This window comes from Mustela putorius, unplaced genomic scaffold (assembly GCF_011764305.1).
Source record: "Mustela putorius furo isolate JIRA1106 unplaced genomic scaffold, ASM1176430v1.1 tig00000743_pilon_pilon_pilon, whole genome shotgun sequence".
Lineage (NCBI taxonomy): Eukaryota > Metazoa > Chordata > Mammalia > Carnivora > Mustelidae > Mustela > Mustela putorius.
Window position 1 is genome coordinate 2061324 of NW_025421464.1, and position 70321 is coordinate 2131644.

The 70321-nt window shown below is 47.9% G+C and overlaps 2 protein-coding genes and 1 pseudogene across 6 annotated transcripts; 1 reads left to right on the forward strand and 2 right to left on the reverse strand.

The window, feature by feature from the left end:
* Nucleotides 1-4986: 4986 nt before the first annotated feature.
* Nucleotides 4987-9713, reverse strand: LOC101684001 (annotated as a pseudogene).
* A 2373-nt stretch (nucleotides 9714-12086) lies between these two features.
* On the reverse strand, nucleotides 12087-26005 carry PLAGL2 (PLAG1 like zinc finger 2). 5 transcript variants are annotated; one of them, XM_045084053.1, is made up of 4 exons: nucleotides 25858-25958; nucleotides 25333-25387; nucleotides 20089-20462; nucleotides 12087-17227 (listed from the first exon to the last, which is right to left on the reverse strand). In XM_045084053.1, exons 3-4 carry the CDS (start codon nucleotides 20346-20348, stop codon nucleotides 15994-15996), a joined length of 1494 nt encoding a protein of 497 aa, XP_044939988.1. In that variant the 5' UTR covers nucleotides 20349-20462; nucleotides 25333-25387; nucleotides 25858-25958; the 3' UTR covers nucleotides 12087-15993. The 5 variants fall into 5 exon arrangements, with proteins under 5 accessions (XP_044939988.1, XP_004746714.1, XP_012908870.1 ...); XM_004746657.3 differs by lacking the exon at nucleotides 25333-25387 and having other exon boundaries at nucleotides 25858-26005; XM_013053416.2 differs by lacking the exons at nucleotides 25333-25387; nucleotides 25858-25958 and adding an exon at nucleotides 22791-25306.
* Nucleotides 26006-26051: 46 nt separating this feature from the next.
* Nucleotides 26052-52918, forward strand: POFUT1 (protein O-fucosyltransferase 1). Its single transcript, XM_004746655.3, has 7 exons — nucleotides 26052-26291; nucleotides 27932-28053; nucleotides 33204-33386; nucleotides 34945-35057; nucleotides 44707-44899; nucleotides 46678-46920; nucleotides 49357-52918. Exons 1-7 carry the CDS (start codon nucleotides 26159-26161, stop codon nucleotides 49543-49545), a joined length of 1176 nt encoding a protein of 391 aa, XP_004746712.1. The 5' UTR covers nucleotides 26052-26158; the 3' UTR covers nucleotides 49546-52918.
* The last annotated feature ends 17403 nt before the right edge of the window (nucleotides 52919-70321 follow it).

A 70321-nucleotide genomic window follows, 5' to 3' on the forward strand; every position in this document is an offset into this window, starting at 1 on the left:
GCTTTCATATGTCTAAAACATCTCAATTTGACCTTTGTTATTGAAAGGTATTTTTGCGGGGCATAGAATTCTAGGTTGACAAGTCTTCCCCACCCTTCCCTAGTACTTTACAGATGCTACTTCAATATCCTTTATTGCTCACATTGCTTCCGACAACAGATCTGATGTCCTTACCTTTGTCCCCTTTGTATGCAACAAGTCTCTCTTCTCTGACAGCTTTTTCGATGTCAGTGATTTTGAGCTGTTCAATTGCCTTAGTCTAGTCTTAATATTTCTTTTTTTTTTTAATTTTTATTTATTTATTTGACAGAGAGAGAGATCACAAGCAGGCAGAGAGTCAGGCAGAGAGAGAGGGGGATGCAGGCTCCCCACTGAGCAGAGAGCCTGATGCGGGGCTCGATCCCAGGACCCTGAGATCATGACCTGAGCCCGAGGCAGCAGCTTAATGCACTGAGCCACCCAGGCGCCCCTAGTCCTCATATTTCTTATGCTTACAGGTACATTGAGCTTCTCATAATTGTATGTTTATTTTCAGTAAGTTCAGAAACTTTTAGGCTTTTTGTATCTTTGAATATTTTTTTCTGTCCCCCATCTCTCTCCTTTCCTTCAGCAATTTTAATTGCCCATTTGTTAGGCTGCTTGAAGTTGTCTCACCACTGATGCCCACCCATTAAGCCTCTTTTCTTTTCTTTTTTTTCATTCTTTTTTCTGTTTCATTTTAGATAATTTCTTTTGCTTTGTCTTTAAATTCACTAATCTGTCATGTCTGCTCTGTTATTACTCCCATCCAGTATGATCTTCATCTCATACATTGCCTTTTTAATCTCAGAAACTTGATTTAAGTGTTTTTTTCATATCTATTTAACTTTTTGTGTAAAATATGTATAACATACAATTTACCATTTTAACCTTTTTAAAATGTACAGTTCAATGGCATTAAGTACATTCATAATGTTGTGCAACCATCACCAGTAGCCATCTCCAGAACTTTCTTATCTCCCCAAACTGAAACTGTACTCATTAAACACTGACTCTTCATTCTCTTCCCACGGTAGCCCCTGGTAACCACTGTTCTACTTTCTGTCTCTGAATTTGACTACTTCAGTGGAATCATACAATATCTCTCCCTTTGTGTCAGGCTTATTTCTTTTCAGGGTTCATCTACATTGTAGCACGTATCAGAATTTCACTCCATTTTAAGGCTTAGTAATAATCCGTTTTATGTACATACCACACTTAATCAATTTATCCACCAGTGGACACTTGGGTTGCTTCTTTGGCTCTTGTGGATAATGGTGCTATGAACACTGGTATATAAGTATCTGCAAGTCCCTGCTTTCCAGATCTTTGGGGGTAGATAACTTGGAGCAGAATTGCTGGGTCATGCAGTAATTCTATGTTAAATTTTTTTTTTTTTTAAGATTTTATTTATTTATTTGACACAGAGAGATCACAAGTAGGCAGAGAGGCAGGCAGAGAGAGAGAGGAGGAAGCAGGCTCCCTGCTGAGCAGAGAGCCCGATGTGGGACTCGATCCAATGACCCTGAGATCATGACCTGAGCCGAAGGCAGAGGCTTAACCCACTGAGCCACCCAGGTGCCCTATGTTAAATTTTTTTTGAGGAAGCACCATACTGTTTTCCAAGCAGTCACACCATTTTACATTCTCTTTTTAGAATGGAGAAATTATAATTTCTCCACATAACCACCAACACTTACTTTTCTGGTTTTTTTAATAATACCCACCCTTGTGGTTGTGAAGTGATATCTCGTGTTTTTTATTTCTATTTATCTAATATAAGTGATATTGCACACCTTTTCATGTGCTTATTGGCATTTGTATGTCTTCTTTGAAGAAATGTCTATTCATGTCCTTTGCCCATTCTTTTAGTTTAGTTTTAAAAGTCCTTTATATATTCTGGATATTAATCCCTTATCAAATACATGATTTTCAAAATATTTTCTCCCACATACTGTGAGTTCTCTGTCCCTACTGTTGATAATGTTCTTTGATGCACAAAAGTCAATTTTAATTAAGTCCATTTTATCTATTTGTTTTGTCACCTCTGCTTTTGGTGTGACATCTGAGCAATTATTTCCAAATCCAGTATCATGAAGCTTTTCCGCTATGTTTCCTTCTAAGAGCTCCATAGTTTCAGGTCTCACAGTTGAGTTTGTGATCTATTTTGATCATTATTGACATTGGAATATCAGTTGAGGCTGAAGAACCTCCATACTGTCTTCCACATACAAACTTGGCCCCATACAACCTTCTGTATATGGTATAAGATAAGGGTCCAACTTTATTCTTTTGTGTGTAGATACCCAGTTTCCTCAACACCATCTGTTGAAGAGATTGTCCCTTCCCAGCTGCATGGTTGGCAGCTCTATAAAAATCATTTAACCCTTGGGGCACCTGGATGGCTCAATGGGTTAAAGCCTCTGCCTTCGGCTCAGGTCATGATCCTAGGGTCCTGGGATTGAGCCCCGCATCAGGCTCTCTGCTCAGCAGGTTACCTGCTTCCCCCTCTCTCTGCCTGCATCTCTGCCTGCTTGTGATCTGTCAAATAAATAAATAAAATCTTTAAAAAAAAAAAAATTTAACCCTAGGAGCCCTTGGGCAGCTCTTAAGTGTCCCAACTCTTGATCTGAGCTCAGTTCCTGATCTTAGGGTCATTTGACTGTGTGTGTGAGAGTATATTTAACTTTTTTAAGGTATGAAATATAGCTATAACTTTTAATGTCCTTAATCTGTTCATTTTGACATCTGTTTCTGTTGTGAGTTGGTTTTGATGGCTTGTTTTCCTCAATTTGGATCATGTTGCCTGCCACTTCATAGGTCTGCCAATCTTTGACCGGATGCCGGGCATTGTGATTTTTACCTTGATAGGTACTGGATATTTTTGTAATCCTGCAAATACTCTTGAACTTTGTTCTGTGGCAGTTACATTACTGGACATTGTGGGCAGATATCCATTTCAACCCTGATGCTTGTTCCAAGCAAGTCATGGCTTTGTGCTCCACCCCTGCCTACAACTCATTCAAGAGTGGACATGTTACCTAGTTCTGGCCAACAAGATACACATTCTGGAAAGTCTAGTTTCTGTGCAAGGTTTCCTCCATTTTAAGGGAGCCATGGGAAGTCACAATCAGCCTTCTCTGGAGTTGCCACTTCCTAAACTGACTCTTGGGGCTAGTGCCACCATCTTGGCACCAAGCTGAGGATGGAACCAACAGGAAGGATGGCAGATCAGAGAAGAAGGTCTAAGTCCTGGAAGACATCATTGAGCTGCTGAATCAAACCACCCCCAACCCCCTCTCACCTGTGGATGTTCACGCAAGGAAAAAACGAGCGTTTAAGTCAATTAAAGTTAGAATTTCTCTTAGATGCAACGGGAAGCATTGTTGCTGAGCCAGCCACCTGGTGGGCTAGAGGTGTAAATGCAGGAAGGGCACCTTGCAGGGACATTGGCCCCCTGCTAAGGAATTCTAAGTACTCCTTTAGATGAGAACCAGGCTGAGAAATGCAGGAAGCCGTGCCCAAGGCCACGAAGTGGGGAATCAAGAGCACACAGGCCTACCAGCCCTCCAGAGGGTGCCTGCTCCACCACAGCCCCATGCCCTTGAGATCCTGAGTCAGCAGTGATGGGGGGGACCAGGGGGACGGGGGCCTCAGAATTCACCCGCCCAAGTCAATGTTCAGTTCTGCTGAGCAAGGGCAAGCAGATACCAAAGACTTCCTTGAATTTCTGTGCTGAAATCATGTCCTTGGAGGAAAAAATCAAAGTCCCCCAAACTCTAATCAGGGTGGTTACAGGTAACAGCTAATTGCTCTAGTTTCGGGACAGATTTTTCTGATTGTAAAAACTTGTCCAAAGTTCCTCCCCTGGCTAACAGAACAGGGCAGAGTCCTGAGAGCAGAGGCGAGCAGCACCCTGGGGTCAGAGGCTCCTGTTGCTCTCCACCCCGGAGCAGGAAGCCCCTCCTCGCTCTGACCTCCTTCCTCCACCCTCGCGCAGGTGTAAGCCAAGCAGCCATCTCTCTGGAGGAGGGACCAGAAATGGGCACAGACACTGCCTGGAGAAGGGCTACGCTGGCCACACAGGGTTCCTATTCCCAGAGATAATCTTACACTGGCCCACCTGGAAGAGTGTCCTAAACCAGGAGCATGTAAAGTACTCACTGATTCCACAATGAGTTTCGGAAGCCCCAGGCATGCCCGGTGTTAGCTAGGTGAGGGATACTCAGCGGTGATTAGAACGAAGTCCCCACAAGGGGAGGGGAAAAGGCAGGTATGTAAGAATGTAATGTCAGATGGTTGTAAGTGCTCTTACAAAATTCAAACCACAGAAAGGGAGGGAGAGCTACAGGGCAATTTATTTATTTTAGAGAGAGAGAGAGAGAGAAAAAGAGCGAATGTGAGGGGAGGGGCAGAGGGAACAGGAGAGAAAGAATGTCCCGCAGACTGCTGGCTGTGAGCAAGGAGCCTGACGTGGGGCTGGAGCTCATGATCCTGAGATCACAAACCTGAGCCGAAATCACGAGTCAGACACTTAGCCGACTGAGTGACCCTAGCGCCACAGCAGGGTAGTTTTAAGAAGGGGTAATCAGGGAAGGCTTCCTGAAGAGGTGAAATAGTAACAGATGAGCTGAGAAACCGTAAGGAATGCATACTTGTATCTGAAGAAGAAGGTTCCAGGCAGAGGGCAGAGCAAGCAAGGTTCTGAGCCAGTTTTGAAGACCAGCAGGAGGCGGTGTCGCTGAAAAGTGACCTGGAGAAGGGGAGCCAGAGAAGGTGAAGTTAGAGACATTACAAGAGGCCAGATCATGAGGCTTTTTTTTTTTTTTAAAGATTTTATTTATTTATTTGACAGAGAGAGATCACAGTAGGAGAGAGGAAGGGAAGAGATCACAGAGAGAGGAAGGGAAGCAGGCCCCCTGCTGAGCAGAGAGCCCGATGTGGGACTCGATCCCAGGACCCTGAGATCATGACCTGAGCTGAAGGCAGCGGCTTAACCCACTGAGCCACCCAGGCGCCCCCATGAGGCTTTTTTAGGTTGTGAGGAGTGGGTTAGTTTTTCCTCTTCCATGTGATTGGAGTCTTTGGAGGGTTTAGAACTAAGGACATGACCTGACTCAGGTCTAGAGAGCCACTCTGGCTGCTGTGTCCATGTAAGCCCCTGGCACATAGTAGGTGCTCACTAAACGTCAGTGGTTAGTATCACTGCTTTCCGCCTCGTCATTGGGCTCTTGAGGTTACTGAGGGCAGAGATCAAAACAGTCATCTTGTATTCCTGGTTCCCATTCTGGAGTGGTTGCTAAAATATGTGGGTAAACAAATGAGTGACTCAGGACATGAAAGAGTGAGCAAGCAGGAGTGAGCTCTGAGGATGAGACTCCTGCCCCAGATGGGTGGCTGGGATCCATGGCTGCCACGGCCCCTTGCTGAGATAAGTCACAGAGTGAAAGAAGCATGGCGCTGGCCAGGCAGCAGAAAGATCCAGTCAGTACCCATTTTGGTAAGCGCCATCGTCCAGGGCCCAAGAACTTGCAGGCTGTGACAGGGCCCAAATGTGGCCTGCAGGAGTCTAAACGCACCTGCCAACCACCAGGTAGGTGCAGGGCAGGCAAATGACTTGGGGCACCAGTTTCTAGGGTCCCCAGGATATTTAGAGGCTCACTCTGATTCCTTTGGGAGCATCACAAACAGGTGTTTAACACAAAAGAGAAACCCAGAGGAGGTAGCCCGGCCAGGCAGAAGTATTAAAAATTTGGGTTCTAGGCTGTACTTCGGAGGTGGCAGAAATTGTTGCAAGGAAGAGCAATCATGAAGGGCTTCCTGGAAGAGCTGCAGCCTGGGGTCAAACTGTCAACTAGAGAGCTGGAGTTGCAGACACTCCCCTCCCCTTGCCGCCAGCTACCCTGTGAGCTCTCTCCTACCCTGGAACCACATCTGATATCCCTCCCCACTATCCATGGGCTAATGCCTTGGCTTGAATATCCAGAAAATGGCCTACCCATCCAGCGTCGCCTCTTCCAAGTAGCCTATATCCAGGGTCCATGCTGTGCCCTGAACACATCAGGCATCTTTTATCCCAGTGCCTTTGGTCCTGCCATTTGCTCCCTCAGGAATTCCCTAGGGGCATTTTACCTAAATGGCTGCCTTTTCCTCAAGGCCCAGCTCCCTTGTCCCAACATCAGGGGAGTCTCCACCCTCCGATCCCCCATCACACATATTTGGGGTGAACTGTATGTCAAACTGGACTTAGTTGGGTCCCATCTCTTTGGGGTCATGGTTCTGTACCAGTTAGGCTTCTTGTCCTGGCGTCATTGTTAGCAGTGCCCCTTTCATTCCCAGATGTGCTCCAGCTGTGCAACAAATCACACAGAGACCCGTCACTGCCCAGCTGAAGGTCTCCAGTGGGAACTATGCCTTGTTCTTTGTTCTGTTGGGGCCTGGGATAATGCTGTGGGTATTATGGACACATCTGGAGAGTCATTCACTTGCACAAGTAATTTCTGAGGCATAACACGGCTAAGTAGCCAACGGATAGGTCACTGTTCTCCTGACTTGTCAGAGGAGGAAGGAGAAGAGAGGAAAACAAGACCATTTCAGAGAGTTACAGTGATATGGAGAAAATCTTGAAGGGGCGGGGAGAAGAGACAGAACGGGGTAAAGAAAGACTTTAGATAGGCAAGGTTGGGATGGCCTCTGGAGAAGTGGCATTTGACTAAAGCCTGAAAGAGGGGAGGGGGCCAGAGAGGAGAGTATCTGTAGGAAGAAAATTCTAGAAAGTGCAAAACCCCTGAGGCCAAAATGTGCTGCATTTGGAGGAGAGAGGTTACTGGGGGTGAGTGAGTAAGGACATCAGTGGGCGGGGTCAGCAGGAGCCAGACAGGGGGCAAAGCCCAGGGCTGGGCTTTGTCAGCCATGTTAAAGAATAAGGACTTTTTTTTTTTTTCCTGCCAATGGAGAGTTCTGGATGGAGGAATAATATCATCCAACTTCTTTTTTCCCCAGACTGAAAGGTTTTTATTTTTTTAACCATGCAGATAGGAGACAGTAGTGCCATGAATCTTCTTCTGATTGGACAAAACCATCCCATGGATATTTCTCTGTTTAGAAGCAGAGATCCAGCAATGCCCGCTACATCGTGGCGGCCAGGGCACAGAGTCATCAGGACCTTAGCAGATTTCTTTCTGGAGGCTATCCTCACAGAACATGCTAACAGCTCCCAGTTTTAAGTCCTACAGAACCACACAGGGCTGTATTAACAGGCCACAACAACCTGATCGCCACCACAAATGACCACTGAAGTCCCCTAATGGCACGGCAGGGAGAAATTACATGGATGTTCTTGTAAATGTTCTCAACTAAAAGCAATAAGCAGGCCTGGACAGCTCAATGTTTCCACCGGGCAGAAACAGGGGAGGAAATGCATAGGATCTTACTTAAAAGCCGTGAAACGAAAAACAGCGTTCACTTTCCACTTTCACACCTGGACCAAGAGAACCTCTCAAGTTTCAGTGGTTGGTTAGTAATTCTTCTCATTTAAAAAACATTTTGATGAATCAAGAAAGTTCAGAAGAACCAGGGGACTCTGCTCCCTACATGCCATGGTCTCTCAGCCACTGGAAACTTCCCAGCTGCCTCTGCTTCCATTGCATTCCCCTGCAGAGAGCACCGGCCACCATGTTTCGTGTCAAGGCCTCCCCAGGTCCTGGGAAGCAAAAGACAAGGCCTTCCTCCCGAAGGAGGATCGGGGGAGGCAACTGAACTCCTCCACCTACACAGTCCCACAGTGGGGGCTGGACCTGGTAGAAGGAGAAGAAAGGAGTTGGTCTAAAAGAATACAGCACAGAACAAAGAACTAGCCCCGCCCCTGGGGGAGTGCCCTTGCTAAAGGGGGCGGAGCATGTGAAAGAGGTGGCAAAGAAGGGGGAGGCCCTCCCACGGTGTGCAGAGCAACCCTCCTTCTCTAGCGCCAAAAGGGGAAGATTCAATTAAAAAGACAGCCTGCTTAGCTGTTTTTAAGAACTTTGCTTCTTCAGTTGTTTGTTCTGAGCTGTCATTTTAAAGAAAACGAAAAAAATGTTAGGTCTGGGCAGGTGTAGACAGGTCCCACAACTGGAAACTCCCCTCCTGTACCTGCAGCCCGGCAGCCTAAAAACAGAGACTGAGGGTGCCGGTTGGGGGCCTGGATTCTGTGTGATCCCCATGACCTGGCTCAGGAAAATAGGCTTCTGGAAGGGACCCCCATCATGGCCCCTGGCTGGAGCACATGCCCAGAAATGCCAGCATGCCAGAGCTCCTAGGGAGCTGGGGGCTTTCTTGTGCCTTGCCAGGTGGTGGTTGGGGCCCTTACAGACCTGGAAGCAGGCAACAATGTTGGTGGCAGCCCTGGCAGAACTCAGGAAGGAAGGAAAATGGGTGGGTCCAGAGGTAGACGTGGACCACGAAGATGATGGTAGTGCCCATCTTTAGCACCTGCAGGTCCTTGGTAGACACCATGGCATGTAACAGATATATGATGCATGAAACCACTTGGAAACAGAAGAGCTTGGGCATGGAGGCCACAGCCTTGGAGCAGAGTCCACTGAACGTTCAGAGGGGCCAGGGAGCCTGAAAGCTCAAGCAGATAGCAGGGTTATGTCATTGGCCTAAACACAGGTAGAAGGGAGTCTTAGGTAGGGGCCAGGTCCCAGCAAGGGGCTTAGCCAGACCGGAACCTGTGGAGCCTAGGAGGGGCCTCTGTGGGCCACCTTGCCAGGCTTCTCCTGGCTATGGGCGGCCTATCACCCAGCAGGTGGTACTGCAGGGGCTGGGGCCACAGGTCCCCTTTAATAATCTGGGCAACCTTGTCAGCGCCTGGGAGGCTGTGCTGCCAGAACCAGGTGAAGACGCTGCGGACCTGGCAAACCAGAACTGATACCACAGTCCTGAGGATCTGCGCTCATACTCTATGAGCACCTTGTTCCAGAAGTAGGGGTTGTTCCAAAAGCGAAACTTGAACTTGCATTGGGTCCTGGCGTGCCTGAGCTCCCTCAGCTCCAAATGCATCAGGTAGCAGAGCACGTCTTCATCACCACTCATGATCATGGCTGTCAACTGCAAGTGGTTCAGAAGGGCGGTGACCCAGGAGCCAGGAATATTCTGGATGACGAAACTCCTCGGGCCAGGTGCAGACGGTGGATGCGCCCAGACCTGCGCTGCAGCCACAGGTAGGCCCTGTCCGCCTGGGCACCTCTCAGCTCCCACTCGATGGCCTCCGGTGGGTGCACGGCTTGGCCTTCCAGGTTTAGGGGCCCCGGGCCCTGCTGCGCCGCGGCTCCCACCTCTGGCTCTTCCTCCCCCGCCCTCACACCCCCAGGTCCCCCAGTACTCCCCCTCCTCCGCGAGCTTCAGCTTCTCCACCCCTCCGCCTCTTCCATGAAGATGGCGCCTTGCCCCGTCGTCACTTCCTCGGCCTTCCCGCCGCCTCCCTCCCGCGAACCCCGCCCCTGGGCTCCTCAGGTCTCTGCAGCCCTGGCCCGGGGCCAGGCGGTTGCCCCGCGCCCTGGAGCAGACGGGGCAGTCCCGGGGTGGGAGGGGGGCGCCCGGGTGCCGCGGCTTTGCGGGCCCCACCGGTGAGGTCGGGCGACTGGCGCGTGGCGGCTCCAGGGCCACGGTACCCTCGCTGTGATCTCTTGCCGGAGCCTCTGGCCTGGCGGGGGTCAGGGGGCATGGGTGACACTGTGGGTCCCGCCAGAGGGGCAGCGGGGCGCGAAGTGGAGAGGCACGGTCTCCCCCCTCCTGGCCCGCTCCGTCCCTCGCGCCCCACTTCGGGGTGTGATTCGCAGGGGTGCCCCAGCCTGGCGGAGTGGCAGGGGGCTGCCCGGTGGGGATGCAACCGGGAGCGCCAGATGGAACTGGCCCGAGATTAGGAGGGCGCTGGAGGTGCCAGTGGGGTGAAATGCAGGGGTGTTACCAAGCCTGGAGCAGCTCAGAGTGAGTGCTGAGAATCAGGCACAACTCTGGTCTCGGACAGATAGAACTTTCCATCACAACCACCACACCAAGTGATTACTCTCCCGCCAAACCGCCCCCCCCTTCCCACCCCGCCTGCGGTGGGCAGTGGGCACCTGGCGGAGCCCACATTTAACTGCGGTTTGGGGGCAGCTGTAGGAAACTAGCAGCTTTGCACAGGACAAACTACTCAAACATATGCAGAAGAGGCGAACCAGCCTCAAACAAGGAGCTGCAAGTGATGGTAACTGATTGGCACATGGAGATACTGGAAATATTTATACGGAGAGAAACTTAGAGTACAAGGATCTTGGGCAAGGGAATGTCTCAAGCGCTGTGAACCTGGAGTAAACTGACACCTGTTTGTAGGAACTGTAGCCTCCTGGGCTTGCAGACCGCAAGGTGGATGTTTCTACTTGTCCTAGGCCCAGGCTTCTTTTTTCTAAGATTTTGTTTATATTTGACAGAGAGAGATCACAAGTAGGCAGAGAGGCAGATGGGCGGGGGGGGGGGGGAGAGCAGACTCCCTGCTGAGTAGAGACCACCCCCCCACACCCAGTGCAGGGCTCCATCCCAGGACCCTGAGTTCATAACCTGAGCTGAAGGCAGAGGCTTAACCCACTGAGCCACCCAGGCGCCCCAACCCTGGCTGCTGCTTGCTCTATACCAGACATTTCATCTATGTGAACTCCAATCTAAATTGCAGGGAATGTGCTTGGATGGGATGAGCCGGGATGAGCCTGGATGAACCAGCCATGCAGCCCTGAGCCTGCAAACACATCTGCACTCCCATGGTCGTGCCTCCCAAACTCAGGATCTACGCAGGTCAGTACATCTAATGGCCCCTCTTCCTAGAAGTCACTGCCACCTCCTCCAGAGAGCCTTCAGCCTCTTCCTGCCCAATGAATAAGATAGCTCTGAGCCCCTGGGCCCACCATGGGGTGTACACTCCCAAGAAGCAAGAGAGCAAGGTGCGTTCCCTTGGGGCCCTGCTAGGGATCTGAAGGCATTGTGGTTGACACTGAATGTTTATGAAGTAAATTCAAGGCCAAAGAGATGAAGGGCCAGCCCAGTGCCTTTGTACACAAAATGCCTGTTACAGACGTTAACACTTATTGTCCCATGGACTCTTGGGCTGGATTCAGAGGTGGCTTACACTTTGTGGCTCTGGACACTGGCCCCAGACCACGGAAAAGTAAGCTCAATTTTAGCCCTGGATAGGAGGATCGCAGTACGAGTTACAGGGCCCGGGGTGGTGAGGACTACCTTTGTTAAGAGATTGGCCAAGAAGCAAAGTCAGAAGCCACGTCACTGTCTCAAGTTTGTCTACACCCAATGGGCATGCCCAGGTGTGAGCAAGGTCAGGTCCTAGCTCTGCCACTTGCCAGCTGTGCACTTTGGGCAGTGGATGGCATGTCTTTTCTTGGACAACCAGCACTCATTCCCCATCCTAACTGTAACCCCAATTTCCTTTGAGAAACGGTTCACTCCTCCTGTCTCATTCAGCCTTGTTGTCGCCGGCTGGTTTTGGGGAGAGCACAGAGCCCTATCAAAGCCAGTGAACAGGAGATGCCTAGTGGTGCTTTTGTGAATATAAGAAAGAAATAGAATTTCTTGCTCTTCCTGGTCAGCACTGTGACTGACAGGGATGGAATCATGGCAGCATTCTACTCCTACACAAAGGGAGCCACTTTGTAGAGCCTGAGGACAAAGTCATTTCTACAAAAGATAGGGTCGAGAGAGACAGGAATGCTAAAGCCAGCCATGTTTGAGTGGCTGAACCAATTCTAAAAACTGTGCTACTGTGCTACATCTGGCATTTTTCGTTATATGAAATTTCATTAAGCCACTCTGATTTTTCTGACCCTTGCGTCCAAGTTTAAGTGATAATGTGATGCCACTTACCTCAAAGACATCTCATTACGATCTTTCATTTCAAAGTCTATAGGTGCTAACGTGAAGGCCTGTTTCATCTGCCCTACACTCACCATTCCCTTGGGGGCTAGAGATGTTTGGAGTTTCTAGTTCCCCAGGCTCTCTCCAGCCCTTTCCCAATCAGACAGGTTCACAACTTCCAAACACATCATTCAGAAGTTTTTAATAAACAACTTCATTATAAAAACTTTTTTTTTGAAAATGTAATTCTGTAAAACATTGAAAAATCTACTTTAACAAAGATACGCCCTGTGCATTTTCTAATGGCACTTATATTTTACAATTAAAAACCTTGTTTTATATAAAGCCAAAAATACTCCAAGAGGTTATTCACTGTGTTTACAAAGTGCTAGAAGGTTTTTGTCTTGTATTTTTCTCTCTTTAAATAATCTGGCGTTACGAAAGAGTGGCCCCAAAGCCTTGATCACTGGGGGGGGAGGGAGGCGAATGGGAAGTGTGTTTCAAGAGTTCTAGTGCCAAGCAGGCAGAGGTGGAGGGGGCAGCTACAGAAGTGAGCTTGCATCTGAAGAAACTGAGCTGGAATACTTCTTCCAAACCCCTCCACAGAGGCACTAGATTATCACGGTGAATCTCTCTTCTGTTAGAACCAGAACACCCCTTCCCTTGCCGCAGACCCTTCTCTCCAGTGGTGAAGGTCATAGCCAATTCCTTCCACAGCAGGTTAGAGCTCCAGGAGAGGCCAGGGTGGGGTCCCAGAGGAATCTGGACTTTTCTGGCCAACACCTGCCTAAGGCAAAGTTTCTTATTACATAAATATCCTTGTTAAAAAGCAAAATATTGATCCTGTACAATATAAACTGTTAAAAAAAATCGTGCTTAAAAACAGCTCCTAGATAAGAGGGGAGGTAGAGGGAATGGGTAAAACAGCTACCAAAAAAAAGGGGGGGAACGGGCAGGGATTCAGACTACTAGGGGAAGTTTAGGGCAGTGGAAGAATTTCAACTTAGGACAATATCTACCAGCAAAAAAGTAATCACACCTGCTTCCCGGATTTCCATTAAATGCCATTTGTAAAAGGTGGGGTGGTTGGGGGGGGAACTCATTGGTGCTCCTTTTCCCACCTCTCCCCTTTTAAGATGTGCACAGAACCTTTGAGCTGACACAGCTGGGCAGGTCATCCCTGGCCCCCAGAAATGTACTCAGCCTGGACCAGCTATGTACAGGCTGGGAGGTGCCTGCCCCATTCAGGGCAACTCATCGCTGACAGAAGTTGGAGGAGGTGGTAGGGAAAGGGGACATCACCCCTTTTACCTGGTCCCTGTTTGGTCTCTGCCACATGCCATGGCTCCTGTCCTGGGCAGACACCCCTTGGGCTCTCGTGGCCTCAGTAAAGGTACTGAAGTGGGTTTGGTACTGAGTGCAGGATAAGGCTATTCTTATCCTTCGAACAACCAGGCCAATAAGGCTTTTTTTTTTTTTCCTCCTTAAATTTTGGGGAAGGGAAGTTTAAGAAACGGCTGGGTGACTATGGTCCAAAAAAAGGTGAAGGCAGATGTTCCTCTGTACCAGCAAAGTTCACAGTGATAGAGAAATTCCTTGTGTGTGGTGAGGGCACTGAAGGAAAAGAGGGGCAGGATGGAAAGGGGGGACGGGGCAAGGCCCTGGTTACAAGGCTTTAAATAGTCGCTCTGCCTGTTCTAGGAGTTTCCCAGCATCACTACTGGGGCAGAGAATTCAAGGAAGGGACAGGAAAGGACAGGCAAGAAGAGTGGACTCCTCTAAGCCTGAGACTGTCTATTCTGTGGCCGGAGGCCCACCTGCCTCTATGAACGAGGGGGGCAGAGAAGGTGGCCGGGAGCAGGTAAAGGGCTGCTGGGTCTAGTGATGAGGACCAGCGACAATAAGAAGAATGGCAGCACCGAGTCCTGCTGGGACCCTCACGTGCCATTTCCTGTAATACGAGTCCCAGTAACATGCACAGCATGTAGGAGGTGGCTGCGTACCACGGGGGACGCTTTTAAAAATAAACCTTAATTAGTCCCTGGGACTCACTGAAACTAATTTTTAGAAGCAAATCATCTAGTCTGATTCTAACCTTGCCAGACATTTTTATATCTGGTTTGTTTTGTTTTGTTTTGTTTTAAAGGTATCCCAAGCTACCCTGCCTAAATCAAAATGTGCTTATTCACGCCACATTGCTTCCAATTAAGGACCAGGGAGCTACATTTTAAGGTTTTCACCTCAAAGAGTACTGGCCTGGGCTGAAGCAGAAGCCTGGGTCTTGGACCTGCTCAGTTCCTGATGAAAAAGCAAAGTGATTTCTAGAAGGGAGAGTAGGAGGACTGGGAGGAGGCTGAGGCAGTTCCTTGGTAGTTCGTCCTGAAACCCTCGTGGAGAAGCCAGCATGAGGCACGGCTGAGAGAGGTGCCCAGAAACTACTGGCTGCACTTGTAGGAGTTAACAGTAAAGAGGTAGAAGTGTGTTTCTGAATCAGAGTGGAGGTGTCTCATGAGGGTCCCACATCAGTGGTCCCCGAGCTGCCTCCCTCCCGTGAGTGGGAAGAGCGAAGCCCATCCAGAACTGAGAAATGAAGCAGGGATGGGGTTCGGCTGGGCAAGGGCTGCACTGTCTGGGGCAGGGAGCCCCACAAGCCAGATCACCTGTTGCAAGAAACCCTGCTAAGTATCGGGGCTAGGTGGGGGGGGGCGTAAGCAGAAGGTGGAATTTCTTTGATGGAGAGCGGAGAAGCCTATGCACAGTGACCCCGAGTCCACGGTAACTGCAAAGGAGTGGAGATAGAGGGGGCACTGTGGAGAAAAGGTTAGTATGGGAGCCAATGACATACCCACAGGTTAGGACTCAACTATCTGCCCAGCCCTAACTTCCTGAAAACTCTTCTTCCAACAATTCCACAACTTCCTGGAAAAGGGATAAATAGGAGACAAAATCAGGGCTTCACACCCTCTCCTTTGCTATCCACACCAGCTTAGAACCTGAGTCCCTCCTTCCGAGACTAATGATAACAGTTCATGATGTCTGGGGCAGGGGTCGGGGAGAGGGGGCAATGGGAGTGGGCAAAAGCAGCGGCCATGCCTTTCAGGCCTCCCCTCTCCAGTTCAAGGGGAGGGGGTGGGGTCATGATGTACTTGGAGAAAAACAGAACTGCAGACCTGTGAGAAAACGGCTCCAGTCTTCTTGCCTGTCTCGCGGACACTGCCGAGGAAGGCAGGAACAGACACAGTCATGGAAGATGGCAGAGACTGAAGCAGTCCAAAGTCAGTTTATTTCCCCACAGGGGAAAAACGTGACCTCAAGTGAAGAGAAGTCAGCGAGACCCGACTCCGCCTTGTAAACAGGGCTCCAGTTAACACCAGGTACCAAATGGTTCCGGCTGGTGCCAACTGGAATGGACTGGTGGGAATGGACTCACGGCGTGTAAACAATGTTCACTGCAATCACTCTAAGGCTAACAGCTTGGCAAGGGAGGTGAATGGTGTGTCTGAGACGACTGTGTAAACGGTGCCGTTGCTGGACAACACTGACTGGAAGTGGAGGTGTCGGTACAGGAGGGACGGGGGCGGTGGGAGGAAGAGGCCCTCTCTCCTGCCCACTGGCTGGAAGCAGGTGATGGAGCCAAGTGACCCTTTCTCTGCAGCAGGGCCCGACCAACTGCTGTGGGGTCTGCAGGTTGGGACCAGGAGACGGGCTTCTTGGGCTATTTCTCTCGAGGTCATCCAAAGTGAAACCCTCTGTCTCCAAGAGACTGCCTCCTTCTCCGAAGAGAAAGCGCTTCTGACGTTTTGGCGGGGGAGAGGGCTGAGTGTGGCTCCCGATTCAGATCAAAAAAGTAAAAGTAAAAATACCTGAAGTTCTATGGTATGAGATCTTTTCATGGGGCTGGGGCTCAGGGCTCCTCCTGGAACTGATCCTGGAGCCTTGAACCCCCAAACCAAGTGCTCCATATAGATACTGGAATTTTTTCTTTTTGAACCCAGCTCTGAAAGCTCAGCTGCCTTCGTGGGGGAGGCAGACAAAGTGGGCACAGAGGCTCCCTGACGGAGCCCAAGCCTGGACCGAGGGCCTCCCTGGGGGCTACTGGAACGCCTGGTGGAAACGAGGCAGGGTGGTGGTGCTCAGGCCAGATGTGAAGACCGGAGGCAAGGAGTGCAGAGGTCCAAAGTTCAGCGGCCCCCCAGCTCCGGGGGAGTCTTGAGGCTGTGCTTGCAAACTGGTGAGCAAGGGCTGTGCCTCAGCCTGGGAGTAGCCCATGACCAGGCCTCCCGCGGGCCCCGGCGGGTTGCACGGGGGGAGGTTGAGGGGGAGAAAGCCCAGCAGGTGGGAGAAGTCCACGTTGGCGGCGCAGAGGGCCTCAGAGAGGCTGGCGGGGCTCCTGGCGAGCAGTGCCTCATCTAGGAGGGCCGCCGCCGCCGCCGCCGGCTGAGGTGAGGCGGGCTGGGGCTCAGCGGACGGGAGAGAGAGGCTTCCGGGAAGCTCTGCCAGAAAACTATCCACCTCCACTTTGGGCAATTTGTCAGGCAAGTATGAGGTAGATCCAAGCTGGTATTTTGGAGGAAGCTGAGCTGGGGAAGAGATGGGCGAGGATTCCAGTGGGTAGCTCATACCCACGGGCAGCGTGCCGTGCACCAGGGAGTGGGGCACGCCCGGGCTGGGCATGGTGGGGATGTGGGCGCCATACATGCCCACGGGCAACACGCCAGGGAAGGCCTTGGCCCCCATCACGTCCCGAGAGGCCATGCACAGCACGGGGCTCAGCTCCTCCTTCACACTGACCGTGGAGCTGCAGCTGAGTAGGCCTAACATGTCCACTGGCTCTGTCTTGATTTTGAGCAGCTCCTGTGAGTGGCTCTTCTTGACATGACGCGTCAGGTGGTCCTTGCGGCCGAACCGCTGGGCACAGTACTGGCACAGGAAGTCCTTCCGGCCCGTGTGCACCACCAAGTGCCGCCGCACATCCTTGCGAGTGTAGAACCGCCGGTCACAGTGGTCGCAGGGGTGCTTCTTCTCCTTGGCACCACCAGCTACGCGGCGTGAGTGGGCCTTCAGGTGCTCCAGCAGGGCCTGGGTACTCTCAAAGGTCTGCAGGCACACCTTACAGCTGAGGTCACCGCTGCTGGCGGCATGCATAGCCAGGTGGCGCCGGTAGCCTAGCTTTGTATTGTAATTCTTACCGCACTCAGAACAGTGAAGGGCCTCTTTGTTGGGGTCATGGGTCTGCAGGTGGTTCCGCAGATGGTCCTTGCGGTGAAACATCTTATCACAGTACATGCACTGGTGGGGTTTCTGGGCTGAGTGGGTGGCCATGTGCCTGGGGGTAGGGATGGAGGATAGAGGAGAAAAAGAAGGGAGATCACAAGGGCTGGCCACAACCGAGACATCCACTGGCAGAACTAGATACTAAAATTATGGTCGAACCATGTGATGGAATGCAATGGGGTCCCGTGCCAGTCAGTACCTAAATTCTATAGCTGTCCTCGCCCACCTGCAAAATCTCCTATGTACTGCTAGTCTTTGCAGCACTGTTAGTAGCAGTTAAGTCAGGAACGATCTAAATGTCCATCAATAGGGAACTGGCAAATAAATTATGGTAAGTTCATAAAATGACGCAACTTTAAAAAAAAAAAAAAAAAAACAAGGTCACTTTATATGCCCTCAGGGAACAAGCTCTTAGGATATACGAAGTGGTAAAAAGCAATGGGACAGGGGCGCCTGGGTGGCTCAGTGGGTTGAGCCACTGCCTTTGGCTCAGGTCATGATCTCAGGGTTCTGGGATCGAGTCCCGCATCGGGCTCTCTGCTCAGCGGGGAGCCTGCTTCCTCCTCTCTCTCTCTGCCTGCCTCTCGGCCTACTTGTGATCTCTGTAATAAATAAATAAATAAAATCTAAAAAAAAAAAGAAAAAAAAGGCAATGGGACAGAACAGTACATGCAGAATGGTACTATACATAGGATAAAAACGGAAAATAGACAAATGTTTGTTTATATGCACTCAAAAATATTTCTGGATATACAAGAAAAAACGGAAAATAGACAAATGTTTGTTTATACGTACTCAAAAATATTTCTGGAAGGATATACAAGAAATTAACAACACTGGCTGCCTTTGCAGAGATGAGATAAGAAGCTGATGCGTATGATGGAGAATTTCCATTGTATGCCTTTTGGTATCTTGTGAATTTGTTTTGTGTGAATGTATGTTCTTTTCAAAAAATTTAAAATGGTACGATAAAAAAAAAAAAGAAATCTATCTAAACTTCCTGATCTAGAACAATCCCAAAATATAAGGGGCTGAGTCAAAAAAGGAAGTTTGGTAGTGTGTGTGTAATACAATCCCTTGTGAAAATAAAAAGGGAAGGAGTACATGTTTCAATGTCTCAGCAAGGATACACAAGAAAATAACCCCAGTGGACACCTCTGGGGAGGAAAATGGTTGCTTCCAGCATGAGGACAATTCATTTTTCACTGAATGCCCATCTGTACCATTTAAAGTGTTTGCCACATAAACCAGCAACACTTAAAAAACTGTTCCAATGGTATAGCACCTCAGTGCCCACCTTGGTTTACCTGCTCCCATCTGGAGGGACAGCAGCTCAGAGTGCAGGAGTTACAATCCAGAGCTCCACAGGACATTCAGAATCAACTCACCAAGACTTCAAGGGCCCACATTTACCAGGCCCTGTGTGAACTGTCATTTACCTTGTTCTCCACAAGAGGCCAAAGCATAGGACAGCCCTACCCACCAGTCAGTAAGCAGCAGAGGCTAAATCTGAACACGGTCCTTCTTGCAACCTGAGTTCACTTAGGTACGCCACCGCTGCCTCCGCTATAGCACCCAGTGATCCTTCCTACCTGTAAGGTAGCAAACAGCCATTACACTCATGCTATGTGTGAGTGCCCTGCCTGAGAGTTACTGTGAACCTCCTGGGACATAACTGACATGTAATGTATGAGAGGGAGGTGATAGGTGATCCACAGTCCATTTCCTTCATTTTACAAGTGAGGAAACTGAAGCCCTAAGTTTAGTAACTCACCTAAGCTCACACAGTGACTACAGTTGGAGTCCTGGCTCCTGCCCCCAGACCAGGACCTTTCCTGCAGCCTCCCATGGACACCCAGATGGTACCAAGAGGACAACCCAACTGGAGTCCACCTAAGACACAGGAACACCCAGAATCAAAGCATGATTCTTTCCTGAGGACCAGAGAACTGTCCTGAGGACAATCCTGGTCACCTACTACCCCATTACTTGTTTTAGTTCCTATCAACTGTTTTCCAGACAAAGAACTAAGGCTTTCTGTGGTCATCTTGTTCATGAATTTACTTGTTTGCTGTCTGTCCCCACTATTAAGATAGTGAACTCGAGGGCCAGCACCCTCATCTGTCTGGCTCACTGCTCGGTCCCCGGCACTGAATGCTGTGGCTGGCATATAGCAGGAGCTCAATAAATCATAGCCAGCTAGATGAACGGACGAAGGGGTGTGCATCAGGTAATCTGCCTCATTTGTAAAGGGGGCATCTTCCTGTTCTTCTGATGGAAAGGCAAGGATAAAATCTGAGCAGCTCCCCCACCCCCGCCAGGCTGCTCTGCTGTATCTGCTTTATACCAGCACTGTCACATTCCATGTCACTTTATATAGGGCTCTTGGGCTTACAAGTTTCAGATCAGCTGCTGACCCAGAGGGAAACCATGGAGTCTACAGAAACAGAAGGAATCATGTGAACAGCGGACTGGCTCAGAAGAGGCACTGCAGGACCAAAGAAGCTATGTGACCCTAGGTAAATTACTTCCCCACTCTGAGCCTCCACTTTAAAATTTACAGATTGGACCAGAGGGTCTCCTTTTCCTTCTAAAGTTCTAAGACTGAGTTATAATTTCTGGCTAAGAATCTCACCGCTAATTGACAAAGGTGGGGAAAGTAGTATTGCCAAACTGTTCAATCTGGTTTGTTCATGACTGGCTGGTATTTCCCCATCAGAGTCTAATGTCTGCCTACAAATATCAGTATTAGCTTTTAGTGAGTGACTTCAAGTGGTTGGCATTCAGGGTACACTTGTGGGTCAATTAACCTCTACTCTTCTGTCACAGATAAAGCCTCATATTCAGTGGAGTCTTTCTGGCTTTGTCCTCTGGAAACCCCACAGAAGGAATAGGTACGGGAGTGTCACCTACCTATATAGCTTGTACTTGGAGGCAAAAGCCTTGCCACAGTGCAGCTGAGGGCAGCTATACGGTCTCTGCTCTGGATGGGGGAGGCTGTGAGGCCTCAGCTTCTCCCCATTCGTGAAGGGCGTCCCCGAGATTTCACATTGGCACTTCACTTGACTCTCCGCCTCCCGGCCCCGAGGCCTGGGAACTAGTTTCCAGCCCACTTCCTCCTCCTGCTTTGCATCTTGAATCCAGGGGGGGACGCTGGTGAAAAATGTGGTCATGGCAAGACTAATGGCGAAGGGCCATGTTATTCAGAAAGCCTCCCCATCAGCTCCACACAGGCTCTCTGCTCTGTCACAGCCTCCAACGCAGCCTTCAGAAAACAATCTCTTCACCTGAAACATCAGAACACCTGGTGTTAGGGAGCCCAATACCATGAAAACATGGGCTCTGGGAGACAGATCCTGTTCTAATCCCAGCCCCTCCACCTCAGAGCCATGTGAATTTCAGCCACCTACTTACTTCCCTGAGCTATCTCCTCATTTACAAAATGGGCTTAATGATCTCCTAAATCATAAGAATGGCCTGAGGACTAAATGAAATAATGAAGAGAGAGCATTGAGCAGAAGTCTGGGCACCCAGTAAGTGCTTAATGGTAACTATTATTAGTAGTACTAACTAGGTGAATAGTAAGCAAGATAATCTGAGGAAGGAAAAGCCCTAACCTCCAACTATTCTCTTTCAACTTCACTTTTATATCCTTTCCACTAAATTTAGAGATAAGTAGCTCCTCTTCCTCTTTACCCTACCTCCCCCTCACCCACTACTTTCCACAATTCTCCTCCTCATGGAGGTGCTAAAGAGCAATAAAATGCCCAAAAGGCAACATGGAAGGAAGAAGGCTTTGCGAAGGAAGAAGGCTTTGCTTAGGAATTTTACACCCTGGAAAGTCAGCTCCAGAGCCAGATGTGTTTCTCAGTGGAGCATCAATGAGAGGTTCTGGCGGAGGAGGGAACAGAAGACTCCACATTTTCCCCTAAACCAGTACTGGTCTCATCCTACCCACCACCACCTCTCTGGGTGTCCCAAGCCAAGCTTCTTTAGCAAAGCCTGTCCAAGACCCCAGGTGCTGAGTGCCACCCCAACCCGTGCTGGCAGACCTCCATAGCACACATGCATTTCTCCATTATGAGCAGGTAGCATGCTTGCATTACAACTTCTCACCAAACTGATTCTTTGAAGGGTCAGATCACAGTTCTTTCATTTCCACACACTTACCATCTAGAAAAGGACTCTCAACTTTTAGGTGGGTGAATGAGTCACTGAATGCAAGTTGATGCAAGGTTAACTTATGCTCAGAAAGTTCGGGTTTAAATTGGGGTCGCAGCCCTTCCAAAGTGGGGAGCCAATATCTTGAAGTCTGATCCTTTCTCTTGCTGAGGCAGGGGGAGGGGAAGCGTGTGGGAAGGGGGAAAACTGGAGCAAAGATGACATAGCTTTTTTCCTGACATGAACTCAAAGGAAGAGAGGATGGGAGTTACTGTACGGACTGTCAAAAGGGGGACAACAGACCCATATTCACTCACAAACTCATCACAGATTACCAACTGCAAAGCAACTTGCTACAACAGGGGGATTCCTTTTGAAGAGGTCATGCCAAAAATCTGGTCATGAGGCTTTTCCATGTAAAGGGAGCAAAGAGGGTATCTGGGGATTGTCCATGAGAATCTGGGGAAGGCTCCAACCACACAAACAGCTGTGGGTCACAGAATGCTTGCTCAGCTCATTAGCACCTGCTGCTCACAGTGACCATTCATCCAACAGACTGGCCCTGAACGAGATGATGGGATCAGCGGGTTCATGCCCCAGAGAGCTTTGCTCATCATTAACATGAGCTACGTCCTGTTCAGGAACCATTCCTCTTGTTGAAGAAACACTGCAATATAATATGATAAACACTTCCCCATCACGAGTGGAGATTTGCCTAGAAAGATCGGCACAAAGGTGGCTGCACTATGCATGAGTCATGCGCTGGGGAGGGGTAAGCAGTACTAAAAACTAGTCCCACTTGAGCCTTCAAGTCATTGTGGTGTTATGTGCCTGCTTCACTATAAATCTCAAAGGCCTCTGACGTCTGCCTTTCATGGTTTAAGTTCTTCCTCCTTCTCAAGGGTGGAATTACCTGTTTATAATACCAGTGATTATTACGCACCTTGGAAGTGGGTAGAAAACAAGCACAAGTTTAAACATCTAGTTTGGAGGGGAATTTCCCCTACCCTCAAAGTCAAATTCTGCTTCTTACCCAAAATCATGCACCTCAGCCCCTGGAAAGTTGGGAATGGCAGCCAGAGGGAAGCAAGTCGCATCACTTTGGCCAGTGTGAGAGGGGAGCCTAGCCCTGGAAATTCCACACAACCTCAGAAAGAGAACAGGACGTCCCCCACCTCCCACACGTCCACCTCTTCTGTTCTCCTGAACAAGCACAAACAAGACACAGCAGTTTAGTACCCTGCTTCTGAAAGCGTGAGTAATGGGCTTCTAGGAAAGAGGCCAGTGGTGGCTAAGGAAAGCTCACGAGGTTGTACTGACAGAACCAAAGGAGGGAAGCAGCCATGTGCTTGCCTTGATCTGGGTTTAATGGGGCTATGACTCTAAAAGGAAACAGCCAACACCCTGATCCTATTCCCCCCACCCTTTTAAAAAGGCACAGTGGAAGTCCTTACCTATAGTCACCAACAGCCTACTGGATAACCAAAGCTGCCGCTGTTACCTTAGGAACCCTTTTGGGAACCTAGTCTCTCTCCCTCTGTCCTTTGTCTGCAAACTTCTCTCCTCCAGGAAAGTTCCTGGGCCCCTCTCCTTCAGACTTCTTCCTTGGCAAAACTGAAAGAATTCTGCTTCTTTCAAAGCTGCTCTTCTGGTCTCACACTCTAACCTTAACAACTGTAGAGAAGCTGACGGAACCTGTTCCCATAAAACAAACACAATCAATCCCTCCCAGTTACTGGTATAACTCAGTATATTTTCATCCAAAGATTCCTCCTGGCGCCTGATCTGAAGAGGGAGGCAGCATGGAAAGAACCTTGGACTTGCTATCAGGAGAGCTGCCACTCACTGGCCGTGAAACCATGGGCAGGTTACTTTGTTTCTCTGAATCTCTGTTTCCTCAGTTTCTAACCTGAAGATTTATTCTCCTTACCTACAGTAGTCTCAAGGAGGATGAAGTGTCTGATCTAAAGTATGTGAGTACATGCAGTGCTGTCTCTGAGGTCTACACTGTGTCTGCCACTTTTCCGCACAGGGCCCGAGTAGTACTTCTTTTTTTCCCCTTTTAATGTTACTTCTCAGGCCTCTGAGTGCGTTTCCTTCCCTTCACAACATCTCCACAGAACGCAGCCTTCCCCTTTTCCCTCACAGTCAACCCGCAGCACATCCCCTCTAACCAGCCCCCGCTGCGCTCCCCTCCTCCACCACCACATCCTGGGCCACAGTTCTCTCACCTCAGGAATCTCTTCTATTACTAAGGCTCGGTACCCCAAACACAAATGCTTTCCGAAAACTCGAAGGCCTTCTCTGGAAGCTGAAAGGAGACAAACTGCTCCCTAGTCTATCTGTCCTGCTGTGTGCCATGATGCCTGCTGCCCTCTGACGAAACGATAGTTTTTTATGGTGTTACATCATCTCTATAGAAACTGCGTTCTTTCTCCATTATTAGCCTGTTTCCTCATCTGTAAAGCTAAAAATACTTACCTCACAGGCTTGTTGTGAGGATTATTTTAGTCAGGTATGCAAAGGGCACGGCGTAGTGCTTGGCGTGCTGTAAGTCCCCAACAAAAGGCAGCTATTATCTTTGCCTTTGTATTGAGTTGCACGTTCTTATCCCACCTTCTGCTGCGGCAGGAAATTCTCACAACCTTCCCAAAACTGTGGAGAAGCCTCCCCCACCTCCGCAGCAAGAGAAGGGTTAACCTCTAAGTGTTCTTAACTAGAGAGACCCATAGAGGATTAACAGCTCCACTTCAGTGACTACCCTAAAATAGCTTTTATCCCTCCAGCCCAAGAGCTACTTGGGGATCTGAAAAACTCAATTCAACACCTGCCGAGGAGGAAACACACCCGGGAACACACCCTGGAACGTTCCTTAGGGTGGACAGAATCTTCCCTTAAGCAGAACCCAAAATAGCAACTGGGAAATTATAAATAGACTGAGAGAAAAAAAAAAAAAAAACCACACACACAAAAAAACCAGGTCTTGACCTGAGCACCAGAAACAAATCCAAATGACACACTGACTGGCTGGAAAACAGTGAGAAGGAAAGGGAGGAATGGGAAGAGCCGCCCCTCTCACTCCCTCCCTCACACACACTCCAAAGTGGTGGGAGAATTAAATTACAGGGAGGCCGGAGAGTCTCAATGACTTGCATCATTCCAAGAGACATCAAACAGGATTAACAGGGGTTGGATTTACTCTCGGGCTGCTAGTTCTTCTGTCACTATAGATGGGCCCTCTTTGCAGTCCCTTTGATTCACTCTTTCCTCCCTTCCTGCTGCCTCTCACTCCTGAGGAGGCCATGAGCAAATGGCTGCAACTCACTATAGCCCCATTTTCATTACCAGGAAACCTGGCTGGACCCCCCCCCCCCAACAAAGGACTCCCCCAACAATGGAGTGGCCTCACCATGAGGGGGAGGGTTAGAAATCCAAGGCCAGTCTCTATCACAGTCCCAAACTAACAGGTGGAAAAACACACAAGCCAGAAGACAGGCTACTCTTGGAGGTGAAAGCACCAACAACTCCCCTACACCAGTTGTCCCCTTATCTTTCACGTTACAGGTGCCTTTACCCCACCAGCTGGGGCCAGAGCCTGGGACTGGATTTATAGGGAATAACCAGGTTCCTTGGGCAGCTTCTTAGACCACTCCACTGTGTGGAGGGAGAGGTTCAACTCCCCTGGAGCTGGGAGAGACAGGAGTAGATGCCTGCCAGAGAAGGGACAGAAATTCAGGGAGAAGTCTGGAGGAGGTCTCAGGGATGGGAAGGAAGGAAAAGTATGATAAAGAATTATTAGCAAGTGAACTTAGTCTCTAAGGGACCACCTCCCCCCACCCCCAAAAGAGATGGGGGACTACAAGGGCTGGAGGATTCCAGGAGTTGAAAACAGAAGTGAATTCTCTGAACTTTCAAAGTCTCAAAAAAGGGTAACCAGATAGATATCTAAGGTTTGGGAGTATGGTCACTGAGGAGGGAATTATAGATGGAGCTTACTGGGGTTCTCCAGAACCGGGTATTTGACGGAAGCCTCAAAATGGGTTGTGTGGTTCTGGAAAACGAAACAGAGAGTAAAAAGCGGAGTATTTGGAGCAGGAAAGGGGGTTATGTGGGTCCCGGTAGGCGTGTCCGAGGGGAGGGAGCAGGTGCAGCTTATCTGCGTCCCCCAGACCCGGGTCCCTCGTAAGGTCAGCAGCGCGTTATCTGGGTCTCCAGGGAACCTGGGGGTCAAGAGTAGGGGACCCTCAGGGCTGAGTCTCCAGGTCTCGGTAGGAAAGGGACCAGTGGGGTTTCTTCCGGTCCCCCGACCCAGGTATCGGATCCGCGGAGAGATTTCGTCACCATGGGGCCTATCGGGGCCCGAACTGGCGTGAAGGGGGCCCCCGGTCGGGGGTGTGGGCGACCGCGCCGCGGGGCCCGAGATGAGAGGCGCCGCCGCTCCGGGTGCCGGGTGCGCGGGCACAGCGAGACGGCCTCCCGCCCCGCTCCCCGCCGTCCCCCGGGGTCCTCGCCGGCACTCACCGCGCTCGGGGCCCCGCGCTGCGGGCCGGGCCGCGCTCGGGCTCCGCCAGGCCCGTTCAGGCCCCGGTAGTGGCGGCGGTCGGGCCATTGTGCGGTGCATTGTGGGAGCCGCGCGAGCGGGCGCTCGGGCCGTGGAGGGGGCGGTGCCGCGGGCTCTCTATGATCCCGCCCGCCTGCAGGCTAGAGCGGCCGGGGCGGCGCGCGGGCGGCGCGTGGGGACCGCCGGGAGCGGGGCGGACGCTCGCGCTCCTCCTTCTCTCCCCGCCTCCGCATCGCGGCGCGCTCGGGCTCCGGAGCCGTCATGGGCGCCGCCGCGTGGGCATCGTCGCCCCTGCTGGTGCGCGTGTCTCTCCTGCTGCTGATTCTGCCGCTCCCGGGGCTGCCTGCAGGCTCCTGGGACCCGGCCGGTTACCTGCTCTACTGCCCATGCATGGGTAAGGCCTCCCGAGCCCTCTTCTCAAATGGGGAAACTGAGGCCCAGAGAGGAGAACGCCCTCTTCTGAGGCACCCACAGATATCTTGACGTATCCTGGAGAGAACCGCAGCGCGGGGCATGGCCTGCTCCTTGCCTCTCTGCCTCAGTTGCAACGGCCGTGAAGGGCCTCTGTGTCCAACCTTCCATTGGCAGATGAGGAAACCGAGGCCAGGAGAGGTTAGGTGTCTTGTGCAAGGTCTAAGCCAGCCCAGAGTTCAGTAAACGGAGTTCGTGGGACAGGACTTAATGTCACTGACTCAGCCTTGGCTCTGGACGATTCTTTCATCCTTCAACAAATAGTTATAGGACCCCTGCTCTGTGCGCAGCCCTGTTTTCTTTTCTGGGGATACGGCAGTGGTAAGACAGAAAATACCATGCCCTTGTAGAACCTTCATTTTAGCTGGGAAAGACAGACAGTGGAAGATACAATGGGCAGAAGATACAGACAATAAAAGATAAAACATAAGTAAGTATACATAATGTCTTAGAAGAGGATGAACACTATGGGAAAATAAAATAGGAAAGAGTAAGGGAGGATCTAAAAGCTGCCATTCCAGATGGGATGGTGGATCGTCATTGTAAAAGTCATTCCTTAAAACCCTCCAGACTCCAGACCCTGCTGATTTGGCCCTCTGCCGGTGGTTACCACCACTCCCTCCTCCCCAGATCCCCCAGCAGCAGCCACTCTCATTCCCTCTTTATTCCTCAAACATTCTCAGGCTATTATTCCCTCTGACTGAAACACTTTCTTCCTCTTCACTCCTGCCAGGTCAACTCCTTTGCATTCTCATGTCTCAGCTTAAATGTCACCAGAAAGGGCTTTGCTGACCTCAACCCCAATCTCCACCTTACCGTTCTCTATCACCGACCTTTTTCCATTTCTTCCTTGAATTATCAGAATTTACCATTATATACTTGTTTACCACTACATACTTGTCCCTCTAGCTGGACTGTGAGTGCCTCTAAGGGAGAGACCTTATCCTTCTTGCTGAATCCTATATTCCAGCATCAAGCAGAGACCCTGGCACATTGTGGCTGCTCAGTATTTGTGGAATGAATGAATGGATGTCATGCTGGGGATAACAAAAATAATCAGACAGGGTTCTTGCTCCTGAGGTATTCACAGGCTGAAGTAAGAGCCAGTACAAAGACCAGGAAGTGGGAAAGGACATTTGAGAAAAAGTGAACTATAAATAGCTCCAATCCAAGGTGGGAGGCAGAGAAGGGGATTGAGTATAGCAGGCGGTTGGCGAAGTGATTCTGGTGAATGAGGCATTGGAGTTGCCCCTTCATGCGCAGATGAGTGGAGATAGAGGTGGAAGGGCACCCCTGGTTGAGAGAACAACAGGAGCAAAGGCACAGGGTCAGGATGGAAGGTGGGAAATGGCAAGGAACCTGGAGCGGCTGAGGCAGAAGGGTAGGGGCCTTGAGTGTCCGCCGCAGTAGGATCAGTCCAGACTTGATCCTATCTTCCCCCCAATCCTGGTTCTCCTTGGTGTCCTGGCCCTCCCCACCCCTGGCCCTGCAACCTTTCCAAATACTGCCTGCCCCATGCCCTCGATGCCCTAGGCCTCACCTCAACCACCGTATACCATCCAGGGCGCTTCGGGAACCAGGCTGATCACTTCTTGGGCTCCCTGGCTTTTGCAAAGCTGTTGAACCGCACCTTGGCTGTACCCCCTTGGATTGAGTACCAGCATCACAGGCCTCCCTTCACCAATGTGAGTACCTCCCACTGGCCTTATCCATCCTACTCCAATCCTGCTTCCTGTGGACCCCAAGGCCTTCTCTGGCCTTTACCTCCTGCTCCTCTGAACCTTCCCCAGTCACCCCGAACTCTCTGCCCTGGCTAACTGGCTAATTTATCCAGTGTCTTCTGTGTGCCAGGCATTGTTATGAGCACCGACGGAGAACTAGCTCTTTTCTCCATCATTACATTCCTATGAGGAAATGGGTTTCAAGAGGTTAGGTAACCTGCTCAAGGTCACACAGCTTGTGAATAGTAGAGCTGGAACTCAAGCCCATGTCTGTCTGACTCCAGAACCCGTGATCTAAACCTAAAGCTCTATTTCCACCCCTGGCTGGGCCCACCCTGCTCATCAGTTTGAAGGAGAAACTGAGGCATAGGTTAGTTAATACTGTGTTCAAGGCCACAAACCCAGGCAGTCTGGCTCCAGAGCTATTTCGCTCTGGAGTATCCACCATCATGGTGATACTCAACATTCTCTAATTTTTTGCTTTTTCTTTGTATCTTCCACTGACCCTCTGTGATCCCATGTCTGTCTTTGTTCACACTATATCCCCAGGGGCCTGGCAGTAGGAACTAAACTAATCTAATGCGCTGACTTTAAAATTTTTAATAAACTTGAAAAAACTACATTTTTATGTACAAAACTGTATTTCATTCTTACAGCCTTTTCTCTGGGTAGGTATTATTATTATTATTATTATTATTATGCATGCCTATATTTAGAGAGGTTTTTATCAGTTAGAGGTGAAAAGTCAGAGAACCTGAGATTGTAGTTTATCTTTGCCACTTAACTAGCCATGTAGCCTGGACAGAGTACTTGATCTCTTTGTGCCTCAGTTTTCTCATCTGTAGAAAAGGCTTCTAGTAATGGTGGCTACCTCCCATAATAAGTTAGCGATTGTAGCATGCCTTGAACTTTGTATGCCTGTTTCTTAGAACCAGTAGTTAATCAATGCAGAGTGCTTAGGCTATAGGATGTCCTCTGTAACTGGGAGCCATTGATATGCTGATTTTTTTTTTTTTTTTTTTTTTAAGATTTTGGGCGCCTGGGTGGCTCAGTGGGTTAAGCCACTGCCTTCGGCTCAGGTCATGATCTCAGCGTCCTGGGATCGAGTCCCACATCGGGCTCTCTGCTCAGCAGGGAGCCTGCTTCCTTCTCTCTCTCTCTCTGCCTGCCTCTCAGTGTACTTGTAATTTCTCTCTGTCAAATAAATAAATAAAATCTTTAAAAAAAAAAAAAAAAGATTTTATTTAGGGGTGCCTGGCTCAGTGGGTTAAAGCCTCTGCCTTTGGCTCAGGTCATGAACCCAGGGTCCTGGGATCCAGCCCCACATCAGGCTCTCTGCTCGGCAAGGAGCCTGCCCCCCCCGCCCCTCTCCGCCTGCCTCTCTGCCTACTTGTGATCTCTGTCTGTGAAATAAATAAAATCTTTAAAAATTTTATTTATTTATTTATTTGACAGAGATTACAAGTAGGTAGAGAGGCGGGCAGAGAGAAGGAGAAAGCAGGCTCCCTGCTGAGCAGAGAGCCCGATGCATGGCTCAATCCCAGAACCCTGAGATCATGACCTGAGCCGAAGGCAGACGCTTTAACCTACTGAGCCACCCAGGTGCCCCAATGTGCTGATTTTTTGCACTCACTATTATTGTTTAGACATTGTCTCTTTGTCTCCTTCTGCCTTGTTTTCTTTCTCTTGCCTTGCCTTCTCAGCCAAGGATCTTTCTGAGTCTCTATTTCTTGCTTTGTATGGGTTTCTCAACCTCTCCCATTAGGCTCCCCTTCCTCATTGGGACTGTTCTCACAGAGGCCACCAGGGACCTCAGAATTGCCAAATCTATAGGTCATTTCTTAGTCTTACAGCTATCCTCCCAGTGGTACCTGGGCCTGTGAGCCTCTCATCCCTACTCTCCTGTCTTCTAAGACATAGCCTGTTTCTGCTTTAGCCCTCACCAACTCAGCATTTTCTTCTTTGTGCTGGAAGTGGGTCTTCTCTCTCTCCACCCACTGTTTAAATAATGGGTGTGCCTTGAGGCGCCTGGGTGGCTCAGTCAATTAAGCGTCCAACTTTTGATTTCAGGTAAGATCATGATCTCATGGTTGTGAGATTGAGCCCCAAGTTGGGCTCTGTGCTAGGCGTGGAGTCTGCTTAAGATTCTCTCTCTCAGGGCTCCTGGGTGGCTCAGCTGGTTAAGCATCTGCCTTCAACTCAGGTCATGATCCCAGGCTCCTGAGATTGAAACCTGTGACGGGCTCTGCTCATCAGGGAGCCTGCTTCTCCCTTTCCTCTGCCTGTTGCTCCCCCTGCTTGTGCACACTCTCTCTCTGTCAAATAAATAAATTAAATTAAATTAAAAATTTCTTTCTCTCCCTCTCCTTTTGTCCCTCCTGCTACCCCCCACCCACTCCGGATATGCGCGCTCGAGCACGTGTGCGCGCGCTCTCTCTCGCTCATTCTCTCTCTCTCAAATAAACAAATAAATAAAAATAAAAAATAAATCTTCATGTGTCTCCTTGTTCCATTTGCTTATTAGCTATGTGACCTCAGATGAGTTATCTAGAGTCTGTCTGCCTGGGTTTCTTCGTCAGTAAACTGGAGATGGTTTATGTTCCCACCTCTTAGAATTAGATGAGCAAGTCCATGAAATGTGATGAATACAGCACCTGGCACTAAGTCAGCACTCAATAAATATTAGTTGCTATTATTACCATCATTTTCTTTGCTGTAAATTTCTGTTGAGTCCTGTGGCTTTCACTGTTCTCTGCATATCTCCCAATCTTATCTATGGCCCAGACTCTCCTCTGATCATAAGCCTGTGTTTCTAATTCCTAAGCCCTTGAGTCTACTTGGATTTCCCAGAGATACCTCAGATTCACAAAGACAGAACTCAACTTGGCATCTTTCCCTCTCAAACCTGTGTCACTGCCTATATTTCCAGCCTTAGTTTATGTTACCTCCATTCACCTGGATACCAAGCCAGGAACCTAGAAGTCATTCTAGTTGAAAGAAGTAATCCTTTTACTCTCTACTCCATGTTCCTTTACCTGTCCTAAGCTGTCCATGCCCTCCGTCTTCACTTGGACTTAATGCTCAAAAATACACATTGAGTGAGTACTTGAACAAATAAAAGGACCATTGCAGTAACCTCCTTAGTCCTCTTCCTCCCCTAAGCTTACCATCCATTTGTTCTGTCCTCTTCCACTGGACTGGTCTTTCTAAAAGTCAGATCTCTTATTATTTCTGTTTAAAATCCTTCAGCAAGAGGTGCTTGGGGTGCAGTTGGTTAAGCATCTGACTCTTGCTTTCAGCTCATGAGATTGAGTCCTGTATAAGGCTCTATGCTCAACTTGGAGTCTGCTTGAGGTCCTCTCTCTCCCTCTGTCTCTTCTGCTCGTGTTCTCTCTTTCTCTTCCTAAAAAGTAAATAAATAAATCTTAAAAAAAAAATTAATAGGGGCGCCTGGGCGGCTCAGTGGGTTAAGCTTCTGCCTTCGGCTCAGGTCATGGTCTCTGGGTCCTGGGATCGAGCCCCACATCGGGCTCTCTGCTTGGCGGGGAGCCTGCTTCCCCCCCACCCCCCGCCTACCTCTGCCTACTTGTGATCTCTCTGTTAAATAAATAAATAAAATCTTTTAAAAATTTAATAAAATTCCTCAGCTAATAGATTTCCCAAATTCTGTTTGTTGAAATGCCAATGGCCATGAAGGAGGGGGGCAATGGTTAAATCAGTTTGGGAAATTATAGTCTCAATTTCCCATCCTCCAAAATTGGTGATTCAGAATACACATTAGCATATGGAGAAGTCCTGTAGTAAAGAAATCAGTGTAAAAAGGTAAAAAAAAAAAAAAGTCAGCGTAACACAGCATTTCCCAGGTCTGTTTAACTCCAGAACCTCTGCATTGCAGAACTCTTTATCCCCATGAACTAGTGGAATTTGCTTGGGAACCCTGACCTATAGGATAAAGTCTGAATTTTTATTCCATGGTACTTATTTATTTAAGATTTTATTTATTTATTTGTCAGAGAGGGAGAGAGAGAGAGCACAAGCAGGAGAGAGGCAGGCAGAGGCAAAGAGAGATGCCACCTTCCCGCTGAGCAAGGAGCCCGATGTGGGACTTGATCCCCAGGACCCTGGGATCATGACCTGAGCCAAAGGCAACTGTTTAACCCACTGAGCCACACAGGCGTCTCTATTCCATGGTGTTCTAAGAATTTTTTTTTTTTTAATCCAGAAAACTATAGGGATTAATATAATCACCATCCATGTACCCACCACTAGATGTGATCATCATTTAACATTTTTTCTTCTTTGCTTCATCTTTCTTTTTTTTTTTAATAAAAGAAATAAAATATTATAGATGAAGTTGTGAAAAGCTAAAGTCTCACGTGGCTCCCAAGGCTACTCCCACCCCCTCCTCCCAGCCCCAGAGGCAGCCCTTGTTGTGAACTTAATGTCTTTAGTGTGACTTCTTTTGAGGTCTGTCTTGTGCTTCTGCTGTGGCATTGAGCGTTCCTGTACCCATCTCCCAGCGCAGAGTAGAAGAGCTGCAGGGAAAATACACAGAGGTAGAAGGAACATTTTAAATTCTTGGTAGATGCTGCAAGATCACATTCCAAAGTGATTGTTCCAGAATGTTCATTTCAACTACCAGCCATATGTAGCAGCCTGTTTCCCCGCTTCCTTTCTAACAATTAAAGTTAAGCTTTTAAATCTTTGCTGGTCTAATAAGTGAGAAGTGTTCTTGTAACGGTGACTTGCATTTTTCTAATGACTAGTGAGTTTGTACATCTTTTTAATGTATTGGCTATATGGGTTTTCTTTGCTATGAGTTGTTCACTTCTGTCCTTTGCTCAGGTTTTCCCTTAACATTGTTTGTCTTTTTTTCATCTAGATCAGCAAGCGTTTTTGAACATAAGAGATGTCAACTATTGCTTCGTTAGTTTGCAGATCATTTCTCCCAGGCTTTTTTTCTCTTCTAGCTTTGGTGTCCTTTTCCAGAAGCTTTTCCATTGGCTTATAGCCTGAGCTCTCTGGGTCTTGGAGTGTATGCTTTTAAAGAATGTCTTTAAAAGAGTCAGTAGGATACTAAGGAGATGCCTCTCCTTTTGTACCTTTTCTTGTAGCTCCATGTGTCCTACCAGAAGTACTTCAAGCTGGAGCCCCTCCAGGCTTACCATCGCATTATCAGCCTGGAGGACTTCATGGAGAAGCTGGCACCCACTCACTGGCCCCCTGAGAGGCGGGTGGCATACTGCTTTGAGGTGGCAGCCCAGCGAAGCCCCGATAAGAAGACATGCCCCATGAAGGTAGGTCTGGGGGACCTTCTCTGCCTGTCCTATGCCCTCTAGGCCCCTGAGACACTGTGGCAGCACTATGTGGGGAAAGGCACTAGAAGGGCTTGGAGTAGAAAGACAGAGATTTAAGTCCCATTGCTGACATTCGTCATCATTGTCAATTGGCGCAGAGGATCTTGATTCCACTGAGCCTTTATTTCTACCTGCGAAATAAAGACAACAATCCCTGCTCCGTCTCATTCATAAATGTCATGAGGGCCAGCTACAAAAGTGCTTATAAACTGTAAAATGCCACAGGAGTAATAATAACTAATACTTTTTTTTCCAGACTGGGAGAGAAAGTGAGGGGAGGGGCAGGGGGAGAGGGAAGGAAGAGGGAATCTTTTTTTTTTTTTTTTTAAGATTTTTTTTATTTATCTGACAGACAGAGATCACAAGTAGGCAGAGAGGCAGACAGAGAGAGAGGAGGAAGCAGGCTCCCTGCTGAGCAGAGAGCCTGATGTGGGGCTCGATCCCAGGACCCTGAGATCATGACCTGAGCCAAAGGCAGCGGCTTAACCCACTGAACCACCCAGGCGCCCCAGGAAGAGGGAATCTTAAGCAGCCTCCATGCCTAGCACAGAGCCCAACTTGGGGCTCAGTCTCATAATCGTGAGATCATGACCTGAGCCCAAATCAAGAGTCGCACGCTTAACCGACTGAGACACCCAGGCATCCTTCTATGGGACTTACTACATGCCGGGTGCTATGCTAAGAGCTTTACACATATTAACCCACTTAATCTTCAAACTGTTCTATGAGGGAAGTACCATTAATATCCCCATTTTATAGAGAGGACAGAGTACAACATAGAGTTTCAATATTTTGCCCAAGGTCACATAGCAAATAAGCTTGGATTCAACCCTAGGTAATTTGGCTCCATTATCTACCCTCTTAACTTGTATACTTTCCCACCTTTCAGCAGGTAAATAAGAAACAGTCATGTTTTATGAGGAGAAATTTGTAATTTTCTGCCACTTTGGGAATAAAACAATCCCCAGTGTGTCTTTCAGTGCTTACACTGAAGTCTAGGGAGGATAGTTGAAAGAGCCATGAAATTTGAGAACGGAGGCTTGGCTTGTAGCCATGACACTGTCCTCACTTGCTGTGTGACCTTGGACAAGGGTCTTAGCCTGTCTGGGGCCTGGTTTCCATTTTGAAAATAAGGGCATTGTGTTAGCTGGTCCTGAAAGTCTCTAAAGGTCTAGTCCAAGATCTAAAGCCCAAATTCAAGATCCATTTCCTTCCTCTACCCCGACCAGTGCTGCAGGGTCAGTGGGATGCGGCATGTCAGTAGAAGAGACTGTCAGGCACTGCGAAGAACATTTGAAGGAAACCAGACTGGAGGCTGAGCTGCTCTCCTCAGTCCACAGCTCAGGATTTTTAAAGTGACATTCCTATTGGGCCATCCTATGAGGTGTTTCAACTGAAGTCTAGTCGACCAGGGTTCCCCCACCCACAATTCCTTGGCCCCATCCCCAGAAAGCTTTCCCTCCTTCTCAGTAAGTCCTTGATCTCTCTCTTTCTGCAGGAAGGAAATCCCTTTGGCCCATTTTGGGATCAGTTTCATGTGAGTTTCAACAAGTCTGAGCTTTTTTCTGGCATTTCCTTCAGTGCCTCCTACAAAGACCAGTGGATCCAGAGGTACTTGGAGGGGACAATGTTGCTGGGTTTAGGGGAGGGGCACGGGGCCCCTGAGAAGGCAGCACCTTCCTGGCCATCTCCTCGCACCGCTCTCCCCCTGCGCCACACCCTGATGTTTGAGAACAAAGGTACAGCCATTCTGTCTGTTGAACTTAGGATCCTGTGTGATCTTTTCCCATCTCAACGCCTGACACGGTTAGACGTTGACCTGCCACAAGGTTGAGCAAGAGTTTATCGGCCGATAAAGGATGTCATAAAAAGAATATGGTGCAGTCACATGGGTCTCGATTTCCTCCTCTAGGCGTGAGAATCACTCCCCTGTTACCTTCTTCTTCACAAGGTGAAAATTGGAAGTAGCTTCTTGAGAAAAGCCACTTCGGGTATAGACTGAGAAGTGATGTCATCCTGATAATAATTGGATGTGCTTTATTAATTGCACTCCAGTGAGCCCTATTAAAAAAAATAGGTTAGCAGGGCACAGGCACAGGCTGTGAAATATTTATAGGGCATCTGTCACATATGAGACATAGTGCTCAAAGGCCAGAGGTGATACATAAAAATGAGGAAGATCCAGCGTCAGCCTTCAGGGAGCCACAGGCTAGTTATAATGATGCTAACGAACAGAGTGCTTTCGCCTTGATGCTATAGCCTGGCAAGAACGAACATGGGCTTGAAAGTCAGACTTGGGTTCAGGGCTGTGAGGAACGTAGGAATTCATACGTGGTCATAGATAGGCTTGGAGTTCTATAGACCAGGAGTAGACTGAGGTAGAGAAAGGAGTCTGTGCTTAGGATCAGACAGATCTGGGCTCGGACTCAGCCCTGTCCCTCTCTCTCTCAGGAGACCCTGAACAGCCTCTCCAGCTGTCTCCTCGTGGTTAACTGGAAGGAGCCCTGTGGCATCTGCCTCCTAGGGCATAGAGCGCATGGTTCATAGTAGGGGGCCAACGAATATTAGCTGTTAATACGATTATTCACATGCTTTATTTCATATAAAGAAAGACTTTGAGAAACTCCATGAAGTGGGTCTTATGATTGATTTCCATTTGGCAGGTGAGGAAATAGTTCAGTGAGGTAAGAAAACTTGCCCAGGGTCATCCAGCTGTTGAGAGGGCGTCTGCAGGCCAAATGTAACTCTTTAATGTGTAATAAAACTGCTGTTTATTTAGTGCCTACTGTGTACCAAACACCGTTCTAAGCTTTCATTTCACTACGTAAGTCTTCTAAGGTGATAACTCACTGGATCCTTCCACAAGTCTGTGCAACAGGAGTTACTATTGTCTGTGCTTTACATGTAGGGAAATTGAAGCAAAGAGGAGTGAAGTCTCTTGCCCAAGGTCACATAGCTTGAAGTGGCAAAGCTAGGATTTGAACCCAGGCAGTCTGATTCTGGAGCACCCATTCTTTTTTTTTGAAGATTTTTTTATTTTTATTTTTATTTTTTTAATTTTTTTATAGAGCTCACAAGTAGGCAGAGAGGCAGGCAGAGAGAGAGAGAGAGGAGGAAGCAGGCTCCCTGCTGAGCAGAGAGCCCCTGCTGGGCTTGATCCCAGGGCCCTGGGATCATGACCTGAGCCAAAGGCAGAGGCTTTAACCCACTGAGCCACCCAGGTGTCCCAGGAGCACCCATTCTTAATCACCTTGGACAGTAGCTGTGCCAGTAACAGCTGCCAATTCCCCTTTGGGATTCCTGAGCTAATTCGGGAGCTACTGAGGATACTCAGTCAAGGCAGGTTCTACTCGTCCCTGTGGCTGATATCAGATGGGCATGTCCGTTTGATCACCTCCTTGTTTTCAGAAGCTGTGGTGCCTGCCATGAAGGAAGTAAACAGGTGATGTGTGATTGGAGGATTGAGACCTTGTTTCGGTCAGCTCAGGCTGCTATAACAAAATAGCACAGCCTGAAGGCTCAATCAACACGCTTATTTCTCATGCATCTGGAGGCTGGGAAGTCCGAGATCAGGGTGCCACCATGGTTGGATTCTGGTGATTTTTGCTTCCTGCCTCTATGCCGTGCCCTCACATGTTGGAGAGAGAGTAGGCTCACTTACAAAGCACTAATCTCATCATGGAGGCTCTACCCTTATGACTTCAACTAAACTTTATTACCTCCCAAATGCCTTACCTCCTAATATCATCGCTTTGGGGATTGGGACCTCAAGTATGAATCGGAGGGGTGGGGCGGGGGTGGGACACAAACATTCGGTCCATGGGAGACCTGAAGAGAAGGAGCCATCTGTGGGAAAAACTGGAGGGAAGGGTAGTTCTTCCTGGTGGAGACATGGAGCACAGACGCTCTGGAACAGGCTTGGTGTGGTGGAGGGGCCGACAGAAGGCCAGTGTGGCTGGTGTAGAGTGAGCGAGGAGGAGTGTGGGGACCGTTCCATCGTCTGTTACTGCATAATAAGCCAGTTGGGAGCAGTTCCCCAGCAGCGGGCAGTTATTTCCAAGTTGCCTAGGTTGGCGGTGCTCAGTGAGGCAGTCCTTCCGGTTTTTGGTTCTCCCTCTTTCCGGAATCCCAACTGTGCCATTTCCAACCATGTTAAACATCTCATTTCTTGGTATAAATATCCTTTAGAACCACAGATTTGGTGGGAGACTTTAAAATTTTTGATAAAGAAGAGAATTACAGGGGCTCCTAGGTGGCTCAGTTGGTTGGGTGACTGCCTTAGGCTCAGGTTATGGAACCCAGGGTCCTGGGATCGAGTCCCACAGTGGGGCTCCCAGCTCCATGGGGAGTCTGCTTCTCCCTCTGACCCTCTCCTCTCTCATGCTCTCTCTCATTCTCTCTCAGATAAATAAATCTTTTAAAAAAAAAAAGGATTACATTTACTCGTAATCCATTCCCCCCCTTCAAAAAACACTCTTAGCAGCTTGATGTATGTACTTCCATCCTCCACGTACTTTTATACACATCTGTACACCTGTACAGATTAGCTTAATGTGAAACTACTGGGTTTGGTTCATGATCGAGTATTACTTAACTGTCTCTTCTGAGGAGGAATTAATATCAATATTTACCAGATTAGAAAATACTGCTGGCAGGTTCAGTTCTAAACATAAACACAAGATTTCAAAAAGTGGTTACCGGTGTGTGTGTGTGTGTGTGATTTTATTATTTTTGTGACCACTGTTTTAAGCGTACATTCAGTCCCATTAAGGACTGTGCCATGTTGTGTGCAGCTGTCACCACCTTCCATCTCCAGAACGTTTTCATCACTCCAGACAGAAGGTTTGTACCCACTAAATGGCTTCTCCCTGCTCTCCCACACCCCCCACCCCATCCCTCTATTCAACTTTTCTGTCTCTGATTTCTGTCTCTGCCTATTCTAGGTCTCATACAAGTGGAGGGATATGATATTTGTCTTTTTGTGTCCAGCTTATTTCACTTAGCATACTATTTTCCGGTCTTATCTGCATTGTGCTGTGTATCAAAATTTTAGTCCTTCTGAGGCTGAATAGTTCATTATGTGCACAGACCACATTTTGTTTAGCTGTTCATCTGTTGATGCACGCTTGGGTTAGCTGGGCACTTCTTGCTTTTGGTCTGATGTGGTCGCAGTCAGCTGTCAGCAGAGGCTGGAGTCCAGAAGCCCAGCTGGGCTGCATGTCCAAGAGAGCTCGCTCATAGCTAGCCGGTAATGCTGGCTGTCCTCCGGGAGCTCAGCTGGGGCAGTTGTTTGATGTGAGTACACTCGGCCTCTCCATGTGGCTTGGACTTCTGACAGCATATCAGCCAAGTTCTGAGAGGGTACAACCAGGGAGTGAATGTTTCCAGAGATGGGAAGTAGACGCTGCTGGCCCCTAGAACCTGGGCCTGGTGACTGGGACAGAGTCACTTCTGCTTCATACAGTTGGGAGGAACATAGAGCCCACCTAACGAGGGGAGATTTGAAGAATTAATCTTTTACACAGATGCAGAGCTTGGAGAAGTGGCAGGGGTCAGACCACATGGGGCTCTGTAGGCCCTGTAGGCCCTGATAAGCAGCCTGAGTGCTTTGTGGGAGGGAGCTGGAGATCGAATATATTCTAAACATTTTCTAAGATAGTGGACACTCGCTTGTTGTAGAAAGGTGTCCTCTGGGGGCAGGGGTATGGGTGTAGGGAGAATGGCATTAGAAAGGGCCAGGTTCTTCCCTGGCTTACTGTGGGACGAGGTATATTGCTTCCCTTCTCTGGCCAGCGTTCCAACTCTAAAATGAAGAGGGTGACCAAGGTCTGTGGTTTCTGTACTGTTCCTCAGTTCTTGAGAAGGGCCTCTGGTGCCATGAGGCTGGCAACGCAGGGCCAGCTAGGAGGGGCTCAGGTTCCTTCCCACCACCTTTAACCAGTAATCCTCTTGTATGTCAACAAAATGTTTGGATGGCCACAGGTCTATGTATATCAGCTTACTCTAAGCCACATGTTACAGGAAACCCCAAATAGTAGCAGATTAAGAAGATAGAAATGTATTGTTTTCTTAAGGAGGAGAAGTACTGGGTCTGCAACCCGCTCCTGGATGGCAGCTCCATTGTGTGGTCAGGGCTCAGCCCCCCCCCCCCCCCAGCCATGTGGTCAGGGCTCAGGCCCCCTCCCCCCCAGCCGTCCCAGTACCAGCTTTTATCTTCAGTGTCCTCTCACAGAGCCGATGAAACTTGAGCCATTACAACCTTGCCCCAGGCGGCTGGAAGGAAAAAAGGGCAGAAGAGGGGCACAGCCTCCCCTTTTTAAGGAACCTTTCTAGAAGTCCCATATAACCCTCTTGCATCTCGTTTACTAGTTCCTAAACACGTGGTCGCCATACCTTAACTGCGAGAGGTACATAGAAATCTCTTTCTTTGGGGGCTGCCATGTGTCCAGCTAATTCAAGGAGAAGGGGATAAAGAGGTATTTCTTCCCCACTTAGGTGACTTCTAAGAATACTTCTAGTTCTGCTGCTTCTGAGTCTGTGAATACCCCAGCGGAGGTTTAATTCGGTAGATACTGATCACACATCAAATGTTGAAAGGCCATGGGCCGTCATACTGAACCATTTTCGTGGCATGAAGTTAGCTGGTATTTGGAGCTCTTAGGAAATCCTGACGATCGCCATCATCATTGTCCTACTACATGAAACCCACTGCAAGTCTTTAGAAATTCAACTTCATGCTTTACAGACTTGGACATGTTGACCGTGTTCGCTTCTCTCGAAGTTCTCCATTTTGCACGAGTAAGCACAGCAGCGCTGCAGGGGGTACGCCCCTTTCTTCACACCCAGCCCAAACACCTCGTTCTATAGACACCTCTCAACCTTCCAAGGCCAGCTGCCACTCTCACGCCCCGGCTCCTACGGGAGGGCTCCCTGTCCCACTTCTCCTTTGTTGCCTTCGGCCCACTGATGCGCTCCACAGCCATCTCCCCTGCTCCACTGCCAGCCCTTATCGTTACGGAGCTCCCAGGCTGCAGGCTTCCTCCCATAAACAAGTGACATGTAATTAGCAGGGCTGGGACCAGACTGAGACCTGAGGAGCCATTCCTGCAAAGAGTGGGAGAGAAAGGTAGTCCTTCCTGATAGGGCCACTGCGACAAGGGCCTGCCTCCTTCATGTCCCTGCATCCTTCGCACTCAGTGTGGTGTTCATGCGCTGCCCCACACGTGTGCTCTGCTCTGTGCGCATGAGCAGATGCTGTGCGTAGAGAAACAGCTGGGCAGAGGCATCTCAGGAGTTGAGGGGTGGAGGGGAAGAACCCCAGATGTTCACTGCACCCAGCAGCAAGGGCATATGCCTTTTTCAGCTGGACAGTGATCCGGCTAAGGGCCTGACCTAGGGCGCTCAGGGGCGGATGGAGCTGCTGAGGCTTTCTTTCCAAACAACACCCTTAGCACTCCCTTTCTTTCCAAACAGCCAGCACTCTCCTCTCTCATTGGGTGTAAATGAACACATCGGTCTGGGCCTCCTGATGCTCATCAGGTCTGAGCTTATGTCCCAGTGGGGCAGCCACGTACTGATCCGGATATAGGGAGACGGGATAGACATTCCGAATCTAGAATTCTCCACAGGTTAACTGCAGGTTCTCTCCAAGAGGTCAGAGAGCGCACAGTTCCTAATGTGTCCTAGTGGTTGCACCGCCTGGGGGATCACAAACTCTGGCTTTCTCCTTTCAAAATCTTCTGAGGTGACATTGGAAAGGAGTTTGGCTGAGGGCCCAGTGGTAGGTGTTCAGCTCATATGCGCTGCCTCTTCTGCTGACCCCTGACAACCTGGCCTGGTGTTTCTGGTAAGACCCATGAATCCTTCTCATTCCCTCAACCATTCATTCTAAAAGTATTAATTGTACCCATTGTGTGTTGAGACCTGTGCTAGAGGCTACAGATCAGAAACAGAGCGTGCATACTCTGCTTTTGAGGGTCTCACTGATGGCAGTGGGGGAGTTGAGAGTGAGGGACGTAGTTAAGAACAGCATGGGTGCCTGGGTGGCTCAGTGGGTTAAGCCACTGCCTTCGGCTCAGGTCATGATCTCAGGGTCCTGGGATCGAGTCCCACATCGGGCTCTCTGCTCAGCAGGGGCCTGCTTCCCTCTCTCTCTCTCTGCCTGCCTCTCCATCTACTTGTGATTTCTCTCTGTCAAATAAATAAATAAAATCTTTAAAAAAAAAAAAAAAAAAGAACAGCAGCTTCCAGAGCAGACTGCCTGGTTTCACATCCCAGCTCCACCAATTCCTGGTTGCATGACCTTTCTGTGCCTCCATTTCCTCATCTGTAAAAGAATAACAATAGTGCTTACCTCACCGGGCTCCTGTGAGAACCAAATGCGTTCACACACATAAAGCAAGCAGAACATTGCCGGTCACGTAATAAGGCTCAATATGTGATTCCCATACGTGTACGTATAAGATTATTGTAATGAAACAAGTGTCGTGCAGAGCCAGGATGTCAGCGAGCACTTGCTTGTTGCTTCCTTGACACAAGCCCTGAACCAGTGTGTGTGTGAGCTGTGGTGAGTGGAACGGCCCAGGCCCCTACCCTTGTGGGCTGAGGGTGGAGCAGGGGAGATGGCTGTGGAGCGCATCAGTGGGCAGAAGGCAGCAAAGGAGAAGTGGGACAGGGAGCCCTCCCGTAGGAGCTGGGGCTTGGGAGTGGCAGCTGGCCTTGGAGGGTTGAGAGGTGTCTGTAGAACGAAGTGTTTGGGCTGGGTGTGAAGAAAGGGGTGTGCCCGCTGCAGCGCTGCTATGCTTACTCGTGCAAAATGGAAAACTTAGAAGCTAACATGGTCAACGTGTCCAAGTCTGCAAAGCATGAAGTTGAATTTCTAAAGACTTGCAGTGGGTTTCGTGCAGTAGGACAGCGATGGTGATAGTGCTAGTCAGAATTTCTTAAGAGCTTTCTATGTGCCCAGTACTGTTCAAAAGTCTTTGCCTGATTAATCCATATAATCTTCTCAAGAGTCCTGCGCATCAGGAGCTATTATTAGCTCTGTTACACAGATAAGGGAACTGCCGCACAGAATGGGTACGTCACCTGTCCAAGTTAGCAGGTGCCATAGTCAACACGAGCACAAGGCCATCTGGTTCGGTAGCCTGGGTCCGTACCATTACGGTGTGTGAAAAGCACACAGAATAATACCTTTTTGTGTAATTAGTAAAAGTGTAGTCATGCATAAAGCCACCCTATCTTCTGGGAGGAGGAAGTAAAGGAGGGAAAGATGACAAGACAGACCTTTTATTTCAGTGTCTTTTTTTTTTTTTTTTTAAATCTGAGACCTAGCAAAATATTAATATCTGCTAATTTGTGTCATAGGTAGGTGGGTTGTAAAGTTATTGTATTTTTCTGTATGCTTTGAGATATTTAATAGCTTTTCATTGAAATTTTTATTGAGGTAATTGTAGATTCACATGTTGTAAGAAATAATACAAAGACAAAAAAAAAAGAAAGAAAAAAAAGGAAGGAAAGAGGGAAGAAAGGAAGGGAAAAAGAAGGAAGGAAAGAAAGGAAACAAAGAAATTCCCAGGTACCCTTTACCCTGTTTTGCCCAGTGCTGGCATTTTGCGAAACTGTAGTACAGCATCACAACCAGAATGTTGACACTGATACAATCTACCCATCGTATTCAGATTGTCCTAGTTTTACTTGTACTTACTTCTGCATGTGCACGTACACGTGTGTGTAGGTCTGTTCAATTTTACGCACATGTAGGCATGTGTAACCACCACAGTCAAAATACCCAAACAGTTCTGACTTCATGAGGATTCTCTGTGACCAATATATGACTACACCCATGTCCTGAACCACGCACGCGCACACACCACAGGCGCACACACCCCCGTAACCACTAACCTCTTCTCCACTTCTGTCCTCTTCTCCATTATGTCCTTTCAGAAATGCTACATAAATGCAATCACGCAGTATGTAAGATTGAGGGCTTGGCCTCCCCCACTCTGCATAGCTCCCTTGAGGGCCATCCCACATTGTCACCTGTCTCAGTGGTTTGTTCCTTGCTACTGCCTTGTCACATTCCATGCAGGGCTGCACCACAGTTTGGTTAGCTAGTCACTTCTTAGAGAAGTTGACTCCAAACAGCTTAGAGCTGTTTCCATTTTGGGGCTATCATGAGCAAAGCTGCTATGAACGTTTGTCTGCTGGTTCATGTGTGAATATGGGTTTTCATTTGTTTGGGATAAATGCCCAAGAGGACAATTGCCGGGGCATATGGTAACTGCATTCTAGTTTTACAAGAAACTACCAAACCGTTTTCCAGAGTGGCTGTGCTGATTTCACAATTTTAAGAAAAGGTCTTTGACTGACAGAGGGAAGGCAGTCCAGGTCAAGGCAGCAAGCATACAGAGATCTGGAGCTTGAAAGTGTGTTCAAGTTGATGGAACCATCAGGATGTTTCGTGTTGCTAGGACAGACTCTGGATTTAGCTGAAAAGGGAGCACAGGCTCTCTCCTCACTCATTCGCTCAACAAATATTCACTGAGCTCTGACATGTGCCAGACATTGCCCTAGGCTCATAGAGGTTCTGCCTTCAGAAGACTGTGTCCTACAGAAAAGACGGGGGAAGATAATTGCAAAGTGCATAGTGTGCAAGGGGGAAGGAGAGCCTTCGGGGGGTATGGCAGGCGCGTCCGCAGATGGCAGGTACTTTTCATGAGGGCAGTGACCATGCCTGTCTTGCTCTCACCTGGGCCCCAGCACACAGTAGGCAGTCTACCAATATATGTTAAATGTTGAGCGAATGTCCTCACCCAGTGTGTACACATTCCCTGTGAGCCTGATCTGTCCACGGCCCTCTGGAAGCTGTGGCATGTCCCAGTCCTGCCATGTAGGTAAAAGGGCAGAGGCGCAGTCCAGACACCCCACCCCAGAGTGAATTACCACCATAGACTGGAAACCAGCATGACATACAAAAGGTTGGAATGCTCTACTGTAAATTTTTAATTGTTAAGCAAGCAAAGAGGGTTGTAAATTCCGTGCGGCGGGACAGTATTGTATGTGGTGCCTGTTGTCGCTGCCACCACTCCTTATCAGCCTGTTGGGATTTCTCAGCCTCTCGAGCTTCTTGCACGTTAGAGGGGCCCCTCTGCAGGATCTGTGGGGCATGGCGCAACACCATCCTTTGTCCTGTGGGGGCTGCGGCCAGGCTGTCTGTGTGTCCTCTGTCTGACTTCCCCTCATTCTGTCTCATGCTTAGATTTTCTGCAAAGGAACATCCAGTGCTGGCCCTGCCAGGAGCCCCGGCCCAGTTCCCTGTCCTGGAGGAGCACAGGCCACTCCAGAAGTACATGGTGTGGTCAGACGAGATGGTGAGAACAGGAGAGGCCCACATCCGCACCCACCTCGTCCGACCCTACGTGGGCATTCATCTGCGCATTGGCTCTGACTGGGTAATTTCTCCCTTCCTCTCAGGGCTGGCTTGGACGTGTCCCCAATTAGGGCCCATGCCTGTGGGTGTTGAACCCTGAACCCACTGCACCAAGTCCCAGCCAGGACAGAGAGGTCTCCCTCAGCCAAGTCCACAGGGCTATGTTCCACGATCCCGCCTTAGACATATCAGAAATGTGGCTCCAAAGTGCTTGCTTGCCAGCCCTCATTTTAACAATTGCCATTTTCGTCCTTATTTTGCAGATGGATAAATAAACATCAGACTAGACTCCCAAGTCAGGCAGCCAGCCAGAGAGAGACCCACAGCCCAGGAGTCCTGTGGTCCAGCTCAGTGTTTAGCCAGTAGACTCTTTGTTGAAAAACAGGCTCTGGAGATTGGGTGGGGCCCCCAAGAACTGAAGATGTCATCCTCCAAATTTAGAGGCTGCTTAAATGTGCAGAAACCTCATTGGATTATCTTTTGTTTAAAAATAACAGGAGAACTGTAGACCGTCTCCTTAAGTTACATAAGAAAATGTATGTATGTGTATATGTTACAAATGGTCATCATTGAAGACTTGAAAAATACTGCAAAGGATAGAAATTAGATCAAAATCCACTCAGAGTCAATCGAGGAGGTATGGTTGACCCTTGAACAACATGGGTTTAGATGGCGTGGGCCCCTGAACGTGCCGATGAGGTTTTACAGGGAGGTGCTGTACGTGGGTTTTCTTTTCCTTATGACTTTCATAGTAACTTTCTCTTGTTTCTAGATTTCTTTATTATAAGAATACAGTATGTGATACATGTAACATATAAAATATGTGTTTATCAACTCTTTATGTTACCAGTAAGGCTTTTGGTCTACAGTGGGCTGTTAGTAGCTAAGTTTGGGGGAAGTCAAAAATTATACATAGGGTTTTGACTGCACGGGAGTAGGGGATGGCAGCCCCTAGGCCCTGTGTCGTTCAAGGGTCAACTGTAGTCACACATTTTTGCACTTGACTTCTATAAAGAAGTGCCTGCCTTCTATAAAGAAGTATATCTGGGCCCAGAATATCTTATGAGTGGTTTCAGCTAAACCTTTAAGTTTTCCATGTAACATGCTAAGAACATAAAAAGATATAAGGTGCTATTTTTAATAAAGCTAACAGAACACTAAACCAAACTTGGATAAGGTCAGTTCAGAAGAGTAGAGCTCTTTCTCACAAACATAGATGCACAGATACAAGTAAATTCCAGTAACCTATTAAAGAGCATATGATACAAGTAAACTTCATACCTGGAATACAACGAAATTCACTATACCAGTACCCAAAGAGGAAAAATCATATAATCATCTCAGTAGAGGCCAAGAAAGCATTTGATAAATACTCATTCATGATTTTAAAAAAAAGGCAACCTCTTAACCAACTGGGAATTGAAGGGACCCACCTTAAGTTGATAAAGCCTATCTCTCCAAAACCCACAGCAAACATACACTTCATGGGAGCTATCAGAAGTGTTCCCACTAAAGTCAGAAATCAGATAAGGCTGCCCATTATCACCCCCACGGTTCAGAATCCTGCTGGAGGTCCCAGATAATACAGTAAGACGAAGAAAAAAATACTTTGTAGAAAGCCGGTATGCCACTACACAGAGATAGCCACTGTTACTGTCTTGATGTATTTCCCTCTTCCCTCAATACTTTTTTTTAAAACATAGTTGAGCTTCTATATAGCCTTTTTCCACTCAGTGGCCCTTGCTTCTGAGGTCCCGGGCCCACTGCCATCTTTAACCCTGTCCCCCTGCAACCCTGCAGAAGAATGCCTGCGCCATGCTGAAGGATGGGACTGCGGGCTCGCATTTCATGGCCTCCCCACAGTGTGTGGGCTATAGCCGCAGCACGGCTGCCCCTCTCACCGTGACCATGTGCCTCCCTGACCTGAAGGAAATCAGACGGGCTGTGAAGCTCTGGGTGGACACGCTGAACGCCCAGTCAGTCTACATCGCCACAGATTCCGAGAGTTACGTGCCCGAGATCCAAGAGCTCTTTAAAGAGAAGGTGTGTATGGCCCCAACGGGGGTGTCAGGGGAAAGGAATTGAAGAAAGCTCCAGGGTGGTCCCACCACTCCCTCTGCATGCTTCATGTCCTCCTGACTTAGATGTCCACCTCTGCTCTGGTTCCTATTCTTCCTTCAAACCCCGGCCCAAACATCTTGGCACCTTCTCTCCAGATTTCCCTGCACTCTTGTAGCTAATATGTCCCTTCTGGAACTGTCACGGGATTTTATCACATCTGCTCTGGAGGCACTGTCGAGTCTGTGTGAGGCCAGAAACACGGCCTTCTTCCCAAGAGCGGTGGCTCCTTAAAGGCAGAGTCCAAGGCTGACTCACTGTTCTGTTCCTCAGCATCTGGTGGCCTTGCCTACACCAATGTCTAGGACAGTACCTACCTTGGTAGATGCTCAGCAACTCGAATAAGCACATAAAGAGTGGGCCTTCGGGAGAAATCCAGCATAGCAGAGAGATTAAGGGCCTGGACTCTGGAGCCAGAGAACATGGGTGCTGCTCACTGTGCCGTCTTGTGCAAGTTACTTTACCTCTCTGTGCTTCTGTTCCCTCTTCTGTAAAGTGGAACCGAGAGCAGTCCTATCTCACTGGGCAGTTGTGAAGATCAGATATGAAGGAACTAAAACAGTTTCAGGACAAAACAAGTCCTCAATAATGTTAGCGATCACTGATAGTAGGAGTAAGTGACTGACGAATAAAGGGAAGGCTCTTTGTGCTTAGTAAGGGCTCAAGGAAGTGGCAAATAGTATATTTTCAGTGAGTGGATGTGTTTGGTACCGTATCAGTGGAGGGTAGGTAACAAGTAAGTATGTGTCAATAAAATGACTGAATTAATGGTAAGCATTTAGTACGATTTCATGGGTGAATGAAAGCTCTAAATGCTTGCACAGACCTTAAAAGGTTTGTTTTCTAGCAGTGAGAACCCATGGCTTTATGTGAGGGGCCCTGTTCTCCCTTTACCCCAGACACAGGCTGGAAGCCCTGTCTTGGAGAGAAGGTGCTGATGCCAAGCATCCTGGCCGGCCTCCCTCCCACCCACTCTGTAGAAGACCCTCAGAGCCGGGAGCCCTCGGGGCTCCTCAAACCCAACCCCTGCATAATCTAGTTGAGGAAACCAAACTCCCGAGAAGGGATAGAATTTACCCAAGAGGTCTCAGAGCTAATTATAGTGGGCATGACACAGAGCGCGTAAGTTTCAGAGAGTAGGTGGAATTGCTCGGGGATTTTGGCCATGATTAAACTAGTATTATTTCTTTGCTACCATCCACATAGCAAGATGATGATTTTTGTTACATCAGAAATCTCTGTGTGACAGCAAAGCACTTTCAGCCCCAGCTCTGCCCACACCCCCACCTCTGTACTAAGTTGAAGCATTTGGAGAGTCCCAGGGAGTTTTTTTGTGAGTTTTTAGAGTTGATATATTTGTTACACCTTGAGCCTCTTGCCATTTTCTCTTTCCTTTTCCTGTGCCACGTTCTTGCCTTTCCCCACTCCTCAGCCCCTTTCTCCGTGGGCTCAGAGCCTTTCGTTGCTCCTCATTTAAGCTGGGGCCCTGCCGAGCTGGAGATACTGATAAGTAAGATGTGGTCTTGTCCGGTACAGCTCCCAGTCTAGACTCAGGAAAAGAGACTTTGCGCAGAACTCTAATATATGCTGCATGAGAAGTCCAGGAGCTCACGTAGGGGCAGGGGCTCACTCATTCATTTGTCCAGTCAGTGGATGTTTATTCAGGCTGGTCCCAGCCAGCGGTGACCAGACGACTGCCACACCCCTATCCCCATTAGATGCAGGAGACCAATCTTAATCAGAGTAGAAACTACAAACTGAGATGGGTGCTCTAAAGTACAGGAAGGTGGTTCTGGGAGAATGTAGAGCATAGGACTCTGCCCTAGATCAGGGTCCACAGAGGTGAGACTGGGGCTGCAGAGTGAGGGTTAAGTAAGAATTAACCAGACAAAAAGATGAGCACTCCAAACAGAGGGAGAGTACATGCAAAGGTCCTGAGGCAGGAGGGAGCCTGGTGGGTAGTGGCGAGAATAAGAGGTGGAGAGGTGACTTGAACAGGGCTTTGTATCCCCCATTCAAGATTTGTCATCTTCATGTGAAGAGCAGCAGGGCATCATTTAAGAGTGTTTAACTTAGGCCTCCTGGATGGCTCAGTGGTTTGAGTGTCTGCCTTTGGCTCAGGTCATGAGTTCATGTCTTTCTTTGACTCAGTGAGCCCTATGTGCTTCTCCCTCTGCCTCTCCCCAGCTGCTGGACAATACTGCTGCCAGAATGCCCGACCCCAGACCTTAATCCTTTCTGCCCCACTTTTTGTGTGTGTCACTTCCACACAGGGGAAAAAAGCTGAGGAAGGGTATGACTGCAGGCCTTGGCCAAACTGGTTGGCACCCTGGTGAAAACTTTCTGCCCTTCCTCCTGCAGGTTAAAGTGGTGAGCCTGAAGCCTGAAGTGGCCCAGATCGACCTGTACATCCTTGGCCAAGCTGACCACTTTATTGGCAACTGTGTCTCCTCCTTCACTGCCTTTGTGAAGCGGGAACGGGACCTCCAGGGGAAGCCGTCTTCTTTCTTCGGCATGGACAAGCCGCCTCAGCTGCGGGATGAGTTCTGATCTTGGCTGGAGCACATAACCGGTCTGAGCTGGTCCCACTTGCCAGGCCTCACAGCCAGCAGTGCTGCCAGCACTGATTCCCAAGATTACAAGCTCTTCTCTCCTGCCAGAGACAGAAAAGCACCCGGGACTTCTGGAGGAGAACTCCATCTCCCAGGGTACAGGACTTTCAGGCGTCTGGAGCCGGAGCATCTCTACTCCGTGTGTGCCTCCTGCTGTTTCTCCTGGGAATTTCGCACACTGGCAAAGCAGTCCAACCTCTGTCTTTTGGTCTGCCCTGCTCTGAGCAGCCTGGGGGGGCTAATCTCTTCAGTGATTTTTTTATAGAGAGAGCAACAGAGATTCTTAAAGTTTTAATATGAGATCATGATTACCCAAGAACTCTCCCTCATTTTTAAAAATCAGTGAAGTTCATTAATGTAGATACCTAAAGTGACCTTGAATGAGGATGAGGCCAGGGGTGGAGTGGTTGTATTGACCCTTTTTCCAGATGACCCAAAGTAGCCCTTAGACCAGGCCAGAGCCACCCCTACTGCCTGGCCAGAGCCATTGTCAACCCATCTTCCGAGGCCATTTCCAGGGTTTTGGGGGCATGAGCGTGTATCTCCATTGTGAACACTATGCAAATGGAAGTTATTGATCAGGCTGCTGTGCAGCGCTGTGCAGACACAGTGCTGCTCACACACCACATTCCAAGCAAGGAGCAAGGGCCATTGAGTCAGACCATCGTGGTGTTGCTGTCAGAGTCTCCTCGTGATTGGCACCTGCCACAAACCTGGCTCCATCGAGATCTTGGCGTACCCAGGGGCCAGGGCTGGTTGGCCTGGCTGGATGGCCTGGCAGCATCCTTCCGAAGCCTGCCTCTCCCCTTTCATCTGTCTCCCACAGGGCCTGGTTGTAGAATTTTGCCATTAAGTTGCTATCCAAGACCTGTCCATTGAGCCTCCCTCCTGGTTCTGGAGCCCTCAGGCTGTATTCTCACCAGGGCCTGTTGGCCAAGCCTCTGACCAGGTGGGAGATGCCCCTGACCCAGAAGCCATCAGATTCCCAGTCTTCCCCTTCCCGTCCAGGGGAATCTCTGAAGCCATCAGATTCCCAGTCTTCCCCTTCCCGTCCAGGGGAATCTCTGCCAACCCCATGAGGCTTAAGGTATTAAGTTGTGAGTTTCTCTGTTTCTCAGGTGCTGGAGTTGTGATAATCTGTGACTCCCAAGACTGTGTGCTGTTTTGGCCTTGTGGTTCTAAAATTCACGTCTAACACCTGCTGGTCTCTTCCCCACCACGTGACTTTTCTTAGCCTTCAATCCTAGAAAGGTGGAGGAAACTGATGCGAGCCAGGCCCAGAGGTCCATGCAGGGCCTCCCCCTCGGGTTCCCTTTGGGAAGAAACACTGTCTCCGTCAAGGCAGAGTAGGCTAGAGGTAGCAGAGCAACAAGGATCTCAAACACTAAAGGTGGCATTTGCTGCTCAGAGCTGCTGCCCAACTGGAAATGGAGAAACTAGAGAAAGGGCTTTTGTGTTTTTGTGTTCTAAATCCTGGGTGGACTCAGAGAGATGGCTTGTCTGTCCAGACTTGTTTGCAGGCTTCATTCAGAGGTGCGGCAGCCTATGCACCCCCGCCTCCGTGGGGTCGTTGGGAAGGTCTGGCTCACTGGCTGATTTTGTTTGCTGAATTTATTTGCCCATCACAGTTTCACACTAGGCACACAGTTTAGAGTCTGGGGGCTCTAGTGGGCTGTCCAGACCACTTTCGTTAGCACTGGCAGTGATAACAGGTGTATTTCTGAGCAAGAGGGTTCAGTGGTGTAGTCAGATTCAGTTGTGTCCATAGGCGAGCACTTTGACCCAGGTGCCTCACCTATAAAAATGGTGATAAACCCGACAGGGTATTTGAAAGGCTCCCATCAGATAAAGCAGGCATAAGAGCACTTTGTAAACTGGAAAGAGCCAAAGGCACGTATATGACTGGTGATTAATTTGAGGGTCTCTTGTCGCACACCTACTCTGTGCCAGGCACTGTGCTTGTTAAATGCTTTATGGAAATTGAGTCCCAACTCCAGCCCTCGGGAGTGGAAGCTGTTACTATCCTTCTCCTTCTGCGCAAGGAAAAACTAACACTCAGAAAATTCTCATCATTTTCTCAAGGCTACATAGCTGGTGGTGTTATGCCGGCATCTGCCCTTCCAAAGCCATGACCGTTAGCTACACATTCTACCACCTCACAGGATGCACTTTACCGTGTGTGTGTGTGTGTGTGTGTGTGTGCGCGCACTGGGCTCCTGCTGTCTATGGGTTTGTCACTGCCAGGAGGTCTTGGGGAAGGAGAGATCCTGCCAGGAAAGAAAGCCCACATGAAGCTTACAGTTCTTCTGAGTAGTTATTTAGTCCACCATTCTTTGATTCAAATGACCTACTATGTGCCAGGCACTGTGCTAGGTACAAGGATTCAGCAGAGAATCAGAGCACCTTTGTTCTCAAGGGATTTGCATTGTATTAAGTATATGACACAATGAACAAAAGTATCAGGGAGGGTACTGAGTAACTGCTATGGAGAAAAATAAAGGGTATGAGTTGAGAGAGGGAGCAGTGCTGGTTTGGATGAGGAGTTCACGTTAGGCCTCTCTGAAGAGCCAGCAGGAGGAAGGAGGGGACCACTTATTCAGGTACCTGGAGGCAGCACATTCCAGGCAGAGAAAACAGCAGGTGCAAAGGTCCTGAAGTTGGAGTGTGTGAGTGAGTGAGTGAGTGAGTGAGTGAGTGAGTGAATGAAGCATGGCAAGGAAGCCAATGTGGTTGGAGTAGTCCGAGTAAGGCAGGGAACAGAGCAGTAGATCAGAGCAGGCAAGGTCCTATATCTTGGAGGGCAGTGATAAAGTCAAGATGTATTTGGAGAAATGGGAAGCCTTTGCAGGATTCTGAATGGAAAAGGGTCATGATCTGTTTATAGTTTGAAGGACACCCCCTCCCCTCAGCTGCCACATGGTAAAAAGATGGGAGGGGCAGAAGCAAGGATGCAGGCCAGATCGTGGGGCTCACACGAAGGTCATTGCGTTGAAGATAGTAGAAAGTGGGCTGATTCTGGATATATAAAATTATTTTTAAAGTTCAAACTTTTTTATTTTTTTAAGATTTTATTTTTAAGTAATCTCTACACCCAACGTGGGGCTCAAACTTACAGCCCCAAGATCAAGAGTCGGATGTTCTGACTGAGCCAGCCAGGCACCCCATTAAATTACAATCTTTTTAAAATATAGGAGTCTTTGTATAGTTTTAATCATGCAGCATAAACAGTTTAATGTCTTGTTTTTTACTTAATAGTATGTCACATTTTCCATGTTGGTATATGGCCTGAATAAATATTTTTAATGACGAGATTCCAGTGATGAGTGTCCCACAGTTAATTGTCCTATTAGGAGAACTTAGTATGTTCCCAATTTTTCCTCTATTATTATTTGAGTAATACTTTTATTTGCACTTCTTTTTTCTGTATCTAAAATGTTCATTAAGATAAATTCCCAGAAATGGATTTTAGATCATCAAAGACTTAAAGATAAAATATTATTATGGAAGAACTCAAATCTACATAAAAATTGTGAGTAATGAATTCCCGATTGAACGATCCTCAACACTTTACCAGTCTTGTTTCATTTACCATTCCATCCCCAAGTCCATGTGCTAGAGTCTTCTAAAGAAAATCTGGATAGGTTTTGAAAGATGAGCCAGTAGAATTTGCTGATCCACTGAGTGGAGGCTAGGAGGGAAACAGGGAAGTCCAGAGTGTGCTAAGGTTTGGGGCCCAAGCAAAGGGATGGAGTTGTCCCTGATTTGTGAACTCAAGCTGGGCCACTGCCTCCAAGTTTTCTCAGAGGTGGTCTCCAGAGGTTCCTTGGAGAGCTGGTTGACAAGGCAGATTCCAGGGAACCGCCTCCTGAAGAATCAGAATGTTTTGTGGGTACTGCTCAGGTATCTGCATCTTTTTTTTTTTTTTTAAAGGTTTTATTTATTTGAGGGAGAGAGAAAACGCAAGCAGGGGGAGGAGAAGAGGGAGGGACAAACAGACTCCATGCGAACCTGGGAGCCTGACGTGGGGTTCAATCTCACGACCCTGAGATCATCTCCTGAGTGGAAATCAAAAAGACCCTTAACCAACTGAGCCCCCAAGTCACCCCCCAGGTACCTGCATCTTAAGAAGCACTTATAAGTGATTTTGATGCCCAGTGGCCCAAGACCTACTTATCTTGGAGGAGTAGGAGTAGACCTACTCAGACCAGCAGCATCAATGTCACCTGGGGCAGCTTATTAGAAAGGCAGACTCCCAGGCCCCACCCCAGACCTGGTGAGTCAGAAACCCTGGGAATGTGACCCAGGAATATTTTAATCTCTCCAGGAGCTAAAGTTGGAGGAAGGATGTAGGCACTGTGATCAGACAGCAAGCATTCTTGGAGGGCCTTCTCTGCAGGCCCCTCCCTGGCAAGCCTTGAAGCTTCTACCAACCCTAGTTAGAAGGGAGCTTTAGGTACCTGGTAGTGTTCAGTTTGGTTTGTAACATTTTTTTCCCTCTTAATTGTGTGTTGGGGGAAATGTAGAACTAGAGAGAATTTGTTTTATTGGGTTTTACTGTTTTAGGATGGGGCTGATTTTATATAAGTAAAACAATGGGAATTCCGTTTTTTAAAAATGAAGTAACTACCAATAGAGGTAGGTTATATATTAGGCAGAATTGGAGAAGCTGGTATGCAATGGAACCAAAGCTGGGAAACACTATCCTGATAAATCATAGATCCTTCAGAAACACGAAACTGGGGCGCTTGGGTGGCTCAGTGGGTTAAAGCCACTGCCTTCCGCTCAGGTCATGATCTCAGGGTCCTGGGATCGAGCCCTACATGGGGCTCTCTGCTCTGCGGGGAGCCTGCTTCCCCCTCTTTCTCTGCCTACCTCTGCCTACTTGTGATCTCTTTCTCTCTGTCAAATAAATAAATAAAATCTTTAAAAAAAAAAAAAAACGGAGGGGAGAGGAAGGGAGGAAAGAAAAAAGAAGAAAGGAGAGAAGAGATAGAGTGAGGATGAAAGAGGTGAGCTCTCATTTCTGTGTTCCGATCACTTCAAAAAAGCATAGAGAATAAGAGAATAATAAGATTTCCCTGGCCTGAAATAAAGATCCCTCTTCCTCCTCAGTTTTCTCTGTTTCATTAGTGGAGTTGACAGGGCGGGGGGGTGGGGGGGGGGAGGAAAAAAAAAAACATAGCCTGAAGTCAAATCCTGCACTCTGGATTATGTTGTCAGAAAATTAATTCAAATTATAACTTGAAACCTGGTTTATTTCAAGGTTGAGATGTTTACCTTGAAATTAACATTATTTAAGGACAAGCAGGTTTGGTTTGTTTTTAAGTCTAATCCTTTATTGATCATCAGCTCAGGACACCAAGCCCAACCAGGTAAATAGCAGTATGGACAGGAACAAAAGGCATTCCCTGGAAACTGCCTCCTTCCCCAAGTACAGTGACTCAGCACAAGTGGGGAACAATGCCCACCGTGGGGGGTGGGGGGTGCAGAGAAGGAGCCTGGGAAGAGGCTCATCTCTCTCTCTGAAAATCTGTCTCTCTAAAAAATTTCACATGGATTGTTTTGGGAAGAGGGGATATTTCCCTTTTTAACAATGTGTGCGGTGTTTTCAGAGGTACAGGGCACTAGCAAAAAGAATTATCTTTTTGTTTTCTCAGCCCTGCTAACAATGCCAAAGAGAAAGTCTCAGTTCGTCGCCAGCATGTCATTAATTTCTCCACGATTTGCTAATAATCTGTCCTGGTAACAGAGAGCAGACCTCAGAGTAAGACATTAGTTAGCTTGAATTTAGCGACACTGTTTTGCTTTCATTATATTGATGCTGGAGATGCTTTTGTATTTGCGTTTTTGAATTTTTTTCATTTACAGATGTGGTTTACAGTTTCCTTCTAAGAAAGGTATTTAGTTTACAAAAAGCAAGTCGCTTTAGAGAAATACATTAAGTAAAGGATGTGGGGGGGATTGAGAAGATGAAATCTGGGAGACCTCACTCAGCCTCGCTTCTCTGCTAGGCCCTCAGAACAAGCCCCACGGGGGCTGTCAAGGCGGGAGAAACAGGTACTGAAATTACTGTAAGAGAGAAACTCTACTGTGCGTTCATACCCCACCTACCCTTCACGTCTCCACACTGTGGCCAAGGCTTTCTCTCTGCTTATATCATACTCATTAGTGTTTCGACATCTTACTCTAAGAAATTTTCCTCTCCTGAGCTGCCATAATACCTGGAAATTGTGGTCATAACCAATATGTGTCATTTACCACTTGCCAGCCTGTGTTTAAGCACTTTATATAAGCTAAACCATCTAGTTCAAATAGCCCCGTGAAGCTGGTCCTCCCAGTATCTCCATTGGACGGGTAAGAGCACTGAGGCACAGAGAGGTGAAGCAACTAGCTCAAGGTCACACAGTTTATGAGTGGCAGAGTTAGGACTTGAACCTTGGAAGTAGAAGATAAGAGCTGGGGTCCTGAACCCCTGAGCTGTGCTGCCTTATCTGAGGTTACTTATGTGAGGACATTTGCTTCTTGGTTTCCCCAGCTAGACCAGAGCTTCCCCAAAGAGCAGGGACCATGCTTGATGTATCTCCCTACACCAGCATCTGACCTGGTATGCAGCTTTGAAGAGTGCTCATTGTGTAAGGGTTGAATGAAGGAAATGCAGAGAAAGTAGTCTGAGAAGCAGGGATGACTTTTGACCTCGTGCAAGATTCACGGAGAAGGTTAGAGTTGAGTTGAATGATGGATGTGTTACCAACAGGTGCACATGCGAAAGAGGAAAGGGGATTCTGGATGGAGGAAACCATATGAGCAAAGGTACAAAGAGGAGCTCACAATGTGTCTAGTTTAGTTGGATTGGGGGAAGAGTGTGGAGAGTTCTTGAGGTTGGAACATGGCAGGTGGTGCTCAAAGGCCAGAGTGAAGAACTTGTACTGCTGGGAGCATCAGGGACCCAGTGATGCAAGGGAGTGGCACCAGCAGAGATGGGCTTTGGGGCGGTTGATGTGACTGTGGGTTTAAAATAACCTAGAGGAAAGACTATAAAGTGAAAACCAGAAAGAGAGCTGAATTTGTGGGGAGCATGAGCAGTGCCGTGCGGGGATCCAGGGATGTGGAGATGGGAGATGAAGCAGCACAGGAAGGTTTGAGCCGTGTGTGAAGGGCCTAAAATGCCAAACTGAGAGGTGTGGGTTTTATCTTGGAGAGACAGAGGAGGCTCTGAAACCTAGTGTTTGATAGATTTTAATCAGGGCTTGTCTCTGGGTCAAAGGCAAGTCAATAGGTGCTGGTGGAAGGAGGGGCTTTTCAGGGCTCACTGAAGGGGTCCCCACAGTGCCCTTTTAGGACAATGCCGAAAGGCAGAGCTCTGGCTGTATAGGCTATTCAAAAGTGAAAAAGTACAAAAGAATATACCTGTAGAATGAAAAATAAATGCCTGCTCTAGCAGACATTTACCAGAACATCTACCAGAACGTTCCCCAGAGGCAAATGCTGAATGCCTTCCAGAAATTTTTCATGCTATCTCTAGAGATACCTCCATATGTATATCCTTTAAAAAAAAAAACAAAACACAAAATCATACTCTCTGGCTTTTGCTTTTTTCATATGACACACTTACGAGTTTTTTCAATATCAGATATGCAGCTCTTTTTCATTCTTTTTATCCTCTTCCTAATATTCCACAACGTGAATGATGGACCATAAAGCAGTTAGCCTATTCTGAGATATTTAAGTTTGATGTTTTGGCCATCAGGAACAAAGCTGTCATCAACAGGCACCATTTCCCACGTGGGCAAATACACCAGCAGGATATGTTCCTGGCAGTGGAATTTGTTGGTAAGGTGCCTTAGCTTGTCTTCACAGGATGGTCTGGGTGTCCTCACAACACGGGCTGGCTTTCCCCCAGAGTGAGTGATTAAAGAGACCAAGACAGAAGCTGCGGTGGCTTTTATGATCTGGCCTCTTCAGTCATACCCGACACTTCTGTTGCGTTTATTGGTCACACAGGCCAGCCCTCTTCCATATGATGGGGGTCCACACAACGGCAGACATATGAGTAGGTGAGGATCACTGTGGGCCATCTTGGAGTCTCACTACCACAGGTTTGGTTTTTTAAGATTTTATTTATTATTTGAGAGAGAGAAAGAGAACATGAGCAGAGGGAGGGCAGAGCAAGAGGGAGAAGCAGACTCTCAGCTGAGCAGGGAGCCCGATGTGGGGCTCCATCCCAGGACCCTGGGACCATGACCTGAGCTGAAGGTAGACACTTAACCAACTGAGCCACCCAGGCGTCTCTACCACAAGTTTTTTGTTATTTCAATTAACATAGAGTAGAAATTCACTACTTTTTTTTTTTTTTGATACTTAGGCCTACGAATGTTAACACATGTACATTTGCGTAACCACCACCACAAACAGGAAACAGAACAGTTCCATCACCGCTCAAAAAACCCTTGTGTTTCCCATTGTAGTGACACACTCTCCCCACCCCTAACCTGTGTTAACCATTGATCTGTCGCTATAATTTTGTCCTTTGGAGAAGGTCACCTAGATGGAATCATATAGTATGTCACCTTTTGAAATGTCTTCCTTTACTCCGAATGATGCCATTGAGACTCATCTCAGTTGTAGAGTGTCAACAGTTCATTCCTTTTTATTGCTGAGCTGTGTTCCATTGGATGGATGTACCACACTCTGTTTATTGATTTACTCACTGGAGGGTTCATTTCCAAACTGGGAGAGAGGGTGAACAGAGCTGTTCAAAGCATTCATGCACTGGCCCCTTTCTCCTGTCCTTCTGCTACTCTGATGATAGGTGTGTTAGACCTTTGGATTTTGTGCCACAGATCCTGTAGACCCTGTTTATTTATTTATTTATTTCCCAACCTTTTTTACCTCTGTTGTTCAGACTCGGCAGTTTCTACTGACCTAGCTTGGAGTTCGTAGATTCTTTCTTTCTTGTGACATCTCCATTCTGCTGTTTAGCCCTTCCAGTGAGCTTTTAAATTTTGGTTGTTGTATTTCAAATACATAGCTGGTACATATACAGATACCAAATGGAAACTTTTTAAAAAGATTTTATTCATTTATTTGACAGAGAGATAAAGATCACAAGTAGGCAGAGTGACAAGCAGAGGGAGAGGGAGAAGCAGGCTCCCCGCCAAGCAGGGAGCCCAATGCAGGGCTCAATCCTCGGACCCTGGCTGAGCCACCCAGGCGCCCCCCACCATGGAAATTTTAATATATATCTTCTATTTACTAAAAAACTGAAGAAAGCCCAGAGTCTTCATCCTTATTTCTTGGAGCTTTGTTTTTGTTTTGTTTTGTTTTGTTTTGTTTTAAGTAGTCTCCAGGCCCAACTTAGGGCTTGAACTCATGACCCTGAGATCAAGAGTCACATGCTCTACTGATGGAGCCAGCCAGACCCCCCTTAAAATTTACCATTTTCATTATTTTAAGTATACAGTCCAATGACAATAAATGCATTCACGCTATTGCGTACCATCACCACCATCCACCTCCAGCCTTTTTCTTCTTTCCAAATTGAAACTCCATCCCCATCGAGCCCTGACTCCCCATCCTCTCCCCAGAGGATTTTTGCAGCGGTTCCTTTAAGGGCTTTTTCAGATCATTCCAGCATCTTGGTGTTTGCATCTTTTCCTGTCTTTTCTTTTTTTTTCTTTTTTTTTTTTTTTTTGAGATTTTATTTGTTTATTTGACAGACAGAGACTACAAGTAGGCAGAGAGGCAGGCAGAGAGAGAGGAGGAAGCAGGCTTTCCGAGATGCAGAGAGCCCGATGTGGGGCTCGATCCCAGGACCCTGGGATCATGACCCGAGCCGAAGGCAGAGGCTTTAACCCACTGAGCCACCCAGGTGCCCCTTTCCTGTCTTTTCTTGAATGAGCTGAAATTTTCCTGCTTCTTCATACTGGAAGTAATTTGCCCTCGACATTTTTAACATTATGTTATGAGCTCTGGGTTGCATTTAAATCCTGTAGAGAGGGGCTGCCTTCGGCTCAGGTCATGATCCCAGGGTACTGGGATCGAGCCCCGCATCGGGCTCTCTGCTAAGCGGGGAGCCTGCTTCCTCCTCTCTCTCTGCCTGCTTGTGATCTCTCTCTGTCAAATAAATAAATAAAATCTTTAAAAAAAAATAAATAAATCCTGTAGAGAATATCGATTCTTTTGTCTTTGCAGGTAATTGGCAAAGTGGGTTCAAGCCGCAATCTCTGCCTGCCTTCTCTGGGTTGTGGTTCCAGTGTCAGTCCTCTTTTCAAACCCTGTGTGATGCCACTTGCATCTGCCCCTTGGGAGTGCCGCTCATTGGCCACAACTCAGGCAATGGTCTAGTTTGTGATTCAGTCTCTCAAAGTCTGTGGTGAGCTGCTTAGGCTAGATCCACTCTGCATACCTAGGGGGTGAGCCCAGAAATCCATAAATAATTTTGTGGGGTCACTTTCCCAAACTCCTCTCTCCTTGCCAACTCCCTGTGACTTTGTGGTTCCCTGAGGCTTCATCTACCAGACTCTGATGCATATTTCCCACAGCTACACCCACATCTGGAGCCAAAGCTCCAGTATGAGTATGGGCTCATCCCACCATCTTGGGACCATCTAACCATTCAATTAGAGCGGAAGGTTCTTCTTCCTCATAGTTTCAGGTTCCTGTCTGCCCCTGCAACTACCTCCACCACCTGGGAGGCCTGGGGGCTAGGATAAAAGAAAATGAGGAAAAGAAATGGAGATCTTCCTCACTCTCTCTGAAGGGTAGGAGACCTCATTCTTCATTCCTGTTTCTGGAGCCAGAACTAGAGAGTATCTCCTGACACTCCCTGCCCATGCGCCCATGCCCAGTCCTAGGTTCAAGGCTGCACTGACACAGCCCAGGGAACATCAGAGGAAACAACAGGTGTAAACTTACTGCTAGATTGGTGGTATTTCTTCCCTGGTCTGCCTGCTACTGTTGACTTTCCGAGGCCTGACTTAACTGCTCCATGCCTTCTGTCCAGAATTTGGAGCTTCCTTCAGCATCAGAGGTAGGATGGAGGCTGTTCACCCATCTTACTGGAACTGGGAGCATGATCCCAGTTTCATCCCATCCCAGACTGATGTGATGAAACCTATAGGGTTTGAAACCTATATAGGTTTCATCACATCAGTCCCTCTGGCTGTCAAGCACATAGTGGACCGACAGGGCTAGGTTGAAAGCAGGGAGACCTGTGGGATTGATAGGGGAAGATTCATAGAGATAGATTCATAGATTCATTCATTCATGACCCCTGGTTTGAGTCTTACAGATTGGCGGTTGTTTTCAGAAGGGCGGGGCAGGGGTGCGATAGAGCATGCCAGGCAGAGGAATCGGCATGAGCGATGTCTTAAGGGAGTTTCAGAGCAGATCGGAAGTCTGGGTTGAAGGCTTTAGGACTGAGGCAGGGCGAAGGGGGAGTACCATGGGAGAGAAGTCTGGAGAATAGGCTGGGACCACAGGCTGAGAGGTGAGTGGTTGGTTTCTGATTTCTATGGGTTGAAGAAAAAGGCCAGGTAATGTTTTCCACTAATGTGCACAGAAAGGAAGCCCCCACCCCCAGACCTGAGACAGGATGTGGGGATGCACGTGGGTGTCAGGCCTTGGCAGGGAAAAATGGCATCTAGGCTGAAAAGGCCAATGGCTCAGTTCCTGTGGAGAAAAAAGGGCACAGTTTTATAGCAGCTGAAAGGGAATGCCACACTACTACAGGCTTTCTTGGGTCAGACGATCTGTGAGAGGGACCAAAGGCATGCCTGCTTCCATACTCAAGATAATAAATCTAACATTTCCCAAGGCCTTACTCCAAGTTAAATAGGGGTGGGGGAGAGGATGGTGGACCAGGTGAGAGTTTAGAGGTCAAAGTGACAAAGATTTACTACATCTTTTTTTTAATATTTTTTGGAAACTTGAACCACATATAGTTATATATTATTGCAATAACTATACTGTTGCAATTAACTCAGTAATTGACTAAATCCGGTGGCTTAAAACGATGAACATTTATTATTTCATGTAGTTACTGAGAGTCAGGAATCTGGGATCAGCTTTGCTGGGTGGTTCTGGCTCAGGGTCTTTCATGAAGTGGAACCAAGTTTTCGGCTGGGGTAGCACTCATGAGAAGGCTTGCCTGGGGCTGGGAGGGCTACTTCCAAGATGGCTCATGCACATGGCTGTTGATAAGAAGGTTCAGTTATTCCCCATGTGGGCCTCTCCACAGACCTGCTCATGATACAGCAGCTGCTTTCCCCAGAACAAAAGAGAGCAAGAGACTGGGACAAAGCTGCAGTGCCTTTTAGAACCTAGTCTTAGAAGAGCACACCAACTTTTCTGCCGTACTCTACTGGTCATGCAAGACGTTGCAGGTCAGTATGGGAGAGGACAATACAAGGATTTGCATATGGGGGGGAGGTCATTGAGGGTCACCTTGGAGCTGACTACCGCTACATGTGAATGGATCACTACCCATTCAAGTTCTTTTGTAAATTTAAAGAGATCACTGAGAGATCGTTATTGAGAAAAAAAAGCAAATTGTCTTTTTATATAATCTTACTTAAAGAAAAAAGAAACACAAAACCTATATATTTCTATTACACATACATATATAAATGTATAGAAAAAGATCTAGAAGGATCTAACAGTGTTACCTTTGGGGAGTGACATGAAATGAAATGTCACAAAATGGAAATTACCACTTTTACACATATTTTTCTTTATGGTTTGGATCATTGGTTGACTGTTCCAGTTTTCTGTTGTGGGAGAGCAAACCACCCCAAACCTAGTGCTATAAAACAACAATCTTTGTATTCTGCTCTTAGATCCTATAAGTTGGAAATTTGGATAAGACACAGCAGAACTGGTTCGTTTCTGCTCCCAAGGGGAAGACTATGACAGTGGGAGGTGAGTGACTTCATTTGTGGCACCTGAGCTCAGGTAGGGCCACTGCTCAGAATACCCACAGATGCTCTTAGTGTGGCACAGATTCCTCACAGAATGGAAACTGTGCTCCTAAGAGAAAGAAAGAGAAAGGAAGCATCTGGAGAAAAGATATTTCAAGAGAACCAGACCAAGCTATGTATCTTTTATGCCCCAGTCTCAGAAGTCACATAGCATAACTTCTGCCATACTCTACTGGTTAAATCAGCCACAAGCCCACTCATGATTGAGGAAAGAGGACATAGATTTCCTCTCTCAACAAGAGGATTGCCAATAAATATGCAGTGAGAAAAAAAAAAAACCCTGCTATAGTTAGTTTTGTTATTTTTTTAAGGTTTAAAAAAATTTTTTTTTAAGATTTCATTTATTTGAGAAAGAGAGAGCATAAGCAGGGAGAGGGTCAGAGGGAGAAGAAGGTTCCCCACTGAGCAGAGAGCCCCCATGTGGGGCTCTATCCCAGGACCCTGAGATCATGACCTGAGTGGAAGGCAGACGCTCAACCGACTGAGCCACCCAGGCGCCCCCATGGTTAGTTTTATAATTTTAAAGATTTGTTTACTTATTTGAGAGAGAGAGAGCGCACACATGGGAGCAAGGAGAAGGGCAGAGGGAGAGAATCCCAGGCAGACTCCCCACTGAGTGGAGAGCCTGATGTGGGGCTTGGTTCTACAATCCTGAGATTATGTCCTGAGCCAATATCAAGAGTTGGACACTTAACCACCTGAGCCCCCTAGAAACCCCTCGCCGGGGTTTATAATTTTAAAATCTACTTCAGGTAAAGAGTGGGAAATAAAACTTTAGGGGGTTGCCTTTCCTGAGGCTCCCTTTCCTGGGAGGACCTAAGCACAAACTAGTGCACTAGCACAACTAGTGCTTCTAAGCACAAACCCAGACGTCTAGGTCCTTCTGTTCTTCAAGTCCTTGAGCTCAAGAATTTCAGAGAAACTGAGATAACTTAACAGTTATGACTCCTACAACTTACAAGCTGTACAGGTTATACAACTTAAAATTCTTTTTGTTGTTGTTTCTTTTCTGTTCGTGGAACCAAGCCCTTTATGTAAATATTTATTATAGATTTATCTGTTCCCCATGCCTTGTTCCAAAAAGGATTTGAGGAAGCTTATGAGAATTCATACAGCATAATCATATGATCAAAATACAGAAATAGATCAGAAACCAAGGTGAAGGGAAAGTTGAAACAGTAAGTTGAGACCAGAGGGGAAGTTGGTTTTTAACAATATATGCTGGAAAGTCTTAAGTAAATATTTGGCCCTGCGGGGATAGAAGGGACTGTATGTTATGTGACCCAATTCCCCAACTGGACCTTGAAATCCCTTTTCAACACACCTACCGACTAGCCAGCTACTCTCAGTTTGCACACCTCTGGTGATGGGGAGCTCAGGATATTCTCAAGGCAAACCCAGCTATTAGAAGGTGTGAACCCAGGAGTCATACATAAACTGAAATGCTTCCAGGAGCCAGACAGGCAATAAAAATAAATATGGTGGGTCTATGGGGGGCAGGGGAACATATGACCAAGTGGAATACACACATTAGTTGTTATCTGGGGCAAATGTAACTCCCTCCAGCTAACGACTGCCACGTGGAAATCCAGGTCCAGTATGGCCAAGTCCTCGGGTATTTCAAGAGAAGTTGGACATCCCAATGTATATGGAAAATATGGTTTTTAAATATTGGCAATTAATTCTTTATAAGACAGTAGGCCAAATGAAACACAATTGCAGACAGATGCTACCTATTGTCCACCATTTGGTGAGTCCAAAAAAGGCCAAAGTTGTGGGCTCTGAAGTTGAGTTAGCACAGACTTTGACTGTGGCTCTGTCCCTTACTCATTTGGTAATCACTTCAGCCTCAGTTGTCATCTGTAAAATGGGGATAATAATAGGTTCTGCCTCTTAAGCAGATAGATACGTGATAAGAAAGATGGTAAAGTCCTTACCGCAGCGTCTGGCAGATAGGAAGCGCCCAATAAATGCAGTGCTGTGAGCAAACAGGGAGGAAGGGGGGGAGGGAGAGAGCAAGGAAGGAAGGAAAAAGAAAAGGGAAGGGAAAGAAAAGGAGAAGGGAAATTCCCTTCCCTTTCCCACCCAGGCGCCCCTGATTTAACTATTTTAATTGTTTAATTATTCACATTTTCCTCTTAGGTGCTGGAACATGCAACATATTCCTATATCCAGGTGGAGGTGATGAATGGGTAGGGACAGAGATGTGCTGTGCCTGTGTGTGTGCGTGTGTGCGTGTGTGTGTGTGTATGTGTGTGTGTGTATGAGGGGATCTGGGGAGAGGGCATTCCAGGCAGGGAAACCCCCCCCCCCAGAGCAAAGGCACAGAGAACCCTGTGAGGGGCGCCTGGGTGGCTCAGCGGGTTAAAGCCTCTGTCAGGTCATGATCCCACGGTCCTGCGATAGAACCCCGCATCGGGCTCCCTGCTCAGCGGGGAGCCTGCTTCCTCCTCTCTCTCTGCCTGTCTCTCTGCCTTCTTGTGATCTCTGTTTTCAAATAAATAAAATCTTAAAAAAAAAAAGAGAGAGAGAGAGAGAGAGAGAGAGAACCCTGTGAGCTGGTGAAGCCAGGCCAGAGAGAAAAGAGAAATACGGCCAAGCGAGGTGGGTCCACATCAGCAGGAGGAGCTCGGGCCTGTCCCTCCGGGAGGTGAGGAGTCCTGGGAGGGGTGTGGGCGGGGCAGGTCTGCAGGGGTGGGACAGGGATAACTGAGAATCGTCATGGATTGCCAGTCACTGAATGTGCTTCCACGGGCCGTACCTCAAATCAGAGTAGGGTTTGTGTCTCCTGTCCACAAGTCTGGGAGCCTCTGGGGAAGGGGAGAATAGAATGTTTTTGTGTGTGTGTGTGCCCTAGAGACACACCCATTATCTGCAGAGGACATGAGAGAGTGAAGGGCCTGCACTGGAACACCTGGCTGTGTGCAAAGAGGAGAGGGTGGGCTCCGGGATCAGTTTGCCCATCTGTAGGATGGGGATGTAATAGTGCCTTCATACTCGGGAATTGTGAGGACTGACATTCTTGATTCATTGTAAGTGCTCCATAAATATCCTTTCTGGAACTTTCAGCTCCCCCAGTGCCCTTCCCCTTTGTCTCCTTGCCATAGGCCACCACCTTGTATCTGTGGATTATCTGTCCCACCAACCCTTCTGCTCTTCTCATTTCATCCCTGATTCCACTTTCCTACTGATCAAAAATATGCCTTTGAATTTCTTTCCTTGTGATGCTCTTTGGGAAAAGCCAAAAAGATCACATACAGCTAATAAATGGCAGAGATAGGTCTAGAGCAGCTCATAAACTTTGATGCCACTCTGTGCTCCTTGGGGCTAATACTCACTGGCTGTGAGACATTGAGACATTCAGTGTCTTGCCCAAGACCCCACAGCATCAATGACGGAGCTAAGATCCAAATCCAGATCCGCCTGGCTCCACACCGGGTAGTTCTCTCTTATGCTGAGTCCCCCAGTTCTCATACGGAATCTTTAATTGCCCTTTAGAATAACCACCATGCTCCTCCCATCTGGCCATTAAGTAATGAAGCATTTTACTACAGCACTTCACTATCCACTCTCCTGTAGGAATTCTGTGAGGTCATCCAGCAAGCGTCACGTCTGGGTCGTGGAGGAAGAAACCGAAGCTCAGAGAGGGAAAGAGACTTGCCCAAGGCCACACAGAACTGGTATATCCAAGACTCCCTGTGCTTCCAGAGCCCTAGCTCATGTAAACTCCGCATCTTAACCACCTTCAGGTGCCTTGTAATTCCTACAATTACTCGTGCCCACCCCAAGGTTTTTTAAGTAAACATTTCCTGATGGGTGGGCGGCTACCAGTGTCAGATGTCAACTTTATGCAGAGACTGGGCCTGGTTGTGAGTGGGGCCAGAGATGACCCTGCTGCTCAGGGGAAAGAAAGGGAAATAATAGTGTCCTGATGGATCTTCATGACCTTCCAGGTGATGGCCATCCCAGGAACTGTAATCACCAGCACCAGGATGGTGGGTTCGCTAATGACAGATTGCATTATGATCACAGTATCTACTTAGGTTCTCTTTTTTTAGAGATTTTATTCTTTCACTTTTAATTTCTTTAAAATATTTTATTTATTTATTTGACAGAGAGAGAGATCACAAGTAGGCAGAGAGACAGACAGAGAGAGAGGTGGAGAAACAGGCTCCCCACTGAGCAGAGAGCCCGAATACGGGACTCGATCCCAGGACCCTGGGATCATGACCTGAGCTGAAGGCAGAGGCTTAAACCACGGAGCCACCCAGGCACCCGAGACTTTATTCTTTTAGAGCAGTTTTAGGTTCACAACAAAACTGAGGGGAAGGCACAGAGAGATTGAGCACACACACTCCTTGTCTGTCCCCATATGTGTGGCCTTCCTTGTTAGCAACATCCCCAGAGCTGTACCTTTGTTGTAATTGATGAACCTCCACTGACACATCTTATCACTCATAGACTATCCAAGTTTACAGTCAGGTTGACTCCTCGTTTTGTACGTTCTATGGATTTGGACACATGTTTAATGACGTGTATCCATCATTATGGTATCATACTGAGACGTTTCTCTGCCCTTAAATTCCTCTGCGCTCTGCCTATTCCTCCCTTCCTGTACCCTACTCCTGGCAACCGCTGATCTTTTTGTTTGTTTGTTTGTTTGTTCAGATTTTATTTATTTATTTGACAGAGACAGACACAGCGAGAGAGGGAACACTAGCAGGCGGAGTAGGAGAGGGAGAAGCAGGCTCCCTGCTGAGCAGAGAGCCAGAGGCTGGCTAGATTCCAGGACCCTGGGATCACTAACCACTGAGCCACCCAGGTGGACCACTGAGCCACCCAGGTGGACCAACCACTGATGTTTTACCATCTCTGTGGTTTTGCCTTTTCCAGAATGTCAGAGTTAGAATCATACAGTACCGTTTGGTTTCTTCACTTACTAATAAGTTTCCTCTGTGTCTTTTCATGGCTTAATAGCTCATTTGTTTTTAGTGCTGAATAATATTCCATTATCTGGATGTGCCACAGTTTATCTGCCCAGTGAACAACTCCCCATAACCCCCTCCCCACAGCCCTTGGCAACCACTGCTCTGCAGTCTGTCTCTGTATTTTAACTACTTTAAGTACCTCCTATACTTGAGTTACCAGTAGTTACCTTTTTATGTCTGGCTTACCTCACTTAACATAATGTCTTCAAGATTCATTCATGTGATAGCATGAATTTCCTTCTATTTTATTATTTATTTTAAAGCTTTATGCCCACCCTGGGGCCTGAACACACTACCCTGAGATCAAGGGTTGCATGATTTACTGGCTGAGCCAGGCTCATACCCCTAATCGTCTTCCTTTTATTATTTATTTATTTATTTATTTATTAAGATCTTACTTATTTATTCGACAGAGAGAGAGCAAGCGAGCACAAGCAGGGGGAGCGTCAGGCAGAGGGAGAAAAAGAAGCCTCTTCTCTTTCTCCCAGTGAGCAGGGAGCCTGGCGCAGGGCTCGATCCCAGGACCTGGGATTGTGACCTGAGCCAGAGGCAGATGCTTAACTGACTCAGCCACCCAGGTACCCCAATTTCCTTCCTTTTCAAAGCTGAGTAATATTCCATTGTATGTCTATATCACATTTCGTTTGTCCTTCCAATGGACACCTTTTTGCTATTGTGAATAATGCTGCTATGAACATGGGTATATACAAATATATCTCTTTGGGACCCTGTTTTCAGTCTTTTGGGGCATATACCAGGATATGAATTTCTGGATCATATGGTAACTCTATTTTTAGTATTTTGAGGAACCACCATATTGTTTTGCGCAGTGATTGCACTGTTTTACATTCCCACAAACAGTGCATGAGGGTTCCACTTTCTGTGCATCCTGACCAACTCTTGTCATTTCCTGTTTTCTGGAAATAGCCACCCTAATGGGTGAGGTAGGATCTCATTGTTGGATCTGCATTTCCCCTGATGATTAGTAATGCTGAGCTTCTTTTCATGAGTTTATTCACCATTTGTAGATCTTCTTTGGAGAAACGTCTGTTCAAGTCCTTTGCCCATTTTTTAAAAAAGATTTTTATTTATTTATTTGACAGACAGAGATCACAAGTAGGCAGAGAGGCAGGCAGAGAGAGAGGAGGAAACAGGCTCCCCACTGAGCAGAGAGCCTGATGCGGGGCTCGATCCTAGGACCCTGGGATCATGACCTGAGCCGAAGGCAGAGGCTGTAACCCATTGAGCCACCCAGGGGCCCCTACCCATTTTTTAAAAATTTATTTATTTATTTGACAGAGATCACAAGTAGACAGAGAGGCAGGCAGAGAGAGAGGGGGAAGCAGACTCCCTGCTGAGCAGAGAGCCCAATTCGGGGCTTGATCTCAGGACCCCTGGGATCATGACCTGAGCAGAAAGCAGAGGCTTAACCCACTGAGCCACCCAGATGCCCCAATATATATTTTTTAATAGTCTGCTGTGTGTTGCTATGTGCCAGGCACTGTGCTATGCCTAGAGAATACAGTAAGACAAAACCCAGTCCTGGGACCTTGATTCTGGTCCTAGTTCAGCCACAGGCATCTAGGACCTCCTTCAGGCTCTGAGATGTTAGTTATTGTTTTTTCTTCATCCCCCATGATTTATGGTGCCTGATAGCTGGGAGAGCAATGTCCCACCCATTCTCTTGGTTAAGTTCTCACAGCAGACCTCCAGGGGGCAAATAGGGAATGAGATCCAGAAAGGTGAACTAACTTGCTCAAGGTCATAGAGACAGTTAAGTGCCCGAGGAGGAAGCAATTAGCAGCCAACTCCCATCTGGTTTTCTTCAGAAAACTTCAAAGAGCTGAATTTAGAAGGCATTAGCTTAGTGAATTTAGAAGGCATTAGCTTGATTCTCAGCCGGTAGAGCCTCCCTCAGGTCCCAGAGCCTCATCCACACTGAACCTGGGCACTTAGCCAAGTGAGAACCATCCAGGTTGTCTCAGGTGCTTGGCCTCCATCCAAGCCTGGCATCTTGTTTCTTCCTGAAAGGGGCTCTGGGATGCCACCTCCTTGTGTTCTAATAAATCATTCCCTTTACGGTCTTTCTTTCTTTTCTTTTCTTTTCTTTTTTTTTTTTTAATTTGAGATATAACTGACATAGTATTATATTAGTTACAGGTGTACAGCATAATAATTTGATATTTGTGTATGTTGCAAAATGATCACCACAATAAATCCAGTTAGCATCCATCACCACACACAGTTTTAAAAGTTTCTTATAATGAGAACTTTCAAGATCCACTCTTTCTCTTTTATAGAAAGCATTAACTATAGTCACTGTGTTGTACATTACCTACCCAGGACTTAGTCCTGGGTATAACTGGAAGTTTGTACCTCTTGGCCCCCGTCACCCATGTGGCCCACCCTCTACTCCCCACCTAATGCAATTACTAATCTGTGCCCTGTATCCATGAGCTCAGATTTTTGCCGTTGTTTGTTTTTGATTTTGATTTTTGGTTTCTGCATGTAAGTGAGATCATAGGGCATTTATCTTTTTCAGTCTGACTTACTTCACTCACCTTTGTAGTCTTTTTACAGGATCCCCTTTCAGCCCTCTTCCGCAAGTGGTATTAAATTTCTAAAAAGATCAAGCTCTCTTTGCCAGCAGGACTCCTTACATTTGCAATGATCATTTCCCTGGAGGATAGTATGGCCCTTCACCCAATCAAGGAAGGAAAAAGATCCACCATTTACGGAACACGTACTA

Bases quoted from the DNA above. Each gene is read 5' to 3' on its own strand.
- POFUT1 (XM_004746655.3), top strand. From the start codon at position 26,159: ATGGGCGCCGCCGCGTGGGCATCGTCGCCCCTGCTGGTGCGCGTGTCT. The intron at 28,054-33,203 runs GTGAGTACCTCC...CTTTTCTTGTAG, and splicing joins ACAGGCCTCCCTTCACCAAT to CTCCATGTGTCCTACCAGAA. The intron at 35,058-44,706 runs GTACTTGGAGGG...TCTCATGCTTAG, and splicing joins AAAGACCAGTGGATCCAGAG to ATTTTCTGCAAAGGAACATC.
- PLAGL2 (XM_004746657.3), bottom strand. From the start codon at position 20,348: ATGACCACATTTTTCACCAGCGTCCCCCCCTGGATTCAAGATGCAAAG. The intron at 17,228-20,088 runs GTAGGTGACACT...CCCTACCCCCAG, and splicing joins TCCAAGTACAAGCTATATAG to GCACATGGCCACCCACTCAG.